Below are 72,089 nucleotides of genomic sequence, written 5' to 3' on the forward strand. Positions count from 1 at the left end.
TCATTTTGGATGATCTGTCCATTGGTGTAAGTGAAGTGTTAAAGTCCCCCACTATTATTGTGTTACTGTCGATTTCCTCTTTTATAGCTGTTAGCAGTTGCCTTATGTATTGAGGTGCTCCTATGTTGGGTGCATATATATTTATAATTGTTATATCTTCATCTTGGATTGATCCCTTGATCATTATGTAGTGTCCTTCCTTGTCTCTTGTAACATTCTTTATTTTAAAGTCAATTTTATCTGGTATGAGTATAGCTATTCCAGCTTTCTTTTGATTTCCATTTGCATGGAATATCTTTTTCTATCCCCTCACTTTCAGTCTGTATGTGTCCCTAGGTCTGAAGTGGGTCTCTTTTAGACAGCATATATATCTGTCTTGTCTTTGTATCCATTCAGGAAGTCTGTGTCTTTTGGTTGGAGCATTTAATCCATTCACGTTTAAGGTAATTATCGATATGTATGTTCCTTTGACCATTTTCTTAATTGTTTTGGGTTTGTTTTTGTAGGTCCTTTTCTTCTCTTGTGTTTCCCACTTAGAGAAGATCCTTTAGCATTTGTTGTAGAGCTGGTTTGGTGGTGCTGAATTCTCTTAGCTTTTGCTTGTCTGTAAAGCTTTTGATTTCTCCATCAAATCTGAATGAGATCTTTGCCGGGTAGAGTAATCTTTGTTGTAGGTTCTTCCCTTTCATCACTTTAAGTATATCATGCCACTCCCTTCTGGCTTGTAGAGTTTCTGCTGAGAAATCAGCTGTTAACCTTATGGGAGTTCCCTTGTATGTTATTTGTCATTTTTCCCTTGCTGCTTTCAATAATTTTTCTTTGTCTTTAATTTTTGCCAATTTGATTACTATGTGTCTCAGCGTGTTTCTCCTTTGGTTTACCCTGTATGGGACTCTCTGCACTTCCTGGGCTTGGGTGGCTATTTCCTTTCCCATGTTAGGGAAGTTTTCGACTCTAATCTCTTCAAATATTTTCTCTGGTCCTTTCTCTCTCTCTTCTCCTTCTGGGACCCCTATAATGCGAATGTTGTTGTGTTTAATGTTGTCTCAGAGGTCTCTTAGGCTGTCTTCATTTCTTTTCATTCTTTTTTCTTTAGTCTGTTCTGCAGCGGTGAATTCCACCATTCTCTCTTCCAGGTCACTTATCTGTTCTTCTGCCTCAGTTATTCTGTTATTGATTCCTTCTAGTGTAGTTTTCTTTTCAGTTATTGTATTGTTCATCTCTGTTTGTTTGTTCTTTAATTCTTCTAGGTCTTTGTTAAACATTTCTTGCATCTTCTCGATCTTTGCCTCCATTCTTATTCCGAGGTCCTGGATCATCTTCACTATCATTATTTGGAATTATTTTTCTGGAAGATTGCCTATCTCCACTTCATTTAGTTGTTTTTCTGGGTTTTTTTCTTGTTCCTTCATCTTGTATATAGCCCTCTGCCTTTTCATCTTGTCTATCTTTCTGTGAATGTGGATTTTCTTCCACAGGCTGCAGGATTGTAGTTTTTCTTGCTTCTGCTGTCTACCCTCTGGTGGTTGAGGCTATCTAAAAGACTTGATGGGAGGCTCTGGTGGTGGGTAGAGCTGACTGTTGCTGTGGCGGTCACAGCTCAGTAATACTTTAATCCACTTGACTGTTGATGGGTGAGCCTGGGTTCCCTTCCTGTTGGTTGTTTTGACTGAGGCAACCCAACACTGGAGCCTACCTGGGCTCTTTGTTGGGGCTAATGACAGACTCTGGGAGGGCTCATGCCAAGGAGTACTTCCCAGAACTTCTGCTGCCAATGTCCTTGTCCCCATGTTGAAATAGAGCCACCGCCCGCCTCTGCCAGAGACCTTCCAACACTAGCAGGTAGGTCTGGTTCAGTCTCCCTGGGGTCACTGCTCCTTCCCCTTGGTCCTTATGTGCACACTATTTTCTGTGCACCCTCCAAGAGTGGGGTCTCTGTTTCCCCCAGTCCTGTCAAAGTCCTGCAATCAATTCCCACTAGGCTTCAAAGTCTGATTCTCTACGAATTCCTCCTCCCGTTGCTGGACCCCCAGGTTGGGAAGCCTGACGTGGGGCTCAGAACCTTCACTCCAGTGGGTGGGCTTCTGTGGTATAAGTGTTCGCCAGTCTGTGAGTCACCCACTCACCAGTTATGGGATTTGATTTTACTCTGATTGCGCCCCTCCTACCATCTCATTGTGGCTTCTCCTTTGTCTTTGGATGTGGGGTATCATTTTTGGTGAGTTCCAGTGTCTTCCTGTCATTGATTGTCCAGCAGCTAGTTGTGATTCTGGTGTTCTCGCATGAGGGAGTGAGGCCATGTCCTTCTACTCCGCCATCTTGGTTCCTCTCCCCCTCCATGAAGTTATCTTGACTATGGCTTGTTAAGGTGCTATAATATGAGCTGTTATAATTATTTTCTGATGCACATGGAAGTATGTGAAGAAAATAGCACATGCTTGTGATTTTTAAATTACTTATAACCATATGTGTTCTTTTGTCAATGGCAATTGCATGACAATTTATTGGTTATTCATTATATAAATATTTTTCAATTTGATTTGCTATATTTATGAAAGACAAAACCCATAAATTCTCACAATTTCAATGCACATGGAAAACTGTTCATATATTTTAAATAATTAAAAATGACATATATTTTTCATAGCATACATATTGCTTTGCCTCTAAGATATAATGGTAAACTACACAATCAAAATATTGATTGTGCAGAAGTTAAGGAATGCTATAAAAGATGTTGAAATAATCATTTTGTCTTGAGGTCTCTAGAGGCCGAATTTGAAATCCATTTGAAATTTTGGGGCAAACATTAAGGCCAAATCCAAAATTTACTGTTATAAATTAGACAAATTATCTCCCTTTAAAAGTTGATTATATAAAAAGCAAATATGTTGCCACTATTTTATTATTGAACTAGTTGATAACTGACATATTTTGAATTTATTTACCTCTATTTTAAATTCTGACTAACTTTAAGTTAAGACAATCCTTAAAGAAGAATCTATAAATTGGAATTAAAGGTAAATAAATATTGGTGAGATTAAAGAGAAAGCATATAATAAGTTTAAAAAACTGGCAAAAAAGTAAGGTTACAAAATGAAATGATGGGTGGATTTCTAGTAAGGATTATCAGGATATAACAGCCAATTTACAGCCAGTTTCAACTACTAGAGGCTAAAATTCACTTTTCCATCAGCTCAATCGAACAAATCTTATCAAAAGAAATAGGATACAGTACTGTAAAAATATAAAAATTGCATATTTTACATGTAAGAACTAAATGATGTGTTTAAGTGTAGCATCTCAATAGAGTAGAACAGAATTCAATTTATTATAAGGCAAAACAAATTTAAAAGAATACCACTTTTAGGAGGCAATTCTAACATGTTATACAGGGAAAACATATAATAATGTGTAAGGAGAATTTAAATGAGATCATCTAAGAGAGAACTTTGGTTTATAACCAGTGAACTAACAGTATATAAAGCCCTGATGCCAACACGAATCATCCTATGTTTTCAGGTTTATATTAAATTTTGTTTGAAATGTCATTCTATGTGCCATAACACATCTGATCTCTCTGAGGGAATCTTGCTGTGAGACTGGCATGTCTCTTGGCTCTGATTTCTTGTTTTGCTAAATAAGTTTCATTTGCTCTTTTTTTTTTTTCCTCTTTTTGTCTCATACTGGACACTGAAAATGTTCCTTCATATTCCAAATTGTGCCTATGGATATCCAGTACTTATTGAGAGGTTTATACTACTGAATTGGAATGAATGAATGAGACATACATAGATAAATAAATAAATAGTCTTGACTGCATCTCGATTGTCTGTCTGCTTCCTGCTAAGGGGGATTCTTCAATAGGTTTATTCCATTGCATTCTTCTTCCAGCTTCTCAGCTTATTGCTTCATCCATTTTCTCTCCTACTCTGTCTTGCATATCCTTTACCAAAGTTCTTTCCAGAGCAGTGTAACTGTATCATTATTTTAGGGTGTTCCTACAGATAATTTCATCAGAGTTTTATTTACAGATATCTAAGTTTCTTTTGAAACAACAACAACTTTGCAATTCTATTTTTTTTTGAAAGAGCTTTGGTATTACTTATTAAAATAAGATTAACTTCATTTCACCCCATTACACCCATATTTCACCATCTACAGCATTAATGTGGAAAAGAGACATTATGGTGCTATAGAAGTCCATACAAAATGAAAACTTTTCCTGTGTCAAGATGTAGAATTTTAAAAATTTTTACTCAAGTGAAATGACCACATCATAAAAATATGAATAAAAAAGTATATGTTGGATTTTATCACACATATTTTCACAAACATAATGTATAACTATGACAAATACAAAATAAAATTTTAAGGTGAAATATGTAACTGATTTCATAGCACTATCAGGTTTCACTATTAAAGTTAATAATTTTGCAAAATCTGTGACTACAATTCATATTTAAATATAACTTTATTTTATATAGGATTAAAAAGTTTATATTAGGGGCTTCCCTGGTGGCACAGTGGTTGAGAGTCTGCCTGCCAATGCAGGTCACACGGGTTCGAGCCCTGGTCTGGGAAGATCCCACATGCCGTGGAGCAACTGTGCCCGTGAGCCACAATTACTGAGCCTGCGCGTCTGGAGCCTGTGCTCCACAACAAGAGAGGCCACGATAGTGAGGGGCCTACGCATCGTGATGAGGAGTGGCCCCCGCTTGCCGCAACCAGAGAAGGCCCCCGCTTGCCACACATAGAGAAAGCCCTCGCACAGAAATGAAGACCCAACACGGCCATAGATAAAATAAATAAATAAAATTTTTTAAAAAAGTTTATATTAAAGGAGTAAAAATCATAATTAAACTTTATCTCATTGATGCAAAAGCAATAGGTAAAATAAATTATTATATACTTAAAATGTTATTTTTATTATTCATACAAAATGACTGCAAATAATAATAAAGGCATTATGAGAATTTCCATGACTCTTATTTTAAATTGATTCTCATTTAATTTTACCCTGTGAAACTTCGGCATTACCTAATCATCTAAAATTGTATTTCTGAGCTAGGTCTGGGCTGTCTGGAAAATGATTTTAAAAGCAGACACTGATTGTGTCTGAGTTGGGACCTGGGTATTATTATATCATTTTCAATATTTATATCTACATCTATCTACCAATCAAATAGATAAATACATAGATATTTTGTAAAGTTCCCAGTGATTATGGTTTATTATCTTATTTTCAGTCACATGTCTAACATGCCTTCTTAGTTTTTTCTATCTCTGTGAGCACTACTCACCTGTACTCTTAACCAATACCATTCTCATTTATCCTAAAGGCTGCACATTGCTCTCAGACAACTCTCTGTCTCTCCTCTAATACTAATAGTAGTAGTAGTACTATTACTACTGATAATGATGCAACAATCTTAATTTTTCATATTATATACAACTTCTATAATAATCCTCTAAAACTTAAGTGTTTCAATTACTATTTTATATCCAAGAGGCTTCAATTAATACATTATTATCTCTAGACTAAAAAGAAAAACTTCAGGACTCAGTTTTCAATAATTTTATTCAATATATTTTTTACTATTTAATTCTATACATTTATTCTATATATTTTATTCCTGATTTCTAAAAAAAAAAGTTCTCTGCTACAATCAACAGATAAACATTGTTTTTTTCACCTACATACTATTTTATTCCTATATTAAAGATTTTTGCTGATGTTGTCTGGCTCCTTTTATCTTAATTTCCCTCTCATCCCCCAAATACCCAATACATACTAGAATGGACACCCAAAATGTTGAAATATTTAAATAGCTGTGAATCTAACCCATTTCCCTAGAACCCACAACTTCTTAGGATTCAACAACTAAAGAGTTGATACCCTACATTTCAGGAAGCTTCAAGAATGATGTATCAGAGACAAAAGAACTATCTGTTTTAATAAGTTGACACATATGCCATTCCAGGGCAGATGATTGACTACTTCCTCTGTGCTCCACCCTGGAAGGCAGGCTATATCTTTGCTATAATCCAAACTGGGGTTGTTTGAGGTGGGTACTGCTGGGGGACTATTTTGCCATTTGCTAGCCATCCCGCTGTGATCCAAATATGACAATTCTGATCACCAGATTTTCCCCAACAAGAGTGTGCTCACACCAAACAGGGGAGTTGGCACAGTTGATGTTGGCACAGATACTTTGAATGGTTGTGCTACTAACCCTCTAGGCAAATGCCTGTGTATACAAATGCATTGTTTAATATTTTGAGTATAACTTCTGTCCTCACCACAACTAACTCAAACCAGTAATGATGCTTTGACACCTTGCCATTTATGTGACATAATTCTTGAGTTTGTGCATGCCTTGCAAGAAAGGCACTAACTGCCCTTTGTTCTGGATTACCTTTTCAAAGACATTTGGATAGCAAACATTCTTTGAGGGTTGAAATACTGTCTCCTTCTGGAACAAAGAGCAGACATGCTTACTGTCATTATAAAGGATTCAACTTTTCTAATTTCTGGATTTCTCTTTTACAGCACAACCCACTCTATGTGTATGTGTCATATGGCCTTCTTTATTCACCCTCTGAGAACTGAGGCTCAGAGGATCAGCACCAAAAATGCCAATATTCTTACTACTGTGATTTCTGTGAGTCAAAAACTCTTCTTTGTCTCTGATACAGGAGTCTCACATATTCTCCTAGCATCCCTGAAACTATGTCAGGTTAATATGATAGCTTAAAGATGGGTAAAATTTTGCCAACTATTAAGAATCTGACAAAAATACATCTCAAGTTCTCTTTTCCACTTGAGGTCCCACTCATAGAGCTCTGTTGGCTTAAACTTTTTACAAAGCATCCAGATTATTTGTTATCTCTTCTCCTTAATCACAATATAGTTACTTGCTGCTTAATACTCGTGCACTATGTGCACATCTTCACTCTCCAGTAAAATTATGATCAACAAGAGATTAGTATTCTACTTTCTAACCCAGTTTTGAATGAATACCTATGAAAATTTGTAACAAATACTACTCATATTTCAAAGTGAGTTTCTATCTAGACTATCTCAATAATGCATACAGAATATATGCTGTAGAACTAGTTAGAGGTCCATTAACTAACAAACTATAAATGATATTAAAGAAAGTAAGGACTTTTAAGGTAAGACATGTGGATGCTGTGAGTTTCTGGAGCTAGAGTGCTAAGGAGTGGGGCCATTCAGAAAGCTTAATATGAGTAATTTAGAGCTTGAGGGACATATTTTTCTTATGTCTGAAAAGTATGATGCTAAAGAAACGGTGATTTGCCCCCTGACTTTGGAGAAAGAGAGTTGGCTGCCTTAGTGGTGACTTCACTAAACAATTTATCAACACAAAAGGTGGACATGTCTGTTTTAGAGTGAATAGAGCAAAAATCAGTCGGGGGTCTTATCATAAATGGAACACCATATTAACTCCCCGAAATCTGCCATACTTATGTTTCTATACACAATGAAAGTACTCTTCACATATGAGTTACTTGTTGGCTATAAAACTTAAGCTGATGTGGTACCAGCAGACATTCTCTATAAGAAATGCTAAAGGAAGTTCTTTAGAGCAAAGAGAAATTAAACCAAACGGAAACGTGGATCAACAAGATAGACTGAAGAGCAGAAGAAACCATAAACATTTAGGTAGATAGAAAATACTACTTTTTTTTTACTTTTTCTAATTTTCTTACCAAATACAAGACCATTAATAGAAAATATAATATCATTGTTTGGTGGGATTTATAATGTAAGTAAAAGTAATATATATTACAATAAGAGCAAATGAGGATGTTTGAAGGAATTGGAATTATACTCTCATAAGATTCTTTTATCATGAGGAGTGAAGTAGAGTAAATGAAGTGGTACATTATTAATTCTAAATAGACTGTGACAAATAAGCATAGATACCATAAAGCCTAAAGCATCAATTAAAATAATAAAAGAGTTATAGCTAAGTAGTCAGCAGAGGTGATAACATGGAATAATTTACAGAATTTAAAAATCAGTTCTACACATATTATTTTATTTTCAAAATATTTCTGATATAATAAATTTTAATATTCCTAATTTTAAATTAGCAAACTGAGCTTCAGGGATATTTAAATAACTTTCTCAAGTTAGTGCAGGTGTTAAAATATAGAGATTAAAGCCAGGAACCCAAATATCCTGACTCCCAGTTCTCTTCTTACCCAAGTACATCATACTGTCTGTGAGGCATCCCAATTTATTGGAGGGAGGTACAGAGGGTAAAATCAAAATTTTCATTGATGTCTTCTTTACAAATAAATAAATAATGTTTAGCTAACCTATTGAAAATGGCAGAAAGGAGAAAACAAATATCACTGATTTACTCAACATTTATTTTGTAATTACTATGTAAGAAGTATGCTGACAATAGGAATTATAAAAATTCACTTTCTGGACCAAGCATCTACACAATGTCAGTCTCTCTGATCACTTAAATTAAAAACGTGTCTGTACTTCAGAAAATAAATATAACATTCTAAATCCTCGAACTTTACTTTTCACATGTCCTCTAAAAAAGGAAGGTTTTCATTGAGATCCATTTGCATTTTCATATCTTAACAAGGTAATTATAATGTGTAATAATAGCACATGGAGGGATCATTTTATGAACTACTGCTCTGTGAGTGTGTGTGTATTTAACCAAAGACTGTTTTCATAGAAATTATTAAAAATAAACTCAAATTATTATCTATGATTTAAAGATTTATAAGATAATAAATAAAATTGTGCTCAGTATTCACATTATGGGAAGAATGCCATGTAATCCTGATTGTCCATTAACTGATATCCTCAAAATTCTTTAGTTTAATAAATTAAAACATTGTACAAAGTAATATTATTACTACAGAGGAAAAAGAAAAAAGAACAACGGATATAAATTACCCTTAATTCTATTCCCTAAAGGTAGTGTGCATTAACATTTTGTTATAGTTATTTGCAAACCCGTGCATGCATATTTACATATGTATATGTTTCAGATGGAAATGTATTTTTGTAATTTAAAAATTAAACTATATAAAACTTTATGACTTTCTTTTGTGTTTAATAGTACAATATAAATACTTTCTTAGTTTATTAATTATTTTACAACACTAATAACAATAATCATCATCATCATTGCATGAATATTATTTGCATAATATATTATACTTTCTTTACTCACTTTCTCTTCCTTTGATATTTAGGGTTCCAATTATGAATAATGGTATGATATATATTATTGGAGAAAAGTAATTTTATTCTTATAACTTTCTTTGTATAAATTCCTATATATACAATATTTGGTTCAAAATATTTGTTAGGTAACGTACCATTTAATTAAAAATTGCATGTGCTGTATGCCTTTTCAATATTCTGGTGATGGTTATTATTGTGTTTATATCTTCATATATTATTTACTTATTATTTTGCTTACTACATGAATACTTATGGTTTTGGTATTATATGTACTTTTCAGTATTATATTTAATGTGTGCTCTTGCTAAAAAAACCTGTGGGTGTTTTTGTTCATAGAAGGTTTGAATAATTTTGCTAACTTTTACGTGTGTTTATGTGAGTCTATGAGATGAAAGTTAATTGAAATAATGTGTATTTATATTGGGGAAGCCTATGAGGAGGTCATATGAAGGAAGGACTATAGCAGGTGGAATTTTACATAATAGAATAGCTCCAAGTGATTTGCTCAGCAACAATTTGGATTTTATTTTTAAATACATTATTTTTAACTTTCAGAAATTATTCTGAGAGATTTTCTAATTAATATAAAAACTTATGCCAGAAATAACTTAAAATGAGGAGTTGTGTTTGGTCAGAATTGTCTTAATCTTTTTAAAAGAAGAAAATATTTTGAATGTGTAGGTAGTTATAATCTAAAAGGAAGCAGAATGTGCCACACCAAAATATTTCTCCTTGGCTTCCCACCCCTCCCCAACATCTTCTTTTGTCTTTTGCTGGAGATGGTATTTAAGGCGGCGGCTTGGACCTTTTCAGGGAGTTACTTTGTATTCCTGGGTATCTCCCATGTATACAGGAGGTATACATGTTCTTAAACTTCAGTTTGTTAAACTATATTTTTTTTACAGGAGGGTATCAGCCAAGACCCTAGAAGGGTAGAGGGAAAATAATTTTTCCTCTCTTACAAGTCATAGGTTTCAAGTCTTTAAAGGCCTTTGACACATCGAAAATGTTGGCTCTCTGCTCCAATTTACTATGGGATAATAGTTTCAATTACATTACAATTTGATTGATTTACACATGTATAATAAACATTTTTTTCTAACAATAAGATGTACAAATACGTAGGAATGAGAAACTGGGCTCTATTTTTCTTGAACACCGGGTGAGTTGGAGCATCATTTAAGTCATGAGAAGTTTTTATTTCTGTTCAGTGTGTAATCTTCCCTATTTACAAACAGATTATCTTCTAGGTAACCCTTCGAGTTTTCTTTCAGTTTTTAAGTTTCAAAGGGGATTGTTGTCTTAATTTCATAATGTTTATTAGATGAAATTATCCATGCAAAACACATGGTTGAACAAGAAACTAACAGACCTTTGGAGCAGTGGCTGCTCCTTTGCTCTAAAAACGCCATTACACAAATATTGCTGCAGAATGCTTTGAACTTTTTGGAATCCATGTGTCATGCAACTCTGGAAATATTTACTATGAGGATGATTTTAAAATAATTGCATCTTGATTTTATCACTACTAATTTTAGTCTCATAATTTTTATGAACAGGTGGGCAGTGAAAAAGCAGTGTACTTACAAGAAGTATGTGATTTGATGAAAAATATTTTTCCTATTTCAGTATTTTGCCCATAAACACAATTTTGACAGTAAAATTACTCTCTGCTTCTTTAATTTTCCTATTTTGCAAAGCATATTTTTACCAAGGCTTTTACTTTTAACATTTCTATATTTCATTTTATGTGATTATCTTGTAAAGGATATTTATTTAGTTGAGTTTGGCTTTTCAACTTATCTAAATTTATTTTAATTAGCACCTTATTTTAGTACTAACAATATCCATGAATTATAGTAGTTTAAATGTGTGGATAAATAATTTTAAACAATATATAATATTTGGCCCTCTATATAATATACTGGAATTTTATACTTTCATGTCTTACAATCTATGATTTGATTTCCAACAGGGCAAGGGCAAAATACTATAAAAGTTTTATTGCTAATGTCTACAAAACTATACTAATCCTGCAGCAAATAAATAAGCACCACTTAACCGGCAATGAGTTTACTTGGCCGCACCACTACCGGTTTTTCTCTTCCAGAATCCGTGAATGCAATGCAGTATCAGAAGCAGAAGTGGTCCTAAGCATGAGCAGAGAGCTCCAGGAGAACTCGAGTCCTGACATACAAGATCAGAGAAGGAAACCCCTAATACTGGGAGAGAATTCACAAATCCTTTTTTTTTTTTCCTATTCTTCATTCTCAGGTCCACTTGTGGGGAGGCAGCAACAAAATCATCCTGAGCCCACAGAAGTCCCATAGGAGTCCACATCTTAAGACTCCTAATATTTCAGAAGAGTGTATTTTCATTGTACAGATATGGATATTAAGACTTAGAAAATTTGAGTAGACAGAGTCATAGAACGGGCCATTGAGGGATTTGGATTTTCAATGTTTCTTCTGAAACTTTATTTTTCTTTTTTCTGTTTTCATTTTGTTATTGCATGAGGCTGTCATTTCCATTTTTTACAGCTCTAATTTGAGATTTAATTGTTCTGTATTTTTTTCATGGGTGAGAATACAATGTTTATTAGTATATACCTTTAACCTCTCTGTTAAAAGAAAAAAAAAGTTCCTCTCATAAAAACTGTCTTGGGTTGTATGTGGGGCTATGGGATAAAGGTTAAACCTTTCCCTCACCCTCATACATACCTTTAATTAGATTCATTGGTAGTGACTATTTAATTCAAATACTAATTGGTTACTTGAGAAAAAATAACTGGGATTTTTGGATCAGCTGTACCTTATGGCACAGATAGATATATCAAAACTATTCCAATGAAATCTAACATTTTGGAATTTCTTTAAAAGGCTTTTCTAGTTAGACTATATATATTCTAGTTATATATATTCAAATAAGTAGTAGAGATCCTTGCAAATTATGTCATACCTGTGGAAGAATTACATTAAACAAAAACTTCCTCATGTGATGTTGCTGTATTTGACGAATATCTTTCAGAAAATTCTTTCTGATTAGTTCATTTTTGCAAGCATATGTTTAATTTTTAAACTTGTGTGGTTAAAACTGATATATCTAGCTTCTTATTCCCAAGTCTCTATTATTGCTATTTCATAGGACTTAAACTTCGCTCTGTTACTTTATTAAAATAAAACAGGTGGATAAATTATCTCATACATTGACTTTGTTAAAAATATAATGTTGTGAATTTTTCCAATTATTCTTTCACTATTCATAATGATACACCTTGAATCCTGTCCTAGGTCTCAATTATTAGCACCGTTTGTTTTAGTGTCCATAAGTTACCCATGACTAATAATATTCAGTATCATGGCTTGAGGTGTTATTATGGAGTAATGTTCAAATTTATTGTTCTATTTTCCTGATATACTCAATACAACACAGTCTAGTTGACAGAAATTACATTATTGATGCTTTAAAATATCTGTTTTAACTCATTTCTGATAATATTGAAAATTTATTCTTGCTTCTGAACATAGTTTAATATACTCACCATGTCTATAATTTTTCTTAGAAGGAAATAAAATAGTTTTTTCAACTCTACTATAAAAGGTTTGAGGTAATGCTTGACTGTATTCATCCTTGGAAGAACTATAAACATCCTACATAAAGTATTTATGAATATTTTATTCAAAGTAGGCTTGTGAAAAAGCTTCGGACATTTTGGAAAATATTCCTATGAATTGTCCACTTGCCCTTCTAATCTCAACACTCCAATTGTGCATTGCTAAAATACTTAGATTCACAGTTTACTACATTTATTTATACATCGTTACATAAACTTTATCTAGTACACCCAAAATGAAGTGAATACGATTGCTCAGTATATGTGTGAATCATATTTAATAGCTAATCTCTTTCAGTTTTTCAAACTTTCAATGTTTCTAAGCACAAAAGTGTTGACACATATTCTGCTTTTACATTTATATATCCATGCTTCATATCATTCTTCATCTCTTTTGGCTCACAAACAAATGGAGCACAGTTAAACACTCTATTTTATGAAACATTTTCTTCACTTAGCTCACAGGGAAACAGATTCTCCTTCTACCCAAGATGTGCTGCTGTCAGTCTCCTTCCCTTAGCCTTCCCTCTTGCTGACTTTTAATCACTGAAATCTCCTATGGCCTGTTATTGTCTCTCCTTCTTTTTGCTGTCTATATACACTTCCTTGACAATCTCATCCAGTGTCATCAATCTCAAATACTATCTAACTGTGGACAACTCCTAAATTAATACCTCTATCACAGACCTCACTTTTGAACTCCAGCCTACCACATCAGACTGCTTATTCAATATCTCCATTTTGAAATCTTAACATGCCCAAAAAGCAAACACGTGATCAAACCCTCAACAACTGCATTTCAGTCTTCCCCATCTCAGTAAAAGGCAACTCTATCCCTTGAGTCATTGAGACCAAAAGTCTTGGAGTCATTCTTGTCTGCTCTCTTTCCTTTGTGTTCCATATCTAATCTGTCAGTAAATTCTGTCTGGTCTACCTTCAAACTATATACAGATTCTCCCCAACTTCCACTGCTTCTCCTCTACCACACTGGTTGAAACTGCTATCACCTCTGGGCTTATTATGTCGTGATAGCCTCCTAAATATTTCCCTAGCCACTTCCCTGTTCCCCAACCCTCTCAATACAGCATACATAGTGTTCCAGTTTATACCTGCTCAAAGCTCTGCAAATGACTTCCCATTTTTTAATTGGAGTATAATTGCTTTACAATGTTGTGTTAGTTTCTGCTGTACAATGAACTGAATCATATATCCCTTCCCTCTTGGACCTTCCTCCCACCCCACTCCCCCATACCACCCATCTAGGTCATCACAGAGCACCAAGCTGAGCTCCCTGTGCTATATCATAAGTTCCCACTAGTTATCTATTTTACACATGGTAGTGTATTTATGTCAAACCTAATCTCCCTATTCATCCCACCTTCCCTTCCCTCCCTGTGTCCACACATCCATTCTCTATGTCTGTGTCTCTATTCCTGCCCTGCAAATATGTTCATCTGTACCATTTTTCTAGATTCCACATATATGCGTCAATATATGATATTTGATTTTTTCTTTCTGACTTACTTCACTTTGTATGACAGTCTCTAGGTCCATCCACATCTCTACAAATGAGCCAATTTCATTCCTTTTTATGGGTGAGTAATATTCCATTGTACATATATACAACATATTCTTTATCCATTCTTCTGTTGATGGACAAACAACCCAATCAGAAAATGGGCAGAAGACCTAAATAGACATTTCTCCAAAGAAGACATACAGATGGCCAAGAGGCACATGAAAAGATGCACAACAGCACTAAGTATTAGAGAAATGCAAATCAAAACTGCAATGAAGTATCACCTCACATGGGTCAGAAAGATCATCATCAAAAAATCTACAAACAATAAATGCTGGAGAGTGTGGAGAAAAGGGAACCCTCTTGCACTGTTGGTGGGAATGTAAATTGATTCAGCCACTATGGAGAACAATATGGAGGTTCCTTAAAAACCTAAAAATAGAACTACCATATGACCCAGCAATCCCACTCCTGGGCATTCACCCTGAGAAAACCATAATTCAAAACTACACATGTACCCCAATGTTCATTGCAGCACTATTTACAATACCCATTTCTTTTTGAGTAGAGCTGAAGTCTTTTCAATAGTTACCTCTATGCCTGCCTTTCTGGTTTGCTGAATTGTAGCCAAACCAGCCTTTGACTCTTCCTCAACCATCAGAGTCTAGACACACTTTCAGTTCAAAACTTTTACATTTTCAGTTTCCTTTCCCAGGAATAGAACTAGTCTTTCTCCAGATGTACTCAATACATGTGAGAAATTTCATCAATCCCCTCAACCTCTTCTGTTCTTTGCCAAAATGTCACCTTTATAAAAGTGAGGCTTTTCATGGCCAGTCTATTTAAAACTGCACCATCTGAAGTACTATGTAGTCTACTTACTATGAGTTTTGTCCATCTCGCCTCCACTGGATTTAAGTTCCTTTGAGCCAGTGAGTTTTGCTCACTGTTAAGTCCCAAGTCCCTAGAAGAGAATTTGGCACATGGCAGGCTCTCAGTAAATATTTGTTGAATGACCAAATAAATGAATTTGGGCATATTCTTATCCCATAGATTAACTTCATTTCCTAATTTTTTTTTTTTTAAGTTCATGTTACTTTCTACAAAAAGTATACATTTTATTTTTTCTGTGTCTTTATGTGATTGCTTTTAGTATTTTTATTCAGGTTTTCTTTATGCCAGATGACAAGGCTGCACAAATGGTTGCTAAGAAGAAAATAATGATATTCTACCTTACATCTGTATTTAGGCTACAAAATGTGTTACTCAAACCAGAGGATAATCTATTGCTAGCTTTTTGGCATTCTCTAATATAATTAATAATGCTTAATATATTGTCTGTAATGTAATTAAATAGTAAAAAGGCTATGTACATTCAAAATGCTTACTGTATGTTATGTATAGTAATTAGTATGGCAATCTCTATCATTCTTTAAAAAACAGCTGCTTAAATGGTTGATATCTTTCATTTATTCCCCTAGAATATGTTCTGAGTTTCCTTAAGCAAGATAAATGATATGAGAACTACAATTTAAGACAAACTTACAATGTACACTAGAGTTTACTAAGAAGTACTGGGTGTAAGAAATATTCATAAAATGCCATGTTCTTTTTATGAAGATAGGTTTTTAGACCTATTGTTCAAAATATAAATATTATATACACATAAAAATTACTGTGGGATAATATAGAGAGACAATAACATTTATGAATACCTTCAAATCACGTGCATTTTTGATAATTTGAGAACTATAAACACAAGTCAAACTGACTTTGTTTTAGAGAACTAAAGCCTTACAAATAAAAAAGCCATTTATAAATCAGCAAAATTGAGTAATTTCAGAATCAATCTATATTCATAAAATTCTAGAAATTATATACAGACAGAAGTTTAATGTAAAGTGCTGAAAGTGGATTATGAATAATAAAGTTGAGCATAAGATGAATGTAGATAAGATAATGCATTACTGGAGAGGATAAAACACACTTTATCTGTATAACTCGAGTGTAGTTAGCATTTTATTATTAGATGATCACAGACTTTTAAAACTGCATTAAACCTGAGGAATAATTTTTTAATGTACTTTGTATATATTTCTTATTTTATTTTGTATTTATTTAATAACAAAATATGTCATTATAAAATAGCAAGCAGTACAAGATGATATACAATGGAAAATGAATGTCCAGTCTATCCTGTAACTCAGCCCTATTCCCCAGAAATGAAAACTCTCAATGGTTTGTTTTTTTAACATATTCAGTATTCCAGAAATATGCAAATGTACAGCTATATATGTAACAAAATATATATACGAGTGTGTATGTGTGTTCAAGCCATATATAATCACTGTTTTTAGCAAAACAAAAAAGAACACACAGTATATACATTGTTGTCTTCTTTGGCTTTTCTTTTCCATTCATTGTATATTTTAAAGATTTCTTTTAGCAAGAGCAGATACAGAGCTATCCCTTAGCTTCAACAATGGTATATATTTTATTGTGTTTTGGCACCATAATCCATGTGCAAAATTTACTACTTATGGCCATATAGATTGTTTAAGTTGTTATTTTAGTATATTACAAATTATACTTCCAGGACCATACTCTACTTACCGGAATCTGTTATAAGTTAAATTCTATCTTCTAAATAGTCTATATCACTAAGGTAAATATCCTCCAGATTTTAATAAAGTGTTTTCACCCTATAAATCTCTTTTATATAATATAGCCATTTAAATTTTATTTACTAAAATATGAAGTTTTCAGTTCAATTTCAAACTTCTAAAAAGTAGTATTATTATTTTATTCCATAGCATAGAATAATGGAATCTAAATATATATTAGAAAAACCCCTCTTTCATCTTTATTAAAAATCACTCAAAATTCTAATTTATAGGCTTGAAAAATTTAGTCAAATTAAATGCACATGCAGGAAAAATACAAAGCTTATCCTTTGTTGGATTTGACACTAAAATATATAGTAGGTTTTGAAAAAATGTATGTATGTTAAATAATTGAGAAAGAACTACCTGCAGAGCAATCATTTACACTTACATAAGAGGATTTAAAACTAGGTTATATTTAACAGCACATGCTCTGTGATCTTACCAGCAAATATGGTACATGAATTTTCAATAAGAGAAAACTCAATTTAAAATAAGGTGATGCAGACACACATTCTCCTTCAAGTTCTCATTAAAAAAATTAATGAGTCTAACCAATGTCAGTGTCTGTGATATACAACTTGGGATATATCTTCAAGCCAATGAGTAAATAATTGTTCAACAATTTGGCCTAATCATTATACAGTCATCCTCTCATCCTGTTTGGATATTATAAAAGACTTCTAACTAGTATAGTGAAATTAAGATACACTGTATCTATAAAGTGTCACTAGAGAAGTTATTTAGGATGAAAAGAGACTCTAATTTGACAAGTTTGTTCGTGAACCTGTACTGATTCTTGGTGAATACTCCCGTTTCTAATGCTCATAAAACACCTTTTTCAACTCTGGTTTTGTGATTTTAGGGGAGACTGATTTATCTTTTTTGAATTTTAGTAATTCATTTTTATCTTTTGGAAATTTGGCTAGCCTGTTTCTAAGTCAATTTTCTTTTTGCTTTTAACTACTTTTTTTATATTTTACCCTCTAAAGATGTCAAATTTGTTACTAACATAACAGTAAAGTATTTCAGGTTCTTGGAATGTAATTTTTCTGACCATAGAGAACACTGTAAATTTAAAATAGAAACATGTTACATTATTTTATTTTAATTATTTTATGCCTCAATTTTAATTTGATGAAGATTGTCTTTCCAATATAAACAAAGGAAACTAGATTATCAGTTCTTTTTTCTGTCATCCACTAATATTTAATTTTTCCAGGGTGAGGAGTTCAGGTTTATTTATTCTTCCATTTCTTAACAAATAATATGTTTGTTTGTTTGTTTTGCTTTAACTTACTGTTTTTAAAATCACCTAATATCTACTTGTTTATTTTAGCAAGCCAGACACTGCAGAATTTTATTAAAAAGTTAATAATCTTTCCACAACTTCCCCAAATCCTATTGGTCTGAGTTGGGGTATTTTAACATTTTGTCATATATCATATGTATTTATGCAAATGCAAACATGTAGAAATTCATACAGACATATAAATAGTTATCTTAAAAATAGAATCACAATTATTAATTTGCAACTATATGTTTAAAACTAACTGTATATATAATAGATTTCTTACAGGAAAATATTTATAGATCTAGCATTTGATTTGTAACTACATAATATTCCCTAGGCTGGGTACATCATAAACATTTCAATCATTCACTTTTATCTGCTCGTACATACAATGATATGTCTGTAAGAGGAGTGAAAGAAGTCATCCACAAAATGTATACGTTGTATGATGCTATTTACGTAAAGTTCCAAAACAGTCAAAACTAATAATTTGTGCCAGTAAAAATCGGTATTGAAATTACTCTTGGGGATATTGACTGAAATGGGAAATATGGAAGATTCTGAGCATCAGTTAATATTATATTTCTTGATCTAGGGGCAGATTAAATGGATATGTTGATTATGTGCACTTTTCTGTATGTTTGTTATTTTCCGTAAAAGTGAATAAATAAAAGTAACTACGTTTTGTGAGCACATAGAGCAAAGTTCCCAATTATTTAGGCTATTTCATATGAGCCTGGGAAATGAAATAAAGGATTTGGTTAAAAGAGAAAAAAACAGTTAATGAAACTTGTGAATGTCTTTAAGAAGAATAATGAACAAATTGAACAACATGCCATAAATTAAGGAATGTGATTAGGAACTCTCTGTCTCTGAGGCTAAAAACAAAAAAGCAAGAATAACAAAACCAACAAACAGAAAAGCAGAGACAACAGGGTGGGTGGGGGGAGGGGAAGAAATCTGAAGTTCTAAGCTGGCTCCAGCCTTGAAAATTAAAAGGAATAAATTCAAGGAACCAGAACTCACCCCAGACCATTTGATAATCTATATTTTTAATGTATTTAATTTAAGACTACTATGCTAAAATGTGCTAGATGTTCTCCAACTATATTTTTGCTGAAGTACAATTTATTATTAGTTGAGTTAAACCTTTTTATCATAATCTATACTAAAATTTTGCTCTCAAATTTCTTCTTCTCTTACCTGTGTAACTTACTTAGCATCATTTACAACTAGGCCACATTGTCTCCAGAAGACAATGGGTAGAATATCTCAGGGAAACGTCCTATTAAATCACCAATATTCTTAGATAAACTGTAAATGTTGACCCTGAGGAGGTTGTTGAAGGAAAATACACTTTGAACACCAAATCTCTCACCGGCCAGAAAGGGGAAGAAGAGTTGATAATCCCTACGTAATGCTATTTTCAAATGCTTCACAATAAATATTTAGGCTAATGTTAACAAAACACTAAAACCACAGCCATAAATAATGTATTTAAATGGAGCGTAGAAGTGATTAATGGGGAATCAATTTGTTTTAGAAGTCTTAATGTACACAAGCTTTATAAACATAAAATGATAACTAAAAGTGTCTAACAGCTGTGCAATTTGATATTTTCCTCTGGGAAGGTATGCTTTTCAGCTCTCATTGGAAAACTACCCCATGAAGTTGTTGTTAAACAGACTTGTTAAACATTTAGAAAATAAATATCTCATAAACTTTAGAGAAAGTAGCCCTTCATACACTGAAAACTTGATTGACACAAAGAAAAAAATTGCTTAGAGGAATTTTTGTGAAATTAAGTGGTGAGCAGAATCAACAAATATATCATAACTCATGGCTGAGTTTTTATGATAAACTTCTGTTAGTTTCACAGGCCTATTGGAAAGAATGACAACGGCAAGTAACCTGGACAACTCACATAGCCATTTATCTGTTGCTGAATAACCACAGAGAACACTACCACAAATCACGTTTGACTTATATATACTTTTAGCATGATTCTTTTTATATTAAAAAAAAAGGATCAATGATATGACATTGGCAAATTACAACATATTGATATTTTATTTTTCTCATTTCCAATGTATATTATCACTTAAAGATAATGTTGCCAAGGTTGATTTTAGCAAAAAGAAAGTAAAGGTGTGTGGAAATTATTTACAAGTGGATTTTAGTCCATTTATTATTAAATAAAAATATAATCCATTTATGGAAGTACTGTATAGTTGGTCTAAAACTGTATTTGGTGCAATAATTCCTAAGTACAATCTTGAGTTAGAAATATTTTGTAAAGAATTTATAATCAAATCATATAAGCCCAAATACATATCATCCTCTAAAATATTTCCATATTAAAATGTTAGGTATTCAAGGTGTCTCCAGAAAGGTTACATCCAAAAAAATATTTGTCATTCACCAGTGATTCATAATGAAACATCACTTTAGTCCTACGAAAATGCAGTAATGTTTTAGATTCTTAGAATTTTAAGTGCTTTGAATTTTGTATGCTCTGAGCATGTTCTGAGAAGAAATTTAATTTTTAAAATGGATGTAATAACAGTGAAAATCTAAAAGACATTTTTTTGTATGATACTGCAGCTTTCATTTAAGAGGAAGACTAGGTCTCCTTGAGTTGCAGCAAACGACAGGGTACCTTGTTTTCTATCTTCAGCTGAACATTAGTATGCATAACACAAAAGAAAATGCACTTAATTTTCCTCATGTTATCATTCAAGCTAATAGTTCCCCCAAAATTCTAGTAATCAGTGTGTCAACAATGTCCTGGATATAGATATTCAGTCAGGTTTGAACATTCCACATCTAGTATTTATAAAGGATCTCATGGAAGGAAAATATCCAAATTAAGCAGTTTACAAGCCATCACCATTGTCTTGCTAAGTGATATTAGAGTCTCTATTCATTTGTGTAAATAATCATAAAAACCCTTCTTTCCTTTTACCTTTTTTGCTAAATGCATTATTTTGGAGAGAAATTATGATTACACATTTTTTTTCCTTTGAAGCACATTAATGATACCTAATCAAAAATGTAACTAAAAAATTAAGCTAAGTTCAGGATTGTTTTTGATGCTATATTGCTCTAATATTGTTTCTTAAAGGAATGTGTGCAATATTACATTTTTAAAGAGGTAATATTATATGTGAACATACCATGTTTCTACATTCCAAAACTTTTATTTTCAAAATATGGCAAATAATTGACAGATTTAAAACTCAATGTACATAAAGAGTCACTAAGGAGTATTGGGTATATTGAGTCTTCAGGTCTATTCTAATCTATGACCTTAGGCCAAGGAATGCACATACTAAATGAACAAAGCAAAATTTTAAGTTTCAAAGAGATCATGATAGAGAATTTTTGATTATCAATAACTTTAATAGAATGTGGTAAATGCTGTAAACTCTGTGTGAACCATTATGTGGGACTTGTTTTGTTTGAATCATAATATAGAATACCTAAATTTCACACCCTCTTCATTATTTTTCTTTTGCACTTAGCCTGTTTAAAAAGATAAATTATAGGACATGGTAATTATTGCATACATTCGTGTTGCCGTATGAGCATTTTATCCAAATTCCTGTCAGTTTTGTACTTCAGCAGACCAAATTAATGTTCCTTTAATTTTTACCCCTAAAATTTGCAAGCCATTTCTGGGCATCTAACTGAGACACACTTTGTCAAAAAAAAACATATATAGATAGATAGATAGATAGATAGATAGATAGATAGATAGATAGAGATATTCTAAACCATGGTTAGGTAAGTTTCCTTTTCCCATCAGAAACTCCAATGTAGATTTCATAACCAAAAGATTTTTTTATATCTTTCCTACCTTCTGACCACCATAAAAAGAGTAAAGGGAGAGATAAAAACGGAATAAAAGTTCACCCTTTAGATTCTCCCCACAGAGTTTCTATATCGAGTTTGTGACAGCTCAATTGTGTCTTCTGCTTTTATTATTTAAAAAAAAAACCTTTTGTTTTATTGGAGTATAATTGCTTTACAATGTTGTTTTGTATATGTTATTGATGCAAACCAGATTTCTTGCTTGATGTTAAAATGAGCAAGGGAAGAGGTGACAATCTCTCCTAAGCCATCTATGGGAGTCTGTTGAAAGCCAGAAAATTGTCATTCAACCATGCATGCTTTTTTCTTCTGGAAACATCAACAAACATTTGACGGATAAGTAGTATATGTCACTTTATCAAAAGGAAAATAGCTGTAACTCAATTTTGGACTTACATTCTAATATTAGGAGGAAGGTCGCTAAGGTAATTATGTAACAATTATGTTGAAGTTTCATATATATTTGACTAGAAACCATAAAATGTAAAAACAGTGATTAAAATTATATTCATTTGGCATAGTCCAATAGATGACAATGCTATAAACTGCTATAATTATCTTTTCTGGAAGTACTTTTTTCCCAGCCACTGGAAGTGTTCAACTATGAATGAAAGGTAGGCCTAGCAGCTGTGAAGAAGGGCATCCAATAGTAAAAGTGCAGTTGTACCAGATGACATTTAAATACCCTTGCAACATTAGTATTCTATAATACTTACAAGTCTACATGGATGGTAGTGTTGGATTTCCTTTATTTGTGCAAAATATTAGGCTATTATCAGTTTTCTTAAAACAGTATTTTTTTTTTATTTTGTGTTTTTTAAAGGTTATCTTCACGTATCTAATGGAAAACTAAAAAAAATAGTCCATGAACTTCCCTCAAGTCTTTAACAGGAGCTGATGATATTGAACAGAGCCTAATTATAAGAGAGAAAAATAATGGCAAGCACAGGTGGAATGTGATGAATATAGGAGAGAAAATTTAGGAGTTAGGCTTTGGTTTAAGATCAGTATTCAAGAGTACCTAAAATTTGTAATAATTTTCTCTCAACTATTCAAGACAAAAAATCAATAGAAACTAAGTTGAAGGAGAAGGCTAATGAGAAAAAGCTGCAAGTTTTTAATTACCCCATAATGATAAATGGCTTTCATTGTAAATTACCATCTGTGATTTTTTTTCACTCTATAAATTGTAATTAAAGTTGCTAAAAGTAACTAGTTTATAAGTGAAAAGTTTAGGCAAAAGATTACTTGGTATTACAGCTTAACAAAACAAAATGAATAAGTTTGTGATTAAGCCCAAGTGTATTACTTAATATTATTTTTGGCCTTCCCAAAATCACAGAAAATCAATCAGTCAATTGATACAGATTTAGTCGTGACCATTTGCCTAAGTCCACGTGAGGAAGAAGTATTTAACATGCTTATTGCCCTCTTGAAAACTCACAATTTATTTGTCAAAATTATGAAACATATAAAAGCAATAAAATAGTTAACTGTTAAATAATATATTGCTCAAAAGCAAACTTTGAAATCAAAAAGAATTGGGTTCGATAAGAAGCAAAGACAGGGACTGACCCTGTTGAAATGATTTCAACCCTTTCATCACTCTGTATATTGACTCTGAATTGCCCCTGAAAATACACTCCTGTTTTCCAGTCGGATGTTTCGTAGTTCTCTTTGGAAATAGCAGAGTCAGCTCTTGAGTATCAGTCAACCTCTGTCAAGATTCATATTCATAATATTTTGTATCACTCCTCTCTCCTGCTTCAAATTAGGACCTTCAAGATGGCGGAGGAGTAAGACTTGGAGATCACCTTTCTCCCCACAAATACATCAAAAGTACATCTACAAGTGGAACAACTCCTACAGAACACCTACTGAACGCTGGCAGAAGACCTCAGACTTCCCAAAAGGCAAGAAACTCCCCATGTACCTGGGTAGGGCAAAAGAAAAAAAGAAAAACAGAGACAAAAGAATAGGGATGGGACCTGCCCCTCTGGAAGGGAGCTGTGAAGGAGGAAATGTTTCCATACACTGGGAAGCCCCTTCACTGGTGGAGACGGGGGTAGACGGGGAAGGAATCTTTGGAACCACAGAGGAGAGCACAGCAACAGGGGTGCAGAGGGCAAAGTGGAGAGATTCCCACACAGAGTATTGGTGCTGACCAGCACCAACCAGCCTGAGAAGCATGTCTGCTCACCCACCAGGGCTGATGGGGGCTGGGAGCTGAGGCCCCGATTTCAGAGGTCAGATCCCAAGGATAAGACTGGGGTTGGCTGTGTGAACACAACCTGAAGGGGGCTACTGTGCCACAGCTAGCCTGGAGGGAGTCTGGGAAAAAGTTTGGACCTGCTGAAGAGGCAAGAGACCATTGTTTCGGAGTGTGTGAGGAGAGGAGATTCAGAACACTGCCTAAACGAGCTCCAGAGGCAGGCGTGAGCTGTGGCTATTAGCGCGGACACCAGAGATGGGCATGAAATGCTAAGGCTGCTGCTGCAGTCACCAAGAATCCTGTGAACAAGCACAGGTCACTAGCCACGCCTCCCCTCCTGGGAGCCTGTACAGCCCACCACTGCCAGGGTCCCATGATCCAGGGACAACTTCCCCAGGAGAACACACGGCACACCTTAGGCTGTTGCAAAGTCACGCCGGCCTCTGTTGACACAGGGTCGTCACACATTCCATACCCCTCCCTCCCCACAGCCTGAGTGAGCCAGAAAAAGCCGCTGCTTTAACCCCCTCCTGTCTGGGTGAAGAACAGACGCCACAGAGCAACAAACATGCAGAGGCAGGGCCAAATCCAAACTTGAACCCTAGGAGCTGTGTGAACAAAGAAGAGAAAGGAAAATCTCTCTGTGCAGCCTCAGGAGCAGTGGATTAAACCTCCGCAATCAACTTGATGTACCCTGCATCTGTGGAGTACCTGAATACACAACAAATCATTCCAAACCTGAGGCGGTGGACTTTGGGAGCAACTGTAGACTTGGGGTTTGCTTTCTGTGTCTAATTTGTTTCTAGTTTTATGTTTATATTAGTTTAGTATTTAGAGCTTATTATCATTGGTAGATTTGTTTATTGATGTGGTTGCTCTCTTCCTTTTTCTTTTTAAATATATATATATATATATATATATATATATATATATATATATTTATATATATATATATTTTTATATATGGGAGGAGGAACACTCTCCTCCACCATATATATATATATATGTTTCTTTCCTTTTTCTCTTTTTGTGAGTTTCTATGTTTATGCTTCTATGTGTGACTTTGTATAGGTTTGCTTTTACCATTTGTCCTAGGGTTCTGTCTGTCCATTTTTTTTTTTTTAGTATAGTTTTTAGTACTTCCTATAATTGGTGGATTCTTTATTGGTTTGGATGCTCTATTCCTTTTTTTATTTTTTAAGTACTTTTTAATTTTTTACTTTAACAATTTAAAAATTTTTTTAATTATTTTATTTATTTTATTTTTTTCTTTCTTCTTTCACTTTTTTCTTTCTTTCTTTCTATCTTTCTTTCTTTCTTTCTTTCTTTTTTCTTTTCTCCCTTGTCTTCTGAAGTGTGTGGCTAACAGGATCTTGGTGCTATTGCCAGGTGTCTGACCTGAGCCTCTGAGGTGGGAGAGCTGAGTTCAGGACATTGGTCCACTAGAGACCTCCGGGGCCCTTGTAACATCAATTGGCAAAAGTGCTCACAGACATCTCCATCTCAACACTAAGACCCAGCTCCACTAAACGACCAGCAAGCTCCAGTGCTGGACAGCCCATGCCATAAAACTAGCAAGACAGGAACACATCCCCACCCACTAGCAGAGAGGCTGCCTACAATCATAATAAGTTCACAGACACCCCAAAACACATCACCAGATGCAGTTCTGCACATCAGAAAGATAAGATCCAGCCTCATCCACCAGAACACATGCACCAGTCCCTTATACCAGGAAGTGTACACAACCCACTGAAACAAAGTTACACACTGGGGACAAACACCAAAAACATTGGGAACTACGAACCTGCAGCCTGTAAAAAAGAAACCCCAAACACAGTAAGTTATGCAAAATGAAAAGAAAGAGAAATACACAGCAGATGAAGGAGCAAGATAAAAACCCACCAGACCAAACAAATGAAGAGGAAATAGGCAGTCTACCTGAAAAAGAATTCAGAGTAATGATAATAAAGATGAGCCAAATCATGGAAATAGAATGGAGAAAATACAAGAAACATTTAACAAGGACCTAGAAGAACTAAAGAGCAAACAAACAATGATGAACAAAACAATAAATGAAATTAAAAATTCTCTAGAAAGAATCAATAGCAGAATAACTGAGGCAGAAGAATGGATAAGTGACCTGGAAGATAAAAGTGGAAATAACTACCACAGAGCAAAAAAAAGAAAAAAGAATGAAAAGAATTGAGGACAGTTTCAGAGAACTCGGGAACAACATTAAATGAATCAACATTCGAATTAACTGCGTCCCAGAAGAAGAAGAGAAAAAGAAAGAGACTGATAAAATATTTGAAGAGATTATGATTGAAAACTTCCCTAATATGGGAAAGGAAATAGTCAATAAAGTTCAAGAAGTGCAGAGAATCCCATACAGAATAAATCCAAGGAGAAACATGCCAAGACACATGATTGGTTCTTTGAAAAGACAAAATTGATAACCCATTTGCATGACTCATCAAGAAAAAAAGGGAGAGGACTCAAATCAACAGAATTAGAAATGAAAACGGAGAAGTAACAACTGACACTGAAGAAATACAAAGGATCATGAGAGAGTACTACAAGCAACTATATGTCAATAAAATGGATAACCTGGAAGAAATGGACTTATCTTAGAAAAGCAAAACTTTCTTAGACTGAACCAGGAAGAAATATAAAATATAAACAGACCAATCACAAACACTGAAATTGAAACTGTGATTAAAAATCTTCCAACAAACAAAAGTCCAGGACCACATGGCTTCACAGACTAATTCTACCAAGCATTTAGAAGAGAGCTAACACTTATCCTTCTCAAACTCTTCCAAAATAAAGGAGAGGGAAGAACACTCCCAAACTCATTCTATGAGGCCACCATTACCCTGATACAAAAAACAGACAAAGATGTCACAAAGAAAGAAAACTACAGGCCAATATCACTAATGAACATAGATGCAAAAATCCTCATCAAAATACTAGCAAACAGAATCCAACAGCACATTAAGGATCATACACCACGATCAAGTGGGGTTTATCCTAGGAAAGCAAGGACTCTTCAATATACACAAATCTATCAATGTGATAAACCATATTAACAAATTCAAGGATAAAAACCATATGATCATCTCAAGAGATGCAGAAAAAGCTTACAACAAGATGCAACACCCATTTATGATAAAAACCCTCCAGAAAGCAGACATAGAGGGAACTTGCCTCAACAAAATAAAGGCCATATATGACAAACCCACAGCCAACATTGTTCTCAGTGGTGAAAAACTGAAACCATTTCCACTAAGATCAGTAACAGGAAAAGGTTGCCCACTCTCACCACTATTATTCAACATAGTTTTGGAAGTTTTAGCCACAGCAATCAGAGAAGAAAAAGAAATAAAAGAATACAAATCCAAAAAGAAGAAGAAAAACTGTCACTGCTTGCAGATAACATGATACTATACATAGAGAATCCTAAAGAGGCTACCAGAAAACTACTAGAGCTAATCAATGAATTTGGTAGAGTAGCAGGATACAAAATTAATGCACAGAAATCTCTTGCATTCCTATACACTAATGATCAAAAATCTGAAAGAGAAATAAAGGAAACACTCTCATTTACCACTGCAACAAAATGAATAAAATACCTAGGAATAAACCTACCTAAGGAGACAAAAACCTGTATGCAGAAAACTATAAGACACTGTTGAAAGAAATTAAATATGTTACAAACAGATGGAGAGATATACCATGTTTTTGGATTGGGAGAATCAACATTATGAAAATGAATATACTACCAAAGCAATCTATAGATTCAATGCAATCCCTATCAAACTACCAATGGCATTTTTCACAGCACTAGAACAAAAAAATTCACAATTTGTGTGGAAACACAAAAGACTCTGAATAGCCAAAGCAATCTTGAGAAAGAAAAACAGAGCTGTAGGAATCAGGGTCCCTGACTTCAGACTATACCACAAAGCTACAGTAATCAAGACAGTATGGTACTGGCACAAAAACAGAAATATAGACAATGGAACAGGATAGAAAGCCCAGAGATAAACCCATGAACATATGGTCACCTTATCTTTGATAAAGGAGGTAAGAATATACAATGGAGAAAAGACAGCCTTTTCAAAAAATGGTGCTGGGAAAACTGGACAGCTACATGTAAAAGAATGAAATTAGAGCACTCCCTTACATCATATACAAAAGTAAACTCAAAATGGATTAAATACCTAAATATAAGGCCAGACACTATAAAACTCTTAGAACAAAACATAGGCAGAACATTCTATCACATATATCACAGGGAGATCCTTTTTGACCCACCTCCTAGAGAAATGGAAATAAAAACAAAAATAAACAAATGAGACCTAATGAAACTAAAAGCTTTTGCACAGACAAGGAAACCATAAACAACATGAAAAAACAACCCTCACAATGGGACATAATATTTGCAAATGAAGCAACTGACAAAGGATTAATCTCCAAAATTTACAAGCAGCTCATGCAGCTCAATATCAAAAAAAAAAAAAAAAAAAAATCCAAAAATAGGCAGAAGACCTAAATACACATTTCTCCAAAGAAGATATACATGTTGTCAACAAACACATGAAAGGATGCTCAACATCACTAATTATTAGAGAAATGAAAATCAAAACTCTAATGAGGTATCACCTCACACCGGTCAGAATGGTCACCATCAAAATGTCTACAAGCAATAAATGCTGGAAAGGGTGTAGAGAAAAGGCAACCCTCTTGCATTGTTGGTGGGAATGTAAATTGATACAACCACTATGGAGAACAGTATGGAGGTTCCTTCAAAAACTAAAAATAGAACTACCAAACGACCCAGCAATCCCACTACTGAGCATATACCTCGAGAAAACCATAATTCAAAAAGAGTCATGTACCACAATTTTCATTGAAGCACTATTTACAATAGTCAGGACATGGAAGGAACCTAAGCGTCCAACAACAGATGAATGGATAAAGAAGATATGGTATATATATACAGTGGACACTTAACTCAGCCATAATAAGAAATGAAATTGAGTTATTTTTAGTGAGGTGGATGGACCTAGAGTCTGTCATACAGAGTGAAGTAAGTCAGAAAGAGAAAAACAAATACTGTATGATAACAAATATATATGGAATCTAAAATAAAGTAAAAGGTTATGAAGAACCTAGGGGCAGGACAGCAATAAAGACACAGACGTAGAGAATGGACTTGTGCACACGGAGAGGGTGCAGGGTAAGCTGGGACGAACTGAGAGAGTGGCATGGACATATACACACTACCAAATGTAAAGTAGATAGCTAGTGGGAAGCAGCTGCATAGCACAGGGAGATCAGCTTGGTGCTTTGTGACCAGCTAGAGGGGTGGGATAGGGAGGGTGGCAGGGAGACACAAGAGGGAGGGTATATGGGGATATATGTATACGTATAGCTGATTCACTTTGTTATACAGCAGAAACTAACACACCAATGTAAATCTATTATACTCCAATAACGATGTTAAAAAAATAAATAACTTGGTTCAATTTAGTCTCTCCCACATATTTCATTAAGCAGTACCTTAACATCTCTGAGCTTAAATTCTCCAAACATAAAATAATGGTGCTAACTCCAATTTCAGTTATGAGATAGTCTGTAACAAAAATTAGCAAGCATCTATCACACAGTTGTGTTCTAAATGTTATTTATACCTACAAAAAAATATATCTTTCTTACTAGTCAGGGAAGGTCATGTTCACGTATCAAAGTACAATTGAAATAAATTTACTTTTTTTCCAATGAGAGCTCCAACTGCTTGAATGATTACAAGATAGTTTCAGTTAGTCTGTGCATTTTTCTTCCTGTAGAAGAATAAACTGAAAGATAAACTATAATCAGAAAGTTTATTACATGGCATCAAATCATAACAAAGGAAATAATTGGATCTTCTTTAGTATTAAGTTATGATAGCCTGAAGTGACAATGCTATTTATAGACATAGAGCAGAAAGGGAACACTTTCTTTAGAAACATTCATTAGAGACATTTCACCCTTGGTGATGCTGGAGATAGAATGAGTTCTTGATATTTAACCTTCCCATTTACCATTTACATGATTATTATCTCTTTCCTCTCAGATTTTTACTTCTCTAGATATTGTGTTTTTTTTTCCTTTTTTTACACATATATATATTCTTTTTTAGATTGTTTTCTGTTATAGGTTATTATGAGATATTTCACTGTGCTATACAGTACGTCTTTGTTAGTTATCTATTTTATATATTTATATTAGTGTTTATATTTTAATCCCAAACTCCTAATTTATCCCCCTTTTCCCCTTTGGTAACCATAAGTTTGTTTTCTATGTCTGTGAGTTTATTTCTGTTTTGTAAATAAGTTCATTTGCATCATTTTTTTTTAGATTCCACATATAAGTGATATCATATGATATTTTTCTTTGTCTGAGTAACTCCACGTAATATGATAATCTCTAGGTCTAGCCATGTTGCTACAAATGGTATTATTTCATTCTTTTTTATGGCTGAGTAATATGATCTAAATAGACATTTCTCCAAAGGAGATATATGGGCGGCCAACAAGCTCATGAAAATATTGTCATCACTAATTATTAGAGAAATGCAAATCAAAACTACAATGAGATATCACCTCACACTGGTCAGAATGGCCATCATCAAAAAGTCTACAAATAATAAATGCTGGAGAAGGTGTGGAGAAAAAGGAACCCTCTTACACTGTTGGTAGGAATGTATATTGGTATAGCCACTATGGAGAACAGTTTGGAGTTTCCTTTAAAAAACTAAAAATAGAGTTACCATATGATCCAGTGATCCCACTCCTGGGCATATATCCAGAAAAAAACTATAATTCTGGAAGATACATGCATCCCAATGTTCATAGCAGCACTATTTAAAATAGCCAGGACATAGAAGCAACCTAAGTGTTTATTGACAGATGAATGGATAAAGATATAGTATATATACCCAATGGATATTGTTCTTTCTTACTGAGAAAGTTTTAGTCAACTGAATTATTTCCATGTGGTCTTCCATGTTTTTAATAGGATGTAAAAATTCCTCAGACTCATTTGTTACCATGTACTGATTTGAAAGACTATTTATATGTTTGGCACTTTTGCTTTCTTAAATTCTTTCCCACAAATTAGACAGTTCCAAATTCTACCTCTATCTTTCTGTTACACCTTATAAAGTATCTACAAATGAACACTCTTAAAATCTTGTGACTTGTTGTTCCAGTAAGTAAAATCAACTAATCCTTTCAGCAAATTTCACAGTAGAAAATTTATTTATGATGATCTGTGAAATAGGTGAAAAAAAAGACAATAATTATTTAAGCTCTCTTAAAGGACTAAATATGTTTTTGTGTTTATTTTTTTTCAGATGATATTTGCTGTCATTGTTTAGTAAAATTTCCAAATGAAGGGCATGTTTTGAAGGAATATCCCTTCCTCCCAAAATGAAAGACCTAAATGCCAACAAATTCATTGACTAGCAGTTTACATTCTGGTACATGATAATTTTTCCTTTTTATTTTTTTTCTTTTTTCCTCTTTCTTCTCCTTCTCCTTCTCATTCTTCTTTGAATTTCCTATTTGATTTACTTTTAATAGTTTGACCTAGTAAAAGGAAATTTGGCAATTATATTACACACTACCCTAGTTTCTTTATAATTTTTTTGAAATCTAAAACTCTGACAAGCATTATCTTATGCCATTCCCTTAATATAGTTACTAAACTGTTATACAGGGGATAAAATATTAGGAAAAAGTAATTTATTATTGTAAGATTAGATATGTCATTTATTTTATAATGTGTCACCACAGGATTTTTAGGCAAAATATTATCTAAGTTCATACATGAAAATATTTTGGCAATTACAGCTTGCCTACTTATTTAAATACTGCTTGTGTTAAATAAAAAATATGTATACAAGTATGTCTAATAAGGAAAATAATTACACATTAAGTTTTTTTTTTAATTTCATAATATGACTTTAATTAAAAATATAAACTCCTACTTTAATTTCCCCATTCATTCAAAATATTCAAAGCTTCCACATCACTAAATAGCTTCAGGAGAGACTTATGTAGATTCCTCCATTATATCAATTTCTTTTATATTTCTTAATTTTAAAATTACTCGGTTGCTTTTTTTTTTTTATGTCTGAAACATTTATATTAACATATTTCCATACAAATAACCAAAGAATGTTTAGTATTAGTTGTTTTGTTTGTTTGTTTTTTTATACTGCAGGTTCTTATTAGTCATCAAATTTATAGACATCAGTGTATACATGTCAATCCCAATCGCCCAATTCAGTACACCATCATCCCCACCACACCACAGTTTTTCCCCCTTGGTGACCATATGTCTGTTCTCTACATCTGTGTCTCAACTTCTGCCCTGCAAACCGGTTCATCTGTACCATTTTTCTAGGTTCCACATACACGCGTTAATATACGATATTTGTTTTTCTCTTTCTGACTTACTTCACTTTGTATGACAGTCTCTAGATCCGCCCATGTCTCAACAAATGACTCAATTTCGTTCCTTTTTATGGCTGAGTAATATTCCATTGTATATATGTGCCACATCTTCTTTATCCATTTGTCTGTCGATGGGCCTTTAGGTTACTTCCATGACCTGGCTATTACAAATATTGCTGCAATGAACATTCGGGTGCATGCGTCTTTTTGAATTATCATTTTCTCTGGGTATATGCCCAGTAGTGGGATTGCTGGATCATATGGTTAATCTATTTTTAGTTTTTTAAGGAACCTCCATACTGTTCTCCATAGTGGCTGTATCAATTTACATTCCCACCAACAGTGCAAGACAGTTCCCTTTTCTCCACACCCTCTCCAGCATTTGTTGTTTGTAGATTTTTCTGATGATACCCATTCTAACTGGTGTGAGGTGATACCTCATTGTAGTTTTGATTTGCATTTCTCTAATAATTAGTGATGTTGAGCATCTTTTCATGTGCTTCTTGGCCATCTGTATGTCTTCTTTGGAGAAATGTCTATTTAGGTATTCTTCCCATTTTTGGATTGGGTTGTTTGTTTCTTTAATATTGGTCTGAATGAGCTGTTTATATATTTTGGAGATTAATCCTTTGTCCGTTGATTCATTTGCAAATATTTTCTCCCATTCTGAGGGTTGTCTTTTCATCTTGTTTATGGTTTCCATTGCTGTGCAAAAGCTTTGAAGTTTTATTAGGTCCCATTTGTTTATTTTTGTTTTTATTTCCATTACTCTAGGAGATGGATCAAAAAAGATCTTGCTGTGATTTATGTCAAAGAGTGTTCTTCCTATGTTTTCCTTTAAGAGTTTTATAGTGTCCAGTCTTACATTTAGGTCTCTAATACATTTTGAGTTTATTTTTGTGTATGGTGTTAGGGAGTATTCTAATTTCATTCTTTTACATGTAGCTGTCCAGTTTTCCCAGCACCACTTATTGAAGAGACTGTCTTTTCTCCATTGCATATCTTTTCCTCCTTTGTCATAGATTAGTTGACCATAGGTGCGTGGGTTTATCTCTGGGCTTTCTATCTTGTTCCATTGATCTATGTTTCTGTTTTTGTGCCAGTACCATATGGTCTTGATTACTGTAGCTTTGTAGTATAGTCTGAAGTCAGGGAGTCTGATTCTTCCAGCTCCGTTTTTTTCCCAAAAGACTGCTTTGGCTATTTGGGGTCTTTTGTGTCTCCATACAAATTTTAAGATGATTTGTTCTAGTTCCATAAAAAATTCCATTGGTAATTTGATAGGGATTGCATTGAATCTGTAGATTGCTTTGGGTAGTATAGTCATTTTCACAATGTTGATTCTTCCAATCCAAGAACATGGTATATCTCTCCATCTGTTGGTATCATCTTTAATTTCTTTCATCAGTGTCTTATAGTTTTCTGCATACAGGTCTTTTGTTTCCCTAGGTAGGTTAATTCCTAAGTATTTTATTCTTTTTGTTGCAATGGTAAATGGGAGTGTTTCCTAAATTTCTGATTCAGATTTTTCATCATTAGTGTATAGGAATGCAAGAGATTTCTGTGCATTAATTTTGTATCCTGCAACTTTACCAAATTCATTGATTAGCTTTATTAGTTTTCTGGTGGCATTTTTAGGATTCTCTATGTATAGTATCATGTCATCTGCAAACAGTGACTGTTTTCCTTCTTCTTTTCCAATTTGGATTCCTTTTGTTTCTCTTTCTTCTCTGATTGCCGTGGCTAGGACTTCCAAAACTATGTTCAATAATAGTGGTGAGAGTGGACATGCTTGTCTCATTCCAGATCTTAGAGGAAATGCTTCCAGTTTTTCACCGTTGAGAATGATGTTTGCTGGGAGTTTGTCGTATATGGCCTTTATTAGGTTGAGGTAGGTTCCCTCTATGCCCACTTTCTGGAGAGTTTTTATCATAAATGGGTATTGAATTTTGTCAAAAGTTTTTTCTGCATCTATTGAGATGATCTTATAGTTTTTATTCTTCAATTTGTTAATATGGTGTATCACATTGATTGATTTGCATATATTGAAGAATCCTTGCATCCCTGGGATAAATCCCACTCGATCGTGGTGTATGATCCATTTAATGTGTTGTTGGATTCTGTTTGCTAGAATTTTGTTGAGCATTTTTGCATCTATGTTCATCAGTCACATTGGTCTGTAATTTTCTTTTTTTGTAGCATCTTTTTCTGGTTTTGGTATCAGGGTGATGGTGGCCGCATGGAATGAGTTTGGGAGTGTTCCTTCCTCTGCAATTTTTTGGAAGAGTTTGAGAAGGATGGGTGTTAGCTCTTCTCTAAATGTTTGATAGACTTCACCTGTGAAGCCATCTGGTCCTGGACTTTTGTTTGTTGGAAGATTTTTTAATCACAGTTTCAATTTCATTACTTGTGATTGGTCTGTTCATATTTTCTGTTTCTTCCTGGTTCAGTCTTGGAAGGTTATACCTTTCTAAGAATTTGTCCATTTCTTCCAGGTTGTCCATTTAATTGGCATGGAGTTGCTTGTAGTAGTCTCTTACGATGCTTTGTATTTCTGTGGTGTCTGTTGTAACTTCTCCTTTTCCATTTCTAATTTTATTGATTTGACTCCTCTCCCTCTTTTTCTTGATGAGTCTGGCTAATGACTTATCAATTTTGTTTATATTCTCAAAGAACCAGCTTTTAGTTTTACTGATCTTTGCTATTGTTTCCTTCGTTTCTATTTCATTTATTTCCACTCTGATCTTTATGATTTCTTTCCTTCTGCTAACTTTGGGTTTTGTTTCTTCTTCTTTCTCTAGTTCCTTTAGGTGTAAGGTTAGATTGTTTACTTGAGATTTTTCTTGTTTCTTTAGGTAGGCTTGTATAGCTATAAACTTCCCTCTTAGAACTGCTTTTGCTGCATCCCATAGGTTTTGGGTAATCGTGTTTTCATTGTCATTTGCCTCTAGGTATTTTTTGATTTCCTCTTTGATTTCTTCAGTGATTTCTTGGTTATTTAGCAACGTATTGTTTAGCATTCATGTGTTTGTGTTTTTTAAGTTTTTTTCCCTGTAATTGATTTCTAATCTCATAGCGTTGTGGTCAGAAAAGATGCTTGGTATGATGTCAATATTCTTAAATTTACTGAGGCTTGATTTGTGACTGAAGATGTGATGTATCCTGGAGAATGTCCCATGCACACTTGAGAAGAAAGTGTAATCTGCTGTTTTTGGATGGAATGTCCTATAAATAGCAATTGAATCTATCTGGCCTATTGTGTCATTTAAAGCTTCTGTTTCCTTATATGTTTTCATTTTGGATGATCTATCCATTGGTGTAAGTGAGGTATTAATGTCCCCCAGTATTATTGTGTTACTGTCGATTTCCTCTTTTATAGCTTTTAGCAGTTGCCTTATGTATTGAGGTGCTCCTATGTTGGGTGCATATATATTTATAATTGTTATATCTTCTTCTTGGATTGATCCCTTGATCATTATGTAGTGTCCTTCCTTGTCTCTTGTAACATTCTTTATTTTAAAGTCTATTTTATCTGATATGTGTATAGCTACTCCCGCTTTCTTTTGATTTCTATTTGCATGGAATATCTTTTTCTATCCCCTCACTTTCAGTCTGTATGTGTCCCTAGGTCTGAAGTGGGTCTCTTGTAGACAGCATATATATGGGTCTTGTTTTTGTATACATTCAACCAGCCTGTGTCTTTTGGTTGGAGCATTTAATCCATTCATGTTTAAGGTAATTATCGATATGTATGTTCCTATGACCATTTTCTTAATTGTTTTGGGTTTGTTTTTGTAGGTCATTTTCTCCTCTTGTGTTTCCCACTTAGAGAAGTTTCTTTAGCATTTTTTGTAAAGCTGGTTTCGTGGTGCTGAATTCTCTTAGTTTTTGCTTGTCTGTAAACCTTTTGATTTCTCCATCGAATCTGAATGAGATCCTTGCTGGGTAGAGTAATCTTGGTTGTAGGTTCTTCCCTTTCATCACTTTAAGTATATCATGCCACTCCCTTCTGGCTTGTAGAGTTTCTGCTGAGAAATCAGCTGTTAACCTTATGGGATTCCCTTGTATGTTATTTGTCGTTTTCCCTTGCTGCTTTCAATAATTTTTCTTTGTCTTTAATTTTTGCCAATTTGATTACTATGTGTCTTGCCGTGTTTCTCCTTTGGTTTATCCTGTATGGGACTCTCTGCACTTTCCAGACTTCGGTGGCTATTTCCTTTCCCATGTTAGGGAAATTTTTGAGTATAATCTATTCAAATATTTTATCTGGTCCTTTCTCTCTCTCTTCTCCTTCTGGGACCCCTATAATGTGAATGTTGTTGCGTTTAATGTTGTCCCAGAGGTCTCTTAGGCTGTCTTCATTTCTTTTCATTCTTTTTTCTTTAGTCTGTTCCGCAGCAGTGAATTCCACCATTCTGTCTTCCAAGTCGCTTATCCGTTCTTCTGCCTCAGTTATTCTGCTATTGATTCCTTCTAGTGTAGTTTTCATTTCAGTTATTTTATTGTTCATCTCTGTTTGTTTGTTCTTTAATTCTTCTAGGTCTTTGTTAAACATTTCTTGCATCTTCTCGATCTTTGCCTCCCTTCTTATTCTGAGGTCCTGGATCATCTTCACTATCAGTATTCTGAATTCTTTTTCTGGAAGGTTGCCTATCTCCACTTCATTTAGTTTGTTTGTTTTTTTTTTTTTTCTGGGGTTTTACCTTGTTTCTTCATCTGGTGTATAGCCCTCTGCCTTTTCATCTTGTCTATCTCTCTGTGAATGTGTTTTTTGTTCCACAGGCTGCAAGATTATAGTTTTTCTTGCTTCTGCTGTCTGCCCTCTGGTGGTTGAGGCTATCTAAGAGGCTAGATGGGAGGCTTTTGGTGGTTAGAGCTGACTCCTGGGTTGCTTTTTGTTTGTTGTTTCTTTTTAAATGAAAACCACTCACTGCCTCCGGTCGCTCTCGCGGCCGGCTCAGCCTCCGCACGGGCCACAACCGATCCGGCGCCAGTCTGCTCTCTTCTCCATTGAGCTTTTTTTTAAGAAAGGTTGATTTTAGTCTATTTTCCCTTTGTGGGAGGGAAAAATCCACAGGGAAATATAATCAGTAAAGTGTATGATTTTATCTTCTACCTTTGACCAAACAGAACTGTCATAAAACACTGTTTCTTTTTAGAGAATTCTGAATATAATGAAGACCAATTATTTTCTTCAGCGTCTACCTCAACTCACTAGAGGGTTTAGGTAATTAGACGTATGAAGTCATTTTAATTTTTCTATTTAACGATGATTTAACTAATTTAAAAAATAATACAATTGTGTTGGACATTTTGAAGGCAGAGATATTTGCTTCATTTCCATAGTTTCAAATGTCACAAAATGCCAGTTAATTATTTGTCCTTATTTGCACCATGTGATTGCATGTTATATTCAACACATAATATTAGTCATATATATGTGTATAGGTGTGTGTATTAAAACTCTATTATAAATCAGATATAAGTTATTCTAAGAAAAAAAAGTGGCTTCTGGAATATAAGAACTGATGCATTTATTCATGCTTTGATTAGAACAAACATACAAACAAACAAAAAAGTCTCATCAATATGTATTGGAATTGCAATACATTGAGATTGCAAGGTGTTTCTGAACATGGACTTGTGATATAGATTATACAGCATTTCCAGATACATCTATCCTTCAATTCTGCATAATATCTAAACACCTTACGATAAAAATAATAAATTTACTTGTTCCTTCCTTGTAGTGCTTGCAAAGCATAGAGGCCGTGATCAAGGTAAGAAAAATGTAGTATGAGAGACCACAAAAAGTATGGCTAATTAATTTTATACATCAGAAGGTTTTTAGTGGGAGCTGCTATGATCAATTCACTTTTTAATATATCAAGATATAAAACATGTATGCATCACTTTTCAAGGAAAAATTTTATTTACTTTTAAAGAAAATTATTTTGTATATGTTAAAGTGTACACTACAATCACACAGTAAAATCGTGGAAAATTTAGAAATTTCATGTTAAAGTTCACTTAAAATGTATTAATTCAGACATTCAGGAAACACATTAAATATATATGCCAGACACTCTGTGTAGAGATGAGTGGATAGAAATGATTAAATAATAATTGAAGCCATGGAAGCTCACAGTCAGGTATATAAAAGAAAGAAAAAAAGAAGTATGACCTTGATCTAACAATTACACTAATCTTCTTAAAGTAAGGAAAATTTACTGTGAGAAACCACAAGAAAGACAGTTAATCCATTTTGTGGTAATCAAGAACAACTTCTTATAGAAAGGCGCACTTCTAGACTTTTAAACAGCTTTAGCAATTAGGTCAAGAAATAATTTAAAAAATGGCTTACGTACATGCAAAAAATATCTTGTGTTGTAGATACCATTGTATGCTTATCAGTCAACATTCCCTTTCATTGTTCAAAGAACCTCAGTGTTGTTCAGATATCACTCAACCAACAAAATGCATGAGGACAAGCAGAGAGAAGTTATTCTTCCACTCAAACCCCCCTAGAAATAATTCAATTGGTTCTTGTCCACTCTTAGTAAAAGGACAAGCTTTCATTCAGTAAGTTGTTAAAACAATAGATGTGACCTTCATCAGCATTTAACAAACTCACATGGGATAGAATATATAACTTGAATTATATTATTAGAATTATATGTATGTATATATATGTTATAATCATATATATAATACAGATTATAATCAATAATATTATTGCTTCAATAATATATATTATGTTAATTTTCTATATCTATATAGTCTAAATCTATATCAATACTGTAATATACATATAATATAATGTATATATCATAGAACCTCTCAGATACATCAATAATATTAAAGAATTTCTTCATGAAGGTCACATGGAAAATAAATTTTCTTCTGAAGTTTATGATAAAAATGTTCCAAAAATCTCTAGTTAAACAAATTTTAGTAATCTTGATTTTATGGTACGTACATGATTTGTCTAGATGCAAACATGTGATAAAATATAAGGGAGAAACTACATGTGCCAACTAGGAAAGATTAATTTTCCTGATGAAATAGGGAGCCCCATGTTTATTCTATTTCCTCTTCTTCCTACATGGGATATTTTCATGAAGATGTGGTGACTCTCAGCCTTGCCTGGGGATACAAGAATAAGAACAAAAATCCAGCATACTAAGAATGTTAAAGCAGGAAGCTATAAAGCACCTGGGTCATTGTTGATATTTTGGAGCTGCTGCACTAAACTTGGAATTATTCATCTCCACATTTTCATTATGAGAGACAATCAAATGTCTAGCTTTTAAACTGCATTTGGCCGTCATTCTGTTTCTGGCAGCCAAAAACATCTTAACTGATACACGATGAGAATACATACTATTTTTCAGGGAAAAACAAATGATTTAGAAAGTTAAGAAATTCAGGTTGATGTGGGTTTGAAGCAGAAGAATAATAACTCACACATTGAGAATTTTGTTCTGTTTGTAGAGGAAGAATTAGTAAAGTTTTGAAGTCAGTTTCAAAGGGAGCAACTAGAATATGTTTGATCCATGAAAGATATGAGAACCAATGTTAAAGAAATAACTATGGTTTGAAAACAATTTGAGGACAATTTGGAAAGGTAATTGAGGTAAACAAATATGCCCCTAGAATATCTACCTGCTTTCTAGATATATTAACACATTATTAATATATAAGAACGAAGAAAGGAGAGGCACATTTGAGAACTTGATCATGGGTGATAATTTGAACAAGTAATTTAGGAAATGCTTGTGAAATTTCTAAATGGATCTCATTTATTCTACAAATACTTATTGGGTGCCAATGTGTGCCTGAACTCATTCTTATGTGCGTAAATATATTAATGAGGAAAAAATAGCAACCAAAGATCATTCCCTAGTTGGGCATATATTTTTTGAGTGAAGACAAAAAGTTAATAATAAATACAAGAAATCTATAATATACTATTTATTAAAAGCTAGTAAATGCTATGGAAATAAGAGACAGAGAATAAAAAGGAGTTAAGAGTGCCTGCTTGGGCTGTGTGTTTTTGGTGTGTGTGTGTGTGTGTAGCATAGTCAGGGTAGACCTAATAGAGAATTTTACCATTTGATCAAAGACCAGAAGGAAGTTAGAAACCCAGTGATACTGGAAAAAGAGTATTCTTTCAGATGTTAATAAAGACATTAACCAAGCTTAAGCTGGAACTATCTTGTTTCCAGAAGAGCAGGGAAGAAGGATAGTGAGTTGGGGCAAACGGGTGGGGGAGAGTCGTAGAAAAGATTAGTGAGTAAAAGGGGTAGAGTGTGATTTTGTCACGGGCTGAGGTCCCTGGGAAACTGGCAATAAAATGGAAATTAAAGACAGATATTAATCAGGGAGTGTTCTCATTATAACTACCTGTATGAAGTGACAAAATCAGAATAGTGCAGAAGTTAGGCCATGATGCAGTCACCTAAGGGGTTTAGCCAACCTTGGGTGGAGCTGGAAAGCTGAGACAGACCATCAGAATATTCCCCCATTGTATAGAGGACTTGCTTTATATTCCCTCAGTAGTCAGTCATTGGATGCAGGCTGCCCCTAGAAAGGAGTGTGACTTTGAGAGAAGCAATTCTCTTTAGCTGAGGCACGTCCTGTAGAAGTCTGACATATGAAAGTTTTCAGACAAGAAAACTTACCAGCAGCTGAATGAATAATTCCTTCTGTCCTGAAAAAGAAATCTAGGCCATGTAGCACAGTACCCACCATACCACAGAGTTTGATGTGATCAGTTATTCTCTTGTTTCATTTACATTCTAGGATCATCTCTTTCAATACTCTAGTGGAAAACTTTTCTTGAAGGAACATTGTAAAATGGTTCTGGAAATGAACTTCAGCCCACACCAATGCTGCTAGACGTGAGACCTCAGTAGATGAACATCATCTCTATTCTCTATTATCCATCCTAGATGACCCTCAATGTCTACCAGCACTACTGTTGGACCAGGTGGCATACATGGTAGAATGACCTACAGCCCTATCCCTGGTACGGTCTAAGACCTTCATTCTCCCACTCTTCTCAAAACATGACACTTGGACCTGTCTATTTACAATCAAACTGGGCAAGGGGATACCAAGAGACATCTAAGTGGATCACCTTAATCTGAGTCATATTTGTCCATGCCCCACTATGTAACATCAGCTTTACCTCCTCCTGATGGTATAAATTATCCCAGATAGATGGAATAGTTTTTCTTCCTGTCTGATAATCCTTTGGTACAAGGAGCCCAATGTGTCCATGTTTAGTGTTGGTCACATAGACATATCTTTTGTATTCTTTTTGATCCTCATTCCTGATAGGGATGGAAAAGAACATACCAGATTATTAGACACATATCATGTACCTGAGGCCATATTAATCTACTGTAGTGAATATACTACTACTGGCCACAGTACTGATATTGGGATTACTACTTGTTTGAGTTTGTGATAATTTGTAGTTATTCTCCAGAACCTGTCTAGTTTTTATAGAGGCCAAACTGATGAGTTAAATGGAAATATGATGGGGACCACAATCTCTGCATCTTTCAGCCCTTTAGATTGGTATTAGTCTTTGATTTCCCCTGGGATCCAGTATCTTGGCCAAGTTAGGAGAGGAAAGGGCAGTTTCAGAAGCTTCCACTTGTCATTTCTTACTGTAATTTTTCTTACCTCATAAGCCAAGGAACCTATGTGCGGATTGTGTCAACTTCCAATGATGTTGAATCCGATTACAGCTTTGGAAACCAAATATGTGACCACCAGATGATGTGTAGACTCAGTGAACCCACTGTGATCTGGACGTTATTTGTGCCAGTGAGGCTTCCTCTCCATGTTGATTGATCTGAGTGTGACCTGGGAAATACTTTCAGGTCTGTCTCATGTTCTGCTCTAATTGCAACAAATGCACGCAGCCTAGCGCATGTGTCCTGGCTTCCTGACACACAGATTTGACTGCGATCCTTAATGACTTATTAAATAGTTTCCCCCACATCCTCCTAAAAACATGGTCAGTAGATGGGTGTCCACCCTTACACATTACATCTACAATACCATGACTTTTGTACCCATTTCCAATGTATCCTATAGGAAATCTGAACTTTTCTTCCTCACTTAACAAGGGCAATCATTTTCATAGTTATTCTAAGAGTGTGTTAGCATTGTTTCCTTGAGGTTTTGCCAGAGCATTTAATACTGTATACCAGGAGACTTCTCCCAAATTGATGAAATCTCTCTTGTTCAATTTTGTGATCTGCCTCCTTTGGTCTGGAACCCCAAGCAGCAGTTCCATATATACTCCCTTCTCCTGCTGGTACTGAAAATCCTTCTTGATATGGTCCCTTTCCTTCTTTAACAGGTCTGAGGAGTTAGTTATATTATTTGACCCAAGTTATAGATAAATGAACAAGAGGTCAATGGAGATAATATCCTGAGAGAGCTTATACTACCCTGAAGAACCGAGACCTTTAATTATCTTCAAGCAAGGTAGAAGTGCTAACCCTTAATAGGATGGAGTGGATCATTTCTGTAACTCAAGTGTATTAACCTAGATGTACCTTTGTCACATTGGGACACTTTCTGGGAAAATTGGAGAACTGAAAACATCAGTAGCTGAAATGGTTACTTCAGTCCTGAAGGGAAGATCTGTATCACAGCATTCATGACAGCCTTGCAGGTCTTTGTAAGCACTTTGCCTTTCGCTCGGAATGAAGTGGGCAGTTTTAATAGGACTGCATGAAAAGAAGGAGACTGAGAACAGAAACTTGAGAAAAATTGAGTTTCAAGTGTTGTGGGAAGATTGGAAATTCCATAAAATCACCTAAGAAGTAATAGGCAAGAATGATATAATTGAATTAAAGAAAACAGAAAGAAAATTTCAATTAGGAAGTTATTAGCAGTGCCAAATTCAACCATAGGCAAGACTGAATTTAGTAAGAGATAAGTTGTGACTTAGGTGAGTTAAATGTAGTGAGAGTTTGCAGGGATGGGAATATATATTGAAGAAATGAGAGGTGAGAAAGTATCCATTGACAGATATTTTTCTCAAGAAATTTGAGCATGAAGAGAAGAAGGAAGATAGCCAAAGAAGGTTATGAAATACTAGTCTTTTTACTTTGTTTGTTTGTTTTGGTCTTTTGGAAGAGGCTGGAGTGCATTTCTATTGACAAGAGCAAGCAATTAAAGAGTGGGAAGCTGAAAATGAGGAGAGAGACTAATAGCTGAATGGCCTAAAGAGGATGGTATCCAAATTTGCTTTTGACCAAACTCTACAGTAGTTGAAGAAATGGAATCAGCCTGGAAAGAAAGAAAAGAGAAGACAAAGAGAAATGAAATAGAAGTGCAAAATGAAAGGGTACTGTGCTTGGTGCTTTCAATGAAAATAAACACAAGAGAGTGAAAAAAGCAAAAGATCATTTGTGGTCAGAAAGAAAGGCATTATAATTGAAGATTTTAGACAGGATATTTCTGAGTTAGACAACTTTATAGATGTGGGTTTGGAAATAATTTTGCAATAGTTGAATAAAAAATAAGTCACTGTTTTGAGGATGACAAATACTTGTGGCTAAGCTTCTAAATTGGGGTATTGAGACTAAAGTCAGCTTGTCATCAAGGATGGGACCCATCTTGGAGAGATCTTTCGAGAAACAGGAAGAGAAACCAGAGAGTTAGTAAATAATTCTGTTGAGGAGAGATAAAATGATGGTATAAATTCAGAGGTATAACTGAGCCTCAAAGGAGGGAAATTTATGGAACAATAGAGAGTACCAATTCAGAGCTAAAGAATATCAACTTTCCTCCCCTCTGTCTGGGCATATGACAGAAGATCATTTCCCTCTGAGAAGAGTGCAAGAAATAAATCCCTCTTCTCAAGTTAAAGTCAGGCTTCAGTGAAACAAAGGAAGTGGCAAGAATATCTTGTCAAGATTTGGAGAATTGGGGTAAATTAATTTATTGTGAAAAAAGCCTCATAAATTGAAGGATTACACAATTGACCATTCAAACCTGGGTGTCTTTGCAAGCGTAAGGAGCTAATACTGGTAATTGTGAAGCAGCAACAGATGTAACATGGTTCATCTCTACCTGGGATGCTGAGTCACCTTAGATATAAAGGATACAGTTAAAAATATTTTAGAGAGATATTAATTGTAAAAGATAAGTGTAAGATGAAGAAATATGAAGTTGCATGGGATTTTAAAGATGAAAAAGTGACTACTATGTATAGTATCAGAGAAATAGAAGGAGAATGAGAACTACAGAGTGGGGTTTCAAATGAATTTTTAAAAATTTAAGAAGCAAACATCATGAAAGGTTTTTTGTTTTTTTTTTCCCTCACAAATGTAAAAAGCCATTTATGAACTCAGCCAATTACATTAACAGAAAAGTGAAATTTCACATTATTAGCTAAAAGCATACTGGAGATTATCTTGCTCAAACTTGTCATTTCTGACACAAGGGAACAAGTCAAAGGGATTAACATACTTGCAAAATATCCATAGCCAGCTGGTCAAGGAGAATAAGACTTTCTAAAATTGTTTTTACCAGATTTTATAAAAATGTAATACTCAGATGTATAGTTCATGATAAAATAATTTGTAAATTATGTAAAGTGAGCTTTTAAAAATAATTTCTATTTTTAATATTTAGTAGAAAATAGATATACATATATTTTAGGAGATAATCCTGTACTAGGCAAATGTTGAATCCATCTGTGGTATTGTACACCAACAGTGCCTTGAAACAGTGATATATCTGTGATACTCCATAGATTTTTGTGTAACGGGGGAGCTTATTAACTTTTTATATATGTACCAATACCCTTCTGTATATCTATATCCACATGTGCATCTGTCATGACATCTATATTCATATCAAACTTATCTCTATCCCTATCCCTATCCCTATATCTGTACCTATAACTATACTAATATCTACTTATCTATCTACCTGGCATTATAATTATGTCTGATATCTCATATTCTCAGTAATATAAACCAAGTTCATTAACAATTATAAAATAACTCTTTATAATTGATGATGTATTTTGCCTTTCAAAGTGTTTTACCTGACAGAGCAATCTTCAAATACTTTGAGATTTAATATCATCAATTTTCACTTCTACACAGTTTCCAAATCTCCCTGGCTGTGGCCCTCATACATCTTGCATCAGCACACTTCTGCAACACATTAATTTAAAATAATTATAATGAAATAAAAATAATAAAACACATTGCAGTTAAAAATAAGCCTCTTTTGCAAAAGAAATTTGTCTAAATGACAGTGATTTATTTTAAATGTTAAAGATTTAAGTTTAATGTGTGTGTGTGCATGTTTGTGTGCATGTGTGTATGTGAGAGAGAGAGTCAGAGACAAGGAGAGAGAAAGTCAGAGTTGTGTTATTACTGTGTTTATTTTTTATGTGGACAATAACTCTGAAGGACAAAGCTGTTAATTGTTCAAGCCACTTTGTACTTTCAGGAAAGGAGCTCCAACACACATGTAAATCAAAGCATTTTTTTTTTTTTTTTGTATTTTGACACTAGAAAATAAGGAAAGAGCTGAATAGCTTTATAAGTTGAGCTATAAATTAATCTATGAATATATATTTAGTAATAAAGAGACGTAAAATAATGAATTACCTATGCTGATCCCTTTTTTCTATTTGAATTCTAGGTAAATCGATGATACAGAGAAGGGTGATAAATAGATAGATAAAATATATCTGAGGATTTTTCTGTTTTGAAAGCATATTTATAATACTATGAAGCTGTGAGTTGAATTTTCTCCACTGACTTTTGTTGATAGATTAATATTACTATCTTTCCCTGGATACTCTACCTATTCCTCATTTAATTATTGCTTTTTTCTTTCTTAGAGGTTAAAATAATTGCTTTAAAATATTTTAAAGACATTCTTTTTAAGTTTGAGAGCACTTTAATTTCTAACAAAGGACTCATGTTTCTTTGTATAATGAGCTATGTATTGTGTACTTATGCATTTTTTCTCACATTTTTTCCAATGTAATTTCACTCTAGACCCTCTACTGTATTATAAGTCATGTAAGTTTGTAATTTAGGCATGGATAACTAAGTTGAAGAAAATAAATACGATTGGAGGCTATTATCCCAATGGGTTATTAAATCAATTTGGTCTCATTAAAAAACTTTGCACACCGACATTTTATTGGGCACTGTACTAAATATGAGGAATACAAATAAATATATGCTCTAATCAGTCTTCCAAAAAGTTTATATTTTAATATGGGAAACATAAATAAATAAATGCCTGTAGTATAGTTATGAATATTTATGAGAGGCCCTAAGCTATATAAAACAGGATAAGCATATTCATATAAGCATTTCTATATTATTCACAATCACGCATAAAGCCCCTTGCATAGACTATACATATATGCTATGTTTATGTATGTAATATTTGTTGAGAGAAAGGCTAAATGAATGAGTGCATGAATGAAGTAAGTTATGCACTAAGTTAAACAGAGACACCAAGGAAGCAGTAACTTACTGTGTTTGAGTGAATCAGGGAGGATGTAATAGTAGAAGAGATGATTAAGTTCAGTCTTCCAAGACACAGAAGCTGTCCACCCTGATTGATGCAGGACATGGAATTCCAAGCAGAATGCAGAACCTGAGCAAAAGCTCAGAGGTCAGGGATGGAAGAGCTCATTCAAGAACTGAGAGCATCCTCACATGACTAAGGGACAGTGCATTGAGAAAGAAGAGCTAAGGCTGAAGGGTTTGCCAGAGAGATGCAACCACACATTTATGTACTTTTGAAAGGTATTCAGGTATCCCGCTCCATTCTGATTTCATTAAGCAAAAATGGCACATTTTCTGTTTATTCTATTCGTTGCCTCAGAACCCTTTTCATCACATCATTCCAAAGAGCCACTAATACTATTTTTGAGTATCCATATGAGAAGATACCTAATTGGCAATTCTATTATGCTAAATAATTAAGGAATATTAAAGCAATGTATAAAATGATGACATTGGCATTTTGTAAAGATTCCCTTGGGGCAGCATCCAGGGTGAACTGGAGAGAGCAGATGATAAATATTATTTATCTTTATGTGTTAAAACTTAGATCTTGTCAGCCCAATGTTTATTTGCTTAGTCAGAAAATGTCCTGAGTACTGAAAGGATTATATTTTTCCAAGAGGAGATTTAAGTAGCAGAGGGAATATAATTAGATACACTTGGTATTCACAGCTGCCAAATTGCCAACGGGTATATTTTAAATATCTTTAAATTAGGTTTCTTCATTTTCACTCCAAGGTAATATTTGTGTTTTCAACCTGCAAGAGTGGAGAATAAAATCAGTTCAGTGCCTCTCCAGTTTGTGTTTACCAACTACTCTAATCCCTAACAGTCAGATCACTCATTGTAAATGCAACAGTACATTATATGACAGTATGTGACACTAATCACAAAAGTTACCTTCAAAGAATATGAACCTACATAAGGAAATCAGCCCTGAAATCTTAGAAGTCTTAGTGAAACCAATTTATACTGCTTCCTGTTCCCATTAAGTTCTTACATTTTCTTCTTAATTGGAATTTCATCTAAACAGAATTTTGAATATCAGAATTCCAGGTTTTTATTTCATTATCATGGAGTGTAAATTATTAATATGCAATGAGAAGAGAGGGCTTGCAGTGTGAGTTATGGCTAAGGGTCAGATAAAGTGTTATATGCCCTTTACAGTTTGTTATCCAATATGCATCATAGCTGAGTCAGAACATGTGATCAAATTTTATACAAGTTCACTATGTGACCCTCTAAATTAAGGACAACTCATTGTTAGCTCTAACACTATTAAGATCAGTTTCACCTATAGATTAAAATATATTCATTTAAAATATACTGTATTCAAAGCACAGGCTTTTAGTGCTGTATCTACTCATAAGTGTACTCACATAAATAGCATATACCTTAATGACAATGCACACAAATTAACAAATGATTACTATTCAATGATTGTTCCATTCAGTTCACATAGGTTTCCCTAAGAAAGCTGTAGAATTAAGTGGATGGAAAACACAAAGATTGATGTGATTTAAAGGCAAGAGAATAGGTTTTGGAGTCAATTTCTAATGCAACATTGTTCAAGCTATAATATCGTGGCGAAAGAATATAAACTCCAGTTGTCTCTGCTTTAATACTAAAACCAAATAAGTTAGTGTTAGTAATAGTACTTCCTCATAGCTATAGGTAACTACAAATATTAGCAGTACTGATGCCATTGGCTACAGCTGAGTTCATTGAAAATCAACTAATTGAAATTTTCCTGTTTACAGTTCTACCACACATTTAGATAATTCTACATGACTGAGTCACTCTGTCAATATCCCAGAATTTAAAATAGAACCTTGGTGTTAGTGACATAAATATTTGCCATTTCAACTTTTCATGAATAATTTCAAAGATCAATGGTAAGTGTTATGTACATGACATGTACAAAATTATAATTTTGTTGGAATTCAAATTTGAATTATGACTGTTTAGGTTGGTCCCATCCATATCCATAATGAGTAAAATTAGTCACATTAAAAAACACATCTCCAAGTTAGTCTGGGTTGTCCTGAAAACAGAGCCTGAGACAGTGGCATGCATGAAGGCAGTGTATTTGCAAAGTGACCCCAGGTATCAGGTGTAAGGGACAGAGAGGAAGAGGAGGGCTGTGAAGTGAACTAGGGGAAGTGGAATGTACAAGGAGGGAAGTCAATACAAAGCTGTGCTGTACAGTTAGTTACAGATGCGATTCCCTGAAACCTGACCCTGTGAGATCTTTGGAAAAAGCTGTGAACTGTATTCTCAGACTTTCTACCCAGGGCAGGAAAAAGAGGTAGGATTTATCTGTTGTCTCCAGATCCCTATTGGTCAAATGTGAGCATTAACGGCCACAAATACAGGTCATGCATGTATAAGGGATGAGCATTTATCAGGGCAGAGCTGATTTCCTTAGGCATCCTGTGTTGCAGCATCAGAGAAGCCCAGAGCAAGAAGGAAGTAGTAAGCAGCATGGTTTGGAAGTGAGGCACTGTTGGATTGCACCTGCATGAAACTGATTGAAGCCCTTTGTGTGATTGGTTGTCACACACTGAGTGAAGTAGCAGGGAGGCAAGGAGGATTTTGAAGTGGTATACAGGAAGTTTCCAATATATTAAACAATTTTCTCCTCTAAAAGTTGTTATTTCTTACTCCTGACATATCTGGTGAGAATCTGGGAATCTACTGCATATAGCATTTTCTGCCTTGAATGGAAGATGAGAATAAATGTAAAAATTTGTAGAATGAAGTGAAATTGATGTAGAAAAGTGTCTAATATGAGTGGTTCTCTTTTGTAAATTGATAATATCAAATTTCCTGCGTGGCAAAAGAAATTGACCTGTGAAACTTCATCAGTTTATCATCATTTCTTACAGGGCCATATTGTGATTTAAAAATTCTGAAACAACCAATTATGTGTGATATAAGAGAAAATGTAAGTAATATTAAACTCAAGAAGAAATCAAATTAGCCCATTTGCAATATGAACATTCTTTTGATATTTAGTTATTAGCCATCTAACTTCTATAAAATATTTTGAAAGTTATTATTCAATTTAATTCAATTTAATCATCTTAATAAGTATTTACTGAATGATAGCATTATGTTTTTAGACCTCCAGGAGGTATATTGGTCAAATGCTAAGGGTTAAGACTGAGAAGATGCATTTTGGACTCGATTTTTTTTTTCTCATATACCTTTTTGTGACTTTGGAAATCTATTTGGCTTTTGGGGGATTTAATTTTCTCACCTTTAAATGAGAGATTCAATAAAATGGACCTAATACTCCTTTAATTTATGCAATGCAATGAATCTTCTTGACATAGATCCTCTAATATGGCCGTCTATACTCATCCCAGTATGAAACAAATCTCATGTTCTATAACGTTTTTCCTATGTCTTATAGTGCATATAATTTTAGAACCATCTTTCCAAGCATGGGCAACTGAATCTTTACAGAAATATAAATGCCTGTGTTGCTATAACTATTACTAGCATACCCTAGCGACATTTTACTGTCCAAAAGATTCTGTTTGAATCTGAATCATAAATGTGTTCAAAGACTCTCATAGTTTTTCTTAAAAGCATATGTAAATGACACTGACTTTCTTGAGCTTATCACTGTAAATGTTAACCTTATAATAATGTTTTATAGGTTTTTGTTTTATACTCAGCTAAAGGTAATTAAAACTACTGGTTTATATCATTTATTTGCGTCAGAAAAATTTTTTTTATCATATAAAAACTTCTGTTTAAATTGTGGAACTGAAATATTATACAGCTTCTTATTGCTTGTTGTCATTTTGAGAGACATAGTTTTATAAAGTATTGAATCAAGTTCAGAAATAGCATTAGCGATGCAGTTTTTCTGTGCCTGCACGACAACTAGTAGTAAATTTACTTGTACTTAAAGATTGCTCTATGTGCTGTCAGGTTTATTGGTTAATTTCCACTGTTACCACTGCTTGAAACTGAACTATTATAATGTCATTCTGTTAGAAATTCAGTCCTCGCAAAATTACAGGTTTTTACATTTTTTCATTGTTTTTTCCTTACTTAAAGCTGAAAATTTTTAAAGACTAGGCAAGTGTGACACTGACAAGGAAGAAATAAGCAACGAGTATGCCAGAGGAAAAGGATGATTAAACACACCATACTTCTCAGTGGTACAACACTGTGATCACACAGCATTTTATGCATAACTCCCAAGGCTCAACAAAATTATTGAGTGTTTTGGCACCCATATCATCACTGTTGTATATCCTTTTGGCAGCTGTTATGATTATTAGCCTTGTGATGATGATTATACTCTGGATGCTCCTTTTGGCTCAACTGTTCTTGGCTTATTCTTCCTCAAGACCAGTGAAAGCCAAGCCAGAGCAGTGACCTGGGAGCAAGCCAGGGTGGAGTTTCGTCTGGCTCTTTCATTGAATGCACGCTTGATAATCACTACATTTTAAAGGCATAGAAACAAGAACCATTTAAAATTTTGTAAACCTGATAATCATTGTTTTTGCTATTGCTTAATATTATAGACAAAAATATGTTGGTACTTAACATAAAAATAAACAAAATGAACTAATTCAAATCCCAAGTTTTCTACTGATTTCTTAAATTTTTTATTCTCATATTCAGTTTGCTATAAGTGGGAACAAGCATACTTGGCCATTCAAGAACATTGACTTGTGAAGATCAAAATTTGAATGAGGTATTACAGTGTGAAAATGTGTGTAAACCACATGCTTTTAGAAATGTGTAAGACATTTTTTTTTTCAGTATTGACCTAGTCCATCCTAGCTTTATATATACCTAAATATGTTTTGGAGAAAGAAATTAGATTTTTCAAGTCACAGACTGATTGCTTAAAAATTAGTCTGCTTTAACTCAAAGAATAAGTTTGAAAAGTTTCAGTATCAATAGTTTGAAGCCTCAAAAGAAAGTACATATAAACAGAATATCTAAGATGAAACTAATGTTGTCATTAATGTCAATTCAGTGTATGATTTTATAAATTGAATTATAATTCATATGCATGAAATCAAGTACACGCTGTCATCCTATGTAAAGTAAATAACTTTGAAGTCAAATTACATGGAGCCAAATCTTTCAGGCTTGGGGTTCTTTTGTTTTTCCTCACTCATTTAACAGTGGCCAATATTAAGTTTCCTTGAGAAAGCTTATTAATCAGAATCCCAATGGGGCATACACTCATCTTCTTTATATTCTATGCAAAATTTTGGAAACGTTCGTGCTTCATAAATGTTTATTAGAGGAACTGATGAATACCATGAGTGTAAGTCCATATAAATGTCATTGTGGTTCTTCATAGTGTACGTGAGTTAGTACAGCTCTGTTGGAGCTAAACAACTTTTCAAGAAGAATGATGAAATACAAAACATTAACAAAAGTGCTTTAATTAATTGTCAAGTTTTTGTTTCATTGCTTATGTAGCTATATTTTAGGATATACTTTATACAAATATTTAAAGCCTTGGTTTATGCATTCTATTGATTTTAACATTTTTTCTTTCATTAACATGATAGAGGAGTGAGTTTATACATTTAATAAACTTGGGCTTTCCCCAAAATGTATGAAAGCCTGGGATTATCAGCCTAATTATATAATACTATAGTGTAAAATATGTGTGTATATATGAATATGCATATGTTTTATGTATATAATACTTTTTCTCACACTTAAAATGTGAGAGTAAATAATATGCATATTATATGTATATAAAATTAATATATACATACATCTATGTGTATGTATATATATAAATATATGTATATAGTCTCTTTCTCTCTGCATCTGTACATTGAAGACCTGGACTGTTCATAAATTACAGGAGGCTTTTAAAAATGGTGGATAACAACTTTTTGTCAGGACTTTAAAATATAAGGAAAAACTATCATAAGTTGAAAAGCCTTAGACTCTATATACCTAGTACATCAGGGTCCAGAAATAAAAGTCAATTGACTCTAACCAAAGAAACATCTTAGCAACACCTAGATTCCTAGGAAGATAAAATTGGATTGCCTTATTGTATTCCTAAGAGAAATGGTTACCATAGGGTGAAATCCCCAAGTTCTACTCTACCTGCCAATAGGCAAGTATGTGACAATTCTATCTAAAATTACTACTGTGTTGTGATTTCAAAATGTATCCTTTGTTTCCTCTTGGAAGTCCTACACCATTTATCCCTGATATTCTTGTCTGACTTATCACTTTGATAAAATTGTACCTCAGACAGATATTAAGATTTGCAGGCCAAGAAAAAAGAGTAAAAGTCCAAGAAAAGATTATATGTGTAGTAATTATATCTTTTGGATCATAGTATTTCCATGTAAGTATTTGTATTTTATAACTGGAATACTAATGTAGGAATGTTATTGGCTATGAAGATTTAATAACCATATTAAGATAATATTTATCAAATTTTGTTCTGTTCAATCCAATGCAACTGTGCCAAACTTTTATTCAGTTAATGTAGACAGACATATATAGGAGGGAAAAAAAAACATAATCTTGAATCAAAATATGGACAGGTAAATAATATCCATGCATAAGCTAGCCTCATACAGGCATTAAGTGCTAAAATAGATGTTCAAATTGTGTCATTGTGGCTTAGAAATATATATATATTAATACCCTTAATACCCTCTAAAATTTGACAGTAAGTAAGAGGTTTTTAAATTTTGCCCTAGAATATCCTTATAGTCCTCACAGATTAAAACCTTAGTTATGCTTGGAGTTGAAGGAGAGACAAATCAGTTGGTCCAAGCCCTGGAATTAAATAGATGATAGGTAAAGATAATGATAGATGATAGATAGATAGATAGATAGATAGATAGATAGATAGATAGATAGATAAACAACAACTCTATTTTTGGTCTTTGCTTAATGAAAGTGTTCCAATAATAAACATACTTGAAAATACCTGGTTTAGTTTTAAGCCACAATGATATTTAGAGGTCAACCAATGTGTATCTTTCAAAGATGTAGCTGGCAATTGTTCAGAACATTTTTCTTCTGACCGATGTATTTGCATGCAAGATTTCACTTACAATGAACCAAATTGCCTACTATGTAGGCAACAATGATAGTGATGTGTTAAAATTGTACACTTTTGCACACTTTCTTCAAGAAAAGTGAGCATTAGAGTGTTAGAGACTAAATGTTTCTCTTTAATGCATGATGACCTTGTCAAGATGTTGACAAAAATGTGGCAGGTAAGTATATTGTGCACGGGTCAGCAGGCTTTGGGCTTGTCAAAAACATGATCCACTACTGTGCCTACCTTCATTTCTCAGCAGGAGAATATCTGAAGTTTTAGTACAAGAAAATGTACAAAAAGTGGGGGAAAAAAAAGAAAATCGACAAAGAAAAATCTCTATGAGCTGTCTTAGTGTTTAGTTACCTCATACTAAGTGACATTGTAAACATTTAAATACAGATATTAGCTAGAATTGATGCTGAATCACAGAAAGAGATTTGAGCTTCCCCATCAATCATCAGACATTTGTTATGCTTATTTCTGTTTTGTTTTTTTCTATGTAGTTTTTTCCTTAGCATCAAATTACTCATAATCATTCCTTTACATATTACAAGTTAAAATGTCAGTAAGTACAGGTTTAGAATTATCGTTCCCTGCCAGTGTTACATTGCTAATTCTGTATTTAATAAAATAAATAAGCTCCCTGTGTAGTATAAATTTTTAATTCAATTCTTAACTTTCTTCATGGTTAATAATACTTGCCCTAGTTACCTTGCACTGTTATCAGAACAAATGAGAATTGTTTATGGGAAAACACTGAAGCCATGTCTGTAAGGCACTGTCCAGATGCCCTTTCAATACTAAAATCTTATTTTTATTGCAGCTGGGATTGTTACCACCAGACAGTCCTGTCAGCTTTGGAATTGATTTGGCTGAAGAGATTCCTCAGCTTCATGGTCCAACCCCATTTGCAGGGTAGTGTGCATCAAATTACCAGTTGTTAAAGGTATGTAAAGGCCTGGCCCCTCAAACTTACTCAGTACAATTACAGAGGCCCCTATGGAGTTTGCTTAGGCCTTTGTTGAGACTACATTACAGCCCAGCTTCTCACTGCCAAACCCTCTTCTTTTCTTTCCATTTACTGCTGTATTCACTATACACTTAAAATGGTTAAAATGGTAAAATTTATGTTATATGTCTTTTATCACAGTTAAAAGAAAACAAACTACTGATTGGTGAAGATAATGTGTCTTAATTTCAAATGTATGTTAGATACACAGGTTCCACTTCATAAAATAAACTAAACAAGCTTAGCTAATGCGAGTTTTGTTACACTGGATACTTTAAACCACCACATTAAAAATCTCCCAAAACAAAACTATTAACCAATTTGGATATATGAATTTGTGCAGTTCTTCCTCTTGTTGATAATAACCTTCAATCTTTTCCTCAACTTTGATATACATACATATATAGATGATTATACAGGTTTCATTGATATTCAAAGTTCCATATATAAAATAAAGGAATATCAGAACAACTAGGGAAAAAAAACAGTGGCAAGTAAATGCTTTAGACCCAGAGTATTGAAATAATATAAATTAGAAAAACAGATATTTTCTTTTATACTGCCTTTCTGTCCCTGAAGCATCTTCCAACAAAGCTCCTTCTGCATTTCTAAAGCTTCCTTTCATTCCCCAGTCCTCCCTATTCCTTCTAATTTAGGATGCTGATTTTAATCAAATGTAGTTTGGAGGCAGCTGATAAAATGATGAAATATTAGTGTACTGACACACGTGCACACAAACACACTATCTCCTATATTTATACACCTATTTGAATTTGGAACCTTACACATTAATTGACTACTAGAAGTGTAATCACTGAATGTTACCATTTAGAAGGTCAACCAAACAATTATAAAACTCAGAACTGTAAGAAAATAAATATATCATAAACCCCCCATCATCAACCATTATTCCGTTCATATGTGAACGTCTATCTTGTCTACCTCCTTATGATTTGATGCAGGTTTGGACTGGATATGATCTCATTTACAAGATTGGTACTTAAACCAATGAACTCCCAGGTGTAGTTTCCCTATATTTGAAATAAATTCATAGTTTTCAACCCAAGGGGTGGTTTTGACTGTTGGGAGCAAGTATTTGAAATAATTAATGAAAAATAGATAATGATAATTTTGTAGTATAAGATTACCAATAGAAAAGTATCTTGCACTGCAATTTCAATATGAAATCATCTCAATTAAAGTTAGATCTATCATACAATGTAACTAATTATAATAATATAGCTAATCATGAATTGATTGCCTTTAGGAAATATTGAAACAGACTGAAAATTCAATTCTCAGAAAGAGAATCTCATATTTGAATTTTCACATATTGTGTTGAAATTTGTTTAAAACCATATTCGAGATTGCATTATTAAACCTCATCCTTTTTTAGGGAAATCTGGATGAACTCAAACCACAGAGTAGTGAGTAGGAGTCCAAATATTCCATAAAATGGTCCAAGGTTCCTCTGCATTCCACCAATATTTGTGATCTGGAATTACTTTGCAGTCCAGGAAAAAGGGTAAAAAAATGAATTGAAATGGCTTCCTTTTCCTGTAATTCTCATATCTTTTCCCATGATGATCAGGCAATTTTGACAAGCCTGTCATAACTATCTGGAAGCAGATATGCCATATTTAAGGATGAACAGAAAGGTTAGCTTGTCTTTTTCCATTGTTCAAAACAAAATAAAAATATATAATTTTGAAGTAATAATATGTTCCACCTTACAAGGAACAGAAACAAAATGCACAAAAAGAACAACAGAACTCTAACCAGGGCCCTGTTCTCCAGATATTTAGATGGTTAAGACAATAATGAAATCCTTCTCCTTGGTCCACCCAGCATCAAGATGCTGAAAAAATTTGGATGGTTGGGATAGAAATCATCTTGGCTGAGGGATAGGAGATAAAGAGGATACAGGGAGATAAGGCACATCCAAAGGTGACAGGGAAGTGGTAAAGAAAGGAAAGGCAAGAGGACGACTGTTGAAGAATGGACAGAGAAAGAATGTGGAAGAGAATGAGGAAAGGGGAAAAATAGAACAGACAAGGGAAGAAAAGAATGGAAGTAATAAGGAAAGAGAGTGAGACAGAAAGATGGAGATAGAAATATTAAAGTACAGTAAGTGAGACCAGAGTTTCAAAAGACCAAAAAAACCCACGAGCTTAAGATAAAATAAAGGTTTGCCACCAAGCTTCCAACAGAAACCTGTTAATCCAGGCCCCTGAATCACACTGTCACCTGCAGATTCCAGCACACTCAGGAAAGACCCACAGCTTCAGGCAGGTTCCTCATTTCCAGGTTTCCAGAGACCACTTGTGAACCTAGGGCCCTTTCCCACCTGGGTACTGGCCACCTCCAGCAGCCCCAAGTGGCTCAGCAGCTTCCTCAGCTCCAGGGTCTCAGAGGGTTTCTGGGAACCTAGAGATCCAATCCATCTTGGCACCTGCTAGTTTCTACAGCTCCAGGTGGCTATTGTGGCACCAGGTTCCCTCAGGCTTCCACAAACCTAGGCTGCCAACAGGCTTCCATGAACCCAGCTCCTGGCTTACCTTACCAATGCAGGCTCTCATGGCATTGGGCAGTTTCTGTGGTGCCAGGCTCCAAGCAGGCTGCTGTGCACATGTGCTTACAGCATATCCAGCACCAGCCAGCTCCAGCACACTTGCATAGGTCCTGTGACCTCAGGCTCCCCATCAGTGTCTGCAAAGTTAGGCTACATGAGGTACCTGTGAACCCAGGGTCAAAACTAGGCCTAAGGCTGGCTGACTACCACAGAACTAGGTTTTTGACCACCCATGCACCAAGACTCCCAAGGATTCCCACAGCCAGCCCATCCTCAGACACTATCAGACAGATCACTAGAATCTCTAAATGGGCTGAATGGTGAAGGGCTCTGACAGCTGAAGTCAGTCTATAAAGGGACTGAAAGGGGTGCCTAATCATCAGATGTGCAAACACCAACACAAAGCCACAAAGATCATGAATAAAAAAGGAAAAATGACACCACCAAAGGAAACTAACAAAATTTCAATGGCTGATCATAAAGAAATGGAGATCTATGAACTGTCTGACAAAGAATTCAGAATAATCCTCTAAATGAAATTCCATGAACTACAAGAAAACACAAATATACAACTAAATGAAATTGGGAAACTAATGTATGAAAAAATGAGAAGTTGGACCAACAAAGAGAAACCATTAAAAACCAAAAACATCAGAAACCCTAGAGCTGAGGAACACCATGACTGATTTGAAGAATTCAATAAAGAACTTCAATAGTAAATTCAACCAAGCAGAAGAAAGAACTAATGAATAGGAAGACAGGTTATTTGAAATCATCCAGTCAGGGGAACAAAAAGAAAAAAGAATGAAAAAGAGTGAAGAGAATCTATGTGATGTGTGGGATACCATTAAAAGGACCAATCTATGCATTATTGGAATCTCAGAAGGAGAAGACAGGGAGAAAGGGGGCAGAAAGCTTATTTAGAGAAACAAGAGTTAAAAACTTCCTGAATGTGGGGAGAGATTTATACTTTTAAGTGTATACAGCTAATATGTTCCCTAATTTCAACCACAAACAATACTCTCCTAGATACATTAATAATAAAACTGTCTAAAATCAAACATAGAGATAATTCTAAAAGTAGAATCTGAAAAAAAAATCTGCCACATACGAGAACCCCTAAAAGTCTATTAGCAGATTTCTCAGGAGAAATCTTGTAGTCCTAGGAGGTGAAGGATCTGTATACTAAAAAATACAAGATATTGATGAGATAAATTAGACACACAAAAAATGGAAAGATATTCCATGTTCATAGATCAGAATTAATATCATTAAAATGTCTGTACTACCCAAAGCCATCTATAAATTTAATACATTCCTTATCAAAGTGTCATTTTTCACAGAAGCATGAAAAACAATCTTAAAATTTGAATGGAGCCACTAAAGAAGACTCCCTCAAAAAACAAAAACAAAACAAACAAACAAACCAAAAAAAACTCTGAATAACTAAAGCAATCCTGAGAAAGAACAACAAAGGTGGAGGAATCAAAATTTCTGATTTTCAACTTTATTCCACAGCTACAGTAATTACAACAATATGGTACTAGTATAAAAATAAACACATGTACAAAGGAACAAAAAAGAAATCCCAGAAACAAACCCTCACATATATTTTCAATTAATATTTGACAAGGGAGCCAAAAATACTCAATGGGGAAAGGATAATCTTTTCAGCAAATGGTATCAGGAAAACTGGATAACCATATAAGGAGAATGAAATCAGATTCCTATACAGTATTATATCAATCATAAAAAATTAACTCAGAGTTGATTAAAGACTTAAATGCAAGACGCTGAACTCTGAAACTACTAGAAAAAAACAAAAGCTCCTTGACATTGGTCTTGGCAATAATTTTTTGAATTGAAATCAAAAGCACAAGGAACAATAGCAAAAATAAACAAATGGGAAAACATCAAACTAAAAAGCTCTGCACAGCAAAAGAAACCATAAGCAAATTGAAATGATAGCCTATGGAATGGGAGAAAATATTTGCAAATCATTTATCTAATAAGGGGTTAATACTCAAATTGTATACAGCTCAGTAGCATATATATATATATATATATATATATATATATATATATATATATGATTAAAAAATGGGCATAGGCACTGTGGAAAACAGTATGTAGATTTCTCAATAAACTAAAAATAGAACTACCATATGATCCAGCAATTCCAGTCCTAATTTGAAAAGATATGCATCCAATGTTTATAGCAGCATTATTTACAATTTCCAAGATATAGAAGCTACCTAAGTGTCCATCAACAGGTGAATGGATAAAGAAGACATGGTATATATGCAGAGTGGAATACTAGTCAGCCATAATAAAGAATTAAATTTTGCAATTTGCAATAACATGGATGGACTTGGAGGGTATTATGCTAAGTGAAATAAGTCAGACATAGAAACACAAATACTGTATGATATCACTTATATGTGTAATTTTAAAAATAAAACAAATTAGTGAATATAACAAAAAAGAAATGAACTCACAGTTATAGAGAACAAACTAATGGTTACCAGTACAGAGAGGGACAGGAGAAGGGGGAACATAGAATTGGGGAGTTAGGAGGTACAAATTACTATGTATAAAATGAATAAGCTACAAGGATACATTGTAAAACCCAGGAAATATAGCCAATACTTTATAATAAATATAAATAGAGTATAACCTTTAAAAATTTTGAATCAATATGTTGTATACCTGAAACTTATTCAATATTATATATCAACCAAACCTCAATTTAAAATAATAAAAGGGGGAAAGGAACTGAATAAACATTTTTCAAAGAAAAGATAAACCTCACCAAGAGATAAATGAAAAGATGTTCTGCATCACTACTTATCAAGAAAATGCAAATGAAAACCCCAATGAGTAATCACCTCACACCTGTTAGAATGGATATTATAAAAAAGACAAAAGACAATAAGGTTTGGTAAAGCTGTGGGAAAAAAGCAACTCTTGTACACTATTGGTGAGAATGTAAATTAAAATAACCACTATGAAAAATAGTATGGGAGTTTCTCAAAAATCAATAATAGGACTATCATATGATCCAGCAATTTCACTTCTGGGTATATATATATATATATATATTTTTTTTTTTCTTTTTTTTTTTGAAAGGAATGCAATCTCCATCTAGAAAAAATCTATACCCCAATGTTCATTGTAGCATTATTCATAGTACCTAAGCCATTACTAGGTGTCTATCAAAAGATGAATGTATAAAGAAAATGTGATATATATTCATATATGTATTAAATATATATTTATTATTTAGCCATAAAAATATTCTTCAGCCACAAAAAAGGAAATCCTGCCATTTGCAACAACATGGATGGACCTTTATGGCATTATGCTAAATTAAATAAATCAGACAGAGAAAGACAAATAACATATGTTGTCACTTGTTAGTTGAATCTAGAAAAGATGAACTTGGGAATTCCCTGGTGGTCCAGTGGTTAGGACTTGGCACTTTCCCTGCCATGGGAAAGGTTCAATCCCTGGTTGAGAAACTAAGGAGCTAAGATCCAGTAAGCCTTGTGGCACAGCCAAAAAAAAAAAAAAAAACAAGAAACCAAAGAAATGAACTCAAAGAAATAAAGAAAGAAAGTAGACTGGTGGCTTCCAGTGGCTAGGGGATACGGGAAATGGAGAGATGGTAATCAAAGAGTCAATCTTCCAACTATAAGATGAATAATTCTGAGGATCTAATGTATAGCATGGTGATTATAATTAACAATATTACATAATTGCAAGCCTTTAAGATAATAAATCTTAAATGTTACAAACATACACAACAAAATGGAAATTATGTGAGGGGATGAAAGTGTTAAATAAACTTATTTTGGTAATTTTTTCACCACATATACAGGTATCAAATTATAATGTTGTACACCTTAAACTTACATATGTTATATAACAATAATATCTCAATAATGTGGGAAAGTTGTTAACTAGAATTGTAATTTTAAAAGATAAAATAGGAACAGTCGCTGACAGTAAGACACTGGAATTCACCAAAAATGATACCCCACATCCAAAGACAAAGGAGAAGCCACAATGAGACAGTAGGAGGGGCGTGATCACAATAAAATCAAATCCCATAATTAATGGGTGGGTGACTCACAAACTGGAGAACACTTATACCACAGAAGTCCACCCACTGGAGTGAAGGTTCTGAGCCCCACATCAGGCTTCCAAACCTGGGTGTCTGGCAATGGGAGGAGGAATTCCCAGAGAATCAGACTTTGAAGGCTAGTGGGATTTGATTGCAGGACTTCAACAGGACTGGGGAAAACAGAGACCTCACTCTTGGAGGGCACACACAAAGCAGTGTGCTCATCAGGACCCGGGGGAAGGAGCAGTGACCCAATAGGAGACTGAACCAGACCTACCTGCTAGTGTTGGAGGGTCTCCTGCAGAGGTGGGGAGTGGCTGTCGCTCACTGCGAGGACAAGGACACTGGCAACAGAAGATCTGGGAAGTAATCCTTGGAGTGAGCCCTCCTGGAGTCTGCCATTAGCCCCACCAAGGAACCTGTGGGCTCTGGTGATGGGTTTCCTCAGGCCAAAAAACCAACAGGGAGGGAATTCAGCCCCACCGATCAGCAGACAAGCAGATTAAAGTTTTACTGAGCTTTGCCTGCCAGAGCAATACCCAGCTCTACCCACCACCAGTCCCTCCTATCAGGAAACTCTCACAAGCCTCTTAGATAGCCTCATCCATCAGAGGGCAGAGAGTGGAAGCAAGAAGAACTACAATCCTGCAGCCCGTGGAACAAAAACCACATTCACAGAAAGATAGACAAAAAGAAAAGGCAGAGGACTATGTACTAGATGAAGGACCAAGATAAAACCCCAGAAAAACAACAAAATGAAGTGGAGATAGGCAACCTTACAGAAAAAGAATTCAGAATAATGATAGTGAAGATGATCCAGGACCTCAGAAAAAGAATGGAGGCAAAGATCGAGAATATGCAAGAAGTGTTTAACAAAGACCTAGAAGAATTAAAGAAAAAACACCTAGAAGGATTAAAGAACAAACAAACAGAGATGAACAATATAATAACTGAAATGAAAAATACACTAGAATGAATCAATAGCAGAATACCTGTGGCAGAAGAACAGATAAGTGACCTGTAAGACAGAATGGTAGAATTCACTGCCACAGAAGAGAATAAAGAAAAAAGAATGAAAAGAAATGAAGACAGCCTAAGACACCTCTGGGACAACATTGAATTAACCAATATTCACATTATAGAGGTCCCAGAAGGAGAAGAGAGAGAGAAAGGACTCAAGAAAATATTTGGAGAGATTAGAGTTGAAAACTTCCCCAGCATGGGGAAGGAAATAGCCACCCAAGTCCAGGAAATGCAGAGAGCCCCAGGCTGTATAAACCCAAGGAGAAGCACCCTGAGACACATGGTAATCAAATTTACAAAAATTAAAGACAAAGGTAAATTATTAAAAGCAACAAGGGAAAAACAAAAAAATAACATAGAAGGAACTCCCGTAAGGTAAACAGCTGTTTTCTCAGGAGAAACTCTACAAGCCAAAAGGGAGTGGAAAGATATATTTAAAGTGATGAAAGGGAAGAAACTACAAACAAGATTAATCTACCCAGCAAGGATCTCATTCAGATTTGTCAGAGAAACCAAAAGCTTTACAGACAAGCAAAAGCTAAGAAAATTCAGCACCACCAAACCAGCTCTACAACAAATGCTAAAGGAACTTCTCTAAGTGGGAAAGACAAGAGAAGAAAAGGACCTACATAAACAAACCCAAAACCATTAAGAAATTGATAATAGGAACACACAGATCAATAATTACCCTAAATATGAATGGAGTAAAGCCTCCAACCAAAAGACACAGGCTTCCTGAATGGACACAAAAGCGAGACCCATATATATGTTGTCTGCAAGAGACCCACTTCTGACCTAGGAACACATACAGACTGAAAGCAAGGGAATGGAAAAAGATATTCCATGTAAATGGAAATCAAAAGAAAGCTGGAGTAGCAATACTCATATCACATAAAATAGGCGTCAAAATAAAGAACGTTACAAAAGACAAGGAAGAGACGCCACATAATTATCAAGGGATCAATCCAAGGAGAAGATATAACAATTATAAATATATATGCACGCAACATAGGAGCACCACAATATATAAGGCAAATTGCAACAGCTATAAAAGAGGAAATCGACAGTATCACTATAATAGTGGGGGATTTTAACATTTTGCTAACACCAATGGACAGATCATCCAGAGAGAAAATTAACAAGGAAACACAAGCTTTAAAAGACACAATAGACCAGATAGATTTAATTGATATTTATAAGGCATTCCATCCAAAAACAGCAAATTACACTTTCTTCTCAAGTGCACACAGAACATTCTCCAGGATACATCATATCTTGAGTCACAATTCAAGCCTTGGTAAATTTAAGAAAATTGAAATCATATCAAGCATCTTTTCTGACAACAACACTATGAGATTAGAAACCAGTTACAGGGAAAAAAACCCTAAAAACCACAAACATATGGAGCCTAAACAATACGTTACTAAATAACCAAGAGATCACTGAAGAAATCAAAGTGGAAATAAAAAAATACCTAGAGACAAATGACAACAAATACACGATGATCCAAAACCTATGGGATGCAGCAAAAGTAGTTCTAAGAGGGAAGATTATAGCAATACAATCCTACCTCAAGAAACAAGAAAAATCTCAAATAAACAATCTAACTATACACCTAAACAATTAGAGAAAGAAGAAAAAAAAAAAAAAACCCAAAGTTAGCAGAAGGAAGGAAATCATAACAATCAGAGCAGAAATAAATGAAATAGAAACAAAGAAAACAATACCAAAGATCAATAAAACTAAAAGCTTATTTTTGAGAAGATGAACAAAATTTATAAACTTTAGCCAGACTCATCAAGAAAAAGAGGGAGAAGACTCAAGTCAATAAAATTAGAAATGAAAAAGGAGACGGTACAATGGACACTGCAGAAATATAAAGCATCATAAGAGACTACTACAAACAATTCTATGCCAATACAATGGACAACCCGGAAGAAATGGACAAATTCTTAGAAAGGTATAACCTTCCAAGACTGAACCAGGAAGAAATAGAAAATATGAACAGACCAATCACAAGTAAAGAAATTGAAACTGTGATATAAAATCTTCCAACAAACAAAAGTCCAGGACCAGATGGATTCACAGGTGAATTCTAGCAAACATTTAGAGAAGATCTAACACCCATCCTTCTCAAACACTTCCAAAAAATTGCAGAGAAAGGAACACGCCCAAACTCATTCTACAAGGCCACCATCACCCTGATAGTAAAACCAGACAAAGATACTACAAAAAAAGAAAATTACAGACTAATATCACTGATGAATATAGATGCAAAAATCCTCAACAAAATACTAGCAAACAGAATCCAACAACACATTAAAAGGATCATACACCATGATCAAGTGGGATTTATCCCAGGGATGCAAGGATTCTTCAATATATGCAAATCAATCAGTGTGATACACCACATTAAAAACTGAAGACTAAAAACCATATGATCATCTCAATAGATGCAGAGAAAGCTTTTCAAAAAAGTCAACACCCATTTATGATAAAAACTCTCCAGAAAGTGGGCACAGAGGGAACCTACCTCAACATAATAAAGACCATATATGACAAACCCACAGCAAACATCATTTTCAATGGTGAAAAACTGAAAGTCTTTCCTCTAAGATCAGGAACAAGACAAGAATGTCTGCTCTTGCCACTATAATTCAACATAGTTTTGGAATTCCTAGCCATGACAATCAGAGAAGAAAAAGAAATAAAAGGAATACAAATTGGAACAGAAGAAGTAAAAATCTCACTGTTTTCAGATGGCATGATACTATGTATAGAAAATCGTTAAGATGCCACCAAGAAATTACTAGAGCTAATCAATGAATTTGGTAAAGTTGCAGGATAAAAAATTAATGCACAGAAATCTCTTGCATTCCTGTACACTTATGACTAAAGATCAGAAAGAGTAATTAAGGAAACAATCCCATTCACCATTGCAAAAAAAAGAATAAAATACCTAGGAATAAACCTACCTAAGGAGGTAAAAAAAACTGTACTCAGAAAACTATAAGACACTGATGAAAGAAATCAAAGATGACACAAACAGATGGAGAGATATACCATGTTATTGGATTGGAAGAATCAATATTGTGAAAATGACTATACTACCCAAAGCAATCTACAGATTCAACGGAATCCCTATCAAATTACCAATTGCATTTTTTACAGAACTAGAACAAAAAAATCTTAAAATTTGTATGGAGACACAAAAGACCCTGAATAGCCAAAGTATTCTTTTTTTTTTTTTTTTATGCATCTCCTAAGATTTATTATTAAGGTTTATTTTCTCCATAAATAGTAATAACATCATCTATAAAAAAATTAACAGTAACTTGATGAAATTATCTAGCATTCAGTCCATGTTAAACTTCCCCTAGTTGTTCAAGAATGTCTTTTTTTTTTTTTTAAACCTCTTTATTGGAGTATAATTGCTTTATAATGGTGTGTTAGTTTCTGCTTTATAACAAAGTGAATCAGTTATACATATACATATGTTCCCATATCTCTTCCCTCTTGCAACTCCCTCCTTCCCACCCTCCCTATTCCACCCCTCTAGGTGGTCACAAAGCACTGAGCTGATCTCCCTGTCCTGTGCAGCTGCTTCCCACTAGCTATCTATTTTACATTTGGTAGTGTATATAATGAAACTTAAAAGCTTTTGCACAGCAAAAGAAACCATAAACAAGACAAAAAGACAACCCTCAGAATGGGAGAAAATATTTGCAAATGAAGCAACTGACAAAGGATTAATCTCCAAGATTTACAAGCAGCTCATGCAGCTCAATAACAAAAAATCAAACAACCCATTCCAAAAATGGGCAGAAGACCAAAGCATTCTTGAGGGAAAAAAGGAGCTGGAGGAATCAGACTCCGTGACTTCAGACTATACAAAGCTACAGTCATCAAGACAAAATGGTGCTGACACAAAAACAGAAATATACATCAATGGAACAGTAGAGAAAGCCCGGAGATAAACCCATGCACCTATGGTGAACTGAACTATGACAAAGGAGGCAAGGATATACAATGGAGAAAAGACAGTTTCTTCAATAAGTGGTGCTGGGAAAACTGGACAGCTACATATAAAAGAATGAAATTAGAACACTCCCTAACGCCATACACAAAAATAAACACAAAATGGATTAAAGACCTAAATGTAAGGCCAGATACTATAAAACTCTTAGAGGAGAACATAGGCAGAACACTCTTTGACATAAATCACAGCAAGATATTTTTGACCCACCTCTTAGAGTAATGGAAATAAAAACAAAAACAAACAAATGGGACCTAATGAAACTTAAAAGCTTTTCACAGCAAAGGAAACTATAAACAAGATGAAAAGATGACCTTCAGAATGGGAAAAAAATATTTGCAAACAAATCAACAGACAAAGGATTAATCTCCAAAATATATAAACAGTTCATTCAGCTCAATATTAAAAAAAAAAACCCTATTAAAAAATGGGCAGAATGCTTCTGATAAACGTAGGGGCAGGACAGGAATAAAGACACAGACATAGAGAATAGACTTGAAGACACGAGGAGGGGGAAGGGGAAGCTGGGACAACGTGAGAGAGTAGCATTGACATATATACACTACCTAATGTAAAATAGATAGCTAGTGGGAAGCAGCTGCATAGCACAGTGAGATGGACTCAGTGCTATGTGACCACCTAGAGCGGTGGGATAGGTAGTGTGGGAGGGAGATGCAAGAGGGAAGGGATATGGAGATATAGCTGATTCACTTTTTATACAGCAGAAACTAACACAGCATTGTAAAGCAATTATACTCCAATAAAGATGTTAAAAAAAAAGTGGGCAAAAGACCTAAATAGACATTTCTCCGAAGAAGATATACAGATGGCCATAGGCACATGAGAAACTGCTCAACATCACTAATTAATAGAGAAATGCAAATCAAAACTAAAGTGAGGTATCACCTCACACCAGTTAGAATGGGCAACATCAGAAAATCTACAAGCAATAAATGCTAGAGAGGGTGTGGAGAAAAGGGAACCCTCTTGGTCGGTTGGTGGGAATATAAATGATACAGCCACTATGGAGAACAGTATGGAGGTTTCTTAAAAAATTAAAAATAGAATTACCATATGACCCAGCAATCCCACTACTGGGCATATACCCAGAGAAAACGATATTTCAAAAAGCATATGCACCCCACTGTTTATTGCAGCACTATTTTCAATAGCCAGGTCATGGAAGCAACCTAAATGACCATCAAAAGATGAATGGGAGACTCTGAGAGAAGATGGCGGAAGAGTAAGACGCAGAGATCACCTTCCTTCCCACAGATACAGTAGAAATACATCTACACGTGGAACTGCTCCTACAGAGCACCCACTGAACGCTGGCAGAAAACGTCCGACCTCCAAAAAGGCAAGAAACTCCCGCCGTACTTGGGTAGGGCAAAAGAAAAAAGAAATAACAGAGACAAAAGAATAGGGATGGGACCTGCACCAGTGGGAGGGAGCCGTGAAGGAGGAACGGTTTCCACGCACTAGGAGCCCCTTCGCAGGCAGAGACTGCGGGTGGCAGAGGGGGGAAGCTTCGGAGCCACGGAGGAGAGCACAGCCACAGGGATGTGGAGGGCAAAGCGGAAAGACTCCCGCACAGAGGCTCGGCGCCGAGCAGCACTCACCAGCCCGAGAGGCTTGTCTCCTCACCCGCCGGGGCGGGCGGGGCTGGGAGCTGAGGCTCGGGCTTCGGTCGGATAGCAGGGAGAGGACTGGGGTTGGCGGCATGAACACAGCCTGAAGGGGTTAGTGAACCACAGCTAGACAGGAGGGAGTACGGGAAAATGTCTGCAGCTGCCGAAGAGGCAAGAGACTTTTTCTTCCCTCTTTGTTTCCTGGTGCGCGAGGAGAGGGGATTCAGAGCGCCGCCTAAACGAGCTCCAGAGACTGGCACGAGCCGCTGCTATCAGCGCGGATCCCACAGCAACAGGGGCGCAGAGGAAAAAATGGAGAGATTCCCGCACAGAGGCTCGGCGCTGAGCAGCACTCAGCAGCCTGGGAGGCTTGTCTGCTCACCTGCAGGGGTGGGCAGGTCTGGGAGCTGAGGCTCGGGCTTCGGTCAGATGGCAGAGAGAGGACTGGGGTTGGTGACGTGAACACAGCCTAAAGGGGTTAGCGCACCACAGCTGGCTGGGAGGGAGACGGGGAAAAAGTCTGCAGCTGCCGAAGAGGCAAGAGACTTTTTCTTGCCTCTTTGTTTCGTGGCGCGCAAGGAGAGGGGATTCAGAGTGCCGCCTAAACGAACTCCAGAGACGGGCGCGAGCCGCGGCGATCAGCACGGGCGCCAGAGACAGGCGAGAGACGCTAAGGCTGCTGCTGCTGCCACCAAAAAGCCTGTGTGCCAGCACAGGTCACTCTGCACACCGCCCCTCCCGGGAGCCGGTGCAGCCCGCAACTGCCAGGGTCCCGTGATCCAGGGACAACTTTCCCGGGAGAACGCACAGCGCGCCTCAGGCTGCTGCAACGTCACGCCGGCTTCTGATGCCGCAGGCTCGCCCCGCCTCCTCTGTACCCCTCCCTCCCCCTGCCTTGAGTGAGCCAGAGTCCCCGAAGCAGCTGCTCCTTTAACCCCATTCTCTCTGGGCGCAGAACAGACACCCTCATGTGACCTACACGCAGAGGTGGGTCCAAATCCAAAGCTGAACCCCGGGAGCTGTGCGAACAAAGAAGAGAAAGGGAAATCTCTCCCAGCAGCCTCAGAAGCAGCAGATTAAAACTCCACAAACAACTTGATGTGCCTGCATCAGTTGAACACCTGAATAGACAACGAATCATCCCATTTTCAGGAGGTGGACTTTGGGAGCAGGATATATTAATTTTTCCCCTTTTCCTTTTATTTGTGAGTGTATATGTATATGCTTCTGGGTGAGATTTTGTCTGTATAGCTTTGCTTTATAATAGCTTTATTTTACTTCACTATATTATATCCTCTTTCTTTCTTTCTTTCTATTTTTTCTCCCTTTTACTCTGAGCCATGTGGATGAAAGGCTCTTGGTGCTCCAGCGAGGCATCAGGGTTATGCCTCTGAGGTGGGAGAGCCAACTTCAGGACACTGGTCCACAAGAGACCTCACAGCTCCACGTAATACCAAACAGCAAAAATCTCTCAGAGATCTCCATCTCAACATCAAAACCCAACTTCACTCAATGACCAGCAAGCTACAGTGTTGGACACCCTATGCCAAACAACTAGCAAGACAGGAACAGAGCCCCAACCATTAGCAGAGAGGCTGCCTAAAATAATAATAAGGCCTCAGACACCCCAAAATACACCATCAGACGTGGATGTGCCCACCAGAAAGACAAGATCCAGCCTCATCTACCAGAACTCAGGCACTAGTTCCCTCCACCAGGAAGCCTACACAACCCACTGAACCAACCTTAGCCACTGGGGACAGATACCAAAAACAACGGGAACTACGAACCTGCAGCATGTGAAAAGGAGACCCCAAACACAGTAAGATAAGCAAAATGAGACGACAGAAAAACACACAGCAGATGACGGAGCAGGGTCAAAACACACCAGACCTAAGAAATGAAGAGGAAATAGGTAGTCTACCTGAAAAAGAATTCAGAATAATGATAGTAAGGATGATCCAAAATCTTGGAAATAGAATAGACAAAATGTAAGAAACATTTAACAAGGATGTAGAAGAACTAAAGAGGAACCAAGCAATGATGAAAAACACAATAAATGAAATTAAAAATACTCTAGACGGGATCAATAGCAGAATAACTGAGGCAGAAGAAAGGATAAGTGACCTGGAAGATAAAATGGTGGAAATAACTACTGCAGAGCAGGATAAAGAAAAAAGAATGAAAAGAACTGAGAACAGTCTCAGAGACCTCTGGGACAACATTAAACGCACCAACATTCGAATTATAAGGGTCCCAGAAGAAGAAGACAAAAAGAAAGGGACTGAGAAAATATTTGAAGAGATTATAGTTGAAAACTTCCCTAATATGGGAAAGGAAATAGTTAATCAAGTCCTGGAAGCACAGAGAGTCCCATACAGGATAAATTCAAGGAGAAACACACCAAGACACATGTTAATCAAACTGTCAAAAATTAAATATAAAGAAAACATATTAAAAGCAGCAAGGGAAAAACAACAAATAACACACAAGGGAATCCCCATAAGGTTAACAGCTGATCTTTCAGCAGAAACTCTGCAAGCCAGAAGGGAATGGCAGGATATACTTAAAGTGATGAAGGAGAAAAACCTACAGCTAAGATTACTCTACCCAGCAAGGATCTCATTCAGATTTGATGGAGAAATTAAAACCTTTACAGACAAGCAAAAGCTGAGAGAGTTCAGCACCACCAAACCAGCTTTACAACAAATGCTAAAGGAACTTCTCTAGGCAAGAAACACAAGTGAAGGAAAACACCTACAATAACAAACCCAAAACATTTAAGAAAATGGGAATAGGAACATACATATCGATAATTACCTTGAATGTAAATGGATTAAATGCTCCCACCAAAAGACACAGGCTGGCTGAATGGCTACAAAAGGAAGACCCATATATATGGTGTCTACAAGAGACCCACTTCAGACCTAGAGACACATACAGACTGAAAGTGAGGGGATGGAAAAAGATATTCCATGAAAATGGAAATCAAAAGAAAGCTGGAGTAGCAATTCTCATATCAGACAAAATAGACTTTAAAATAAAGACTATTACAAGAGACAAAGAAGGACACTGTATAATGACCAAGGGATCGATCCAAGAGGAAG

The sequence above is a fragment of the Balaenoptera physalus genome, assembly GCF_965194825.1.
Source record: "Balaenoptera physalus genome assembly, chromosome: 17".
In the NCBI taxonomy this organism is placed as follows: domain Eukaryota; kingdom Metazoa; phylum Chordata; class Mammalia; order Artiodactyla; family Balaenopteridae; genus Balaenoptera; species Balaenoptera physalus.